Source organism: Medicago sativa, chromosome 7, assembly GCF_051527215.1.
Source record: "Medicago sativa cultivar Bolivia chromosome 7, Bolivia_mono, whole genome shotgun sequence".
Lineage (NCBI taxonomy): Eukaryota > Viridiplantae > Streptophyta > Magnoliopsida > Fabales > Fabaceae > Medicago > Medicago sativa.
Window position 1 is genome coordinate 89,553,809 of NC_140755.1, and position 59,104 is coordinate 89,612,912.

Sequence of the window (59,104 nt, forward strand, 5' to 3'; positions counted from 1 at the left end):
TATGGAAAAGCTCTAATATTATGCAAATATGTCATTTATGCTTTTTGTGCCTTACTATACCCTTTTTGTGCAGGAAAATACAAGCAAGGAGCAAGAATTGTCAAAGTTCACAAGAAGGTCGCTATTAGCGTATATTTCGCTGATAGCAAAGTTCTCACAGGGAGTTACGCCATCAGCGAAACTGGAGCGAAGCCAGAAGCAGATTTGCAGAATTTCGCTATTAGCGAATATTTCGCTGATAGCGAAATAACTCCAGGCAGTCACGGTATTAGCGACATCTACGCTATCAGCGAAAAAGCTCTAGAGGATTTCGCTGATAGCGACAGGTTGTCGAAAACTCAGAAAGATCAGGTGCACAAGGACCAACGTGGCGCAACCCCATTGGCCACCGACACTTTTCGCTAATAGCGAAATTTGGCGAACTCAGCCCATATAAATAGATTTTTCACCTCTCTCTTCTGATTCACTTACTGTTTTATTCATTTTTCTGCATTTTAGAGAGGTTAGGGCTTTTTCTAGAGAGAGAAACACAAAGCAAGGTAGTTAGGAGTAGATTCAAGCCAAGATTTGTTGAGACATCATGGATCTTGTCATTGAATCTTCATCTCTTCTTCATCCTTTGCAAGGTTATCGTAGACATATGTAACCACATCTACTCTTGAGGTTTTGAGGTATTCAAACAATTTTTGATCATTCAATATATGGTTCTAGCTATTTATTCAATATTGTTGTTATTCTTGCATTTAATGTTTTATTGAGATTTAAAATGTTATGGACACATACTTTTGGATCTAGAAATAGAATAACAATCTATCTTAAGTTAGCAGTCTAGACATATATGTTAATATTTGATAATCACTTTTAATCTAGAACTTAATGCTTTTGGGTAATTTAATCGGTTGGGAAATCGTCGATTAAACTATCCAATCGACTTTGTGATCGTTTAAATGTTTGGGAAATCGATGTTTAAATGATCCCTTAGAAATAACGATATCATTTGGACACGAATGATATTGTCGAGTGATTGTGATAATATCGTTTAAAAAGCTAGAATCTGTTAATCGATCGAGAGATTGCAGCTGTTACGCTTGGTTGATATCTCTAACCCCAAGCGAAATTGCCCTATCTCTTCTCGTTTTACTTTTATGTTGAATAGGAAAATAGTTTTACACAAACAAACATTTAATACCCAAACACTTAATATGATAAATATTGTGAAAATGCTTGTGATATACGCAACTCTCTGTGGATACGATCCTATTTTATACTCACGTGTAAATAGTTTTATGAGATGTAAAAATCCTACATCAATGGCCAACAATGAAACCATGACATAATAACCACCCTAAAAGAAAAATAAGAATGAAAAGGAGATAGTGTGCGTTCAATTTTTTTTATTGAAGAATCAATGGCTAGTTATAGACAAAAGACAAACATCGACTATGATTGAAGTGATTAATGTGGAAAAAATAGCCCGGGGGGTTGTGGTGGTGGTGGTGGGGGGGTGGGTTGTGTGTGTGTTGAATTGTGACCCTTTTCAAATTTAGTCTTGCAACTTATGGCACTTGTATGCTTAAGAAATTATTGATAGAATTAATTTAGTAAGGATTATATCGTTTGGGATAGTATAATGATAAATATTAGGCAACCATATCGTTTTGGATAGCCTAATCATTAATATTAAGCAATTAAATTAATAAGGACTAGATCATTCTCAATAGTATAATGATAAATATTAGACAATTTAACTTAACAAAGACGAAACTGTTTTGGATAGTATAATGATAAATATTTGCCAAATAATTTACCATGGACCATTGTTTTGGATAGATGTTATGCCATTAATTTAATAATAACCAAATCATTATGGATAGTGTAATGAAAATATTACGAACGTGAATGTGTGTGATTTGTGTTTAAGACAAACAATAAAAGATAAGGGTAAGAAAATCACACAAGATATTATTCTGGTTCATCCAATACAGGCAAGTCCACTCTCCACACTTCGTGTGAGATTTTTTACTATAGTTTTAAGCCACTAGAACGTTTTGAGTAACCCTATTCTTCTTGATCAAACTAGAACAATTTCTTACACTCTGTGTCATCAACTTCAACAGGCTTTACAATTCTCTTACTTTCGCACTGGTAAGGTTGATACAATGTTTCTCAAATAGTCAAACCACTATTACAAATAGAGTTGAGAAAGCGATACAATGATTAATATATAATTGTGTGGGATCGATATAAACATACTCGAAATATGTGATCCAAAAATATGTTCTCATAAACTCATAGGAAATAAATGAATATGTGATACAGTGATACTATGATAGTATAACCATACTCCGAATATGTGATCCAAAAATATGTTCTCATAAACTCATAGGAAATAAATGAGTAAAAAATATTAGTTATTAAAGTAGAAAACATTATAAACTAGTAAAAAATAATGGGAACATATTCATTACCAAGTATCTAAACTTTTATTGCAGGAGCTTATCCATTTTAAACTATATAGTATTGTAAGATAATCATACAAGCTAGGCTGGACCTTTTTCTTCTTCTAAAAAGTCTAGCGGCAAAACATAGTCGCACATTAAATTGCATATCAACCCAAAATTCCAATATATCATATATCTTAATGGTCTTTTACTATCTGAATTTTATGTGTTTGGAGTTTGATATTGTGTATCAAAGGAAAATTATTCGCAAGAGCATTCCAGCGTAAAACATAACTTTTGCTTCTTTCCTTTTGTTGTTGATAGAATTACAACTTTTGCTTTCTCATTTTATTTGCTAGCTAAAATGAATATACTACACCAGTAAAAGTAATACAGAGAACATTATGGATCTGACTGCTAATTGCAAGTCTTCACATTTATCTTATTAATATCATTCAAAAACTAAAATAATACTAATAATAATAAATTAGTAAAACAAGTCAAAAAGAATAATTAAATACAAAAGCAAGAAAACAAAAGCTATATATATAATATAGTCCATGGTTTTAGTTTTAATGTTTCAATATTAGCTGATCTGACTTGAATATAATATAGGATATATGGTATGAGATTTTCAATGGTATTTGTTACACTCCTTAGCAGGTCTGATTTTCTGGTAACCTGCTTTGGAAGGACACGTCATCTGAACAGGAGGAACCATGCAATTATACTGCAAACAAAGAGAACTACTCAACGGAATCTCCGCCGTTGGATTAATCACGATTCCGGTGAGATAATTATGCTGCAAATATAATATTTGAATATGCGCCGCTAATAACCGTTCCACAAAGCTACCGGGAACTTCACCGGTGAAAGCGTTGTTGTTTAGATACAAATTTTGCACCGATGCTAATAAAGGTGATATATTACCTGAAAATTTGTTGAAGCTTAGATCAACGGTTTGGATTGTAACTTCGTTGAACGGTTCAACCGGACCGCATAATTGGTTTCTTTCTAATTGTAGATTTGTTAAAGGGAATGAGAATAGTTGAGCCGGGATTGAACCGGTGAACCGGTTTAAGCTTAGATCGAGATAGTTTAACCGGTTTAAACGGTATAAAACCCGATCCACTGGTCCACTGAGTTGATTCCATGAGAGAGTGAGGTATTGTAGTGAAGATGGGAGAGAATCAGGAGCAAGTGAACCGGTGAGTGTGTTATGCTTTAGATCAAGCCGGTTTAGGTTTCGAGCTGATGCGAATGATGGAACTGAACCGGTGAGACGGTTATGACGGAGAATCAGGTTTTTTAGCTCTGGCAATTTTCCGATTGACGGAGGAATAGTTCCGGCGAGCTGATTGTAACTTAGATCAATAGTTCTGAGATTACGAAGCTGACCGAGCCCTGCCGGAATCTCGCCGGAGATGAAATTCCGACTTATACCGAGAAACTTGAGATTCTTCAACTGTGAAATGGACTGCGGAAGATGACCGTAAATTCTCCCTGGAGAAACGGTTAAATCTACGAGAGACGAGAGTTTTCCGATGGCGGTGTCGATTTTTCCGGTGAGGCCAGGTGAACCGGCTCTAGATTCTCCGAGACTGAGTGCAATGACTTTATCGGCGGCGCAGTAAACACCGGCGAAGTTGCAGGGATCATCGGTGAAGTCCCAAGAGGAGAAGAATTTGGAACCAGGAACATCGTGAAGCGATCTTCGAATAGATTGTAGTGCTAAGAAATCGATAGGATCTAATATTGCTCGTGTGGATTGAAAGAAGTATAAAAGAATGAGAGAAAATGTAGTAATCTTCATTGGAAAATGGAGAAGAATGGAAGAAGAACGTTTTGATGCGTTTTATAGTAATAGTGATGAAACTTTAGTTTGTTTCTCGTGAGTAACGGTGTGAGGTTTTAATGGTGGAAGTGGAAAATTATGAGTGTTAGTGTAAAATGAACTAACTGTATATCTGGCTTGGAAGAGAAGCAATTCTTTTTGTGATGAATCAATGTTGTTATTTGCTTTTCTGTGAATAACTTTGCTTTTTCATGATTTTGCCTTCTCTCACAAGGCGTAGCAGAGTAATCCACCGTCACACTATGTTGTTAATTTAATTTAATTTAATTGTATACTAATTTTCTCACTCTTAATAGGTTCGGAATCAAACGGTTGTCCGAACCAAAAACCATAGCTCCATACCACTAGGATTGTGCTGTGTAATGTAAAATGTTGTTATTTAAAAAACAAAAAACGCAGCTTCCCAGCCCAAGTGCACGTTTTATCTTATGTGACAAATTAGACAATAGGGATTATTGACATTGACTATTGAGAGTGTTATCATGAGAACGAAGTTATTGTTTTTTCTTTGTAATTGTGTGAGTTCATGTGCATGTGGCACATTATTTTTTATATCATTTTATTTCTTGGTTAACATTAGTGGTCGTTGGTTTGCTCTATCAAAAAACATAATATAGGAATTTTAACAAAGAGTCGTTGTTTTTGCTCAAAAAAAAAAAAAAAACAAAGAGTCGTTGTTTTGCTATGAATTTTTTTAATTATTTTTTAGTCAATGTGTAGCTAAATTAATTAATTTGACGAAGGTGTTTTTAGAGAAAAAAATGTTGGGTCACATTCTGAGAGTGACAGCTAAGCACTTGAGTGGACTGGAATGATGGATTCAGTTTCATAATTCAGCAACTTCCCGTTCAGTTCGAAGGTTGGTCAAGCTTATACTCACATGCTTCTTATGTTATGCGATCGATAGTTGCGGTTCTTTTTTGCTGTATATGACAAAAATCTCATCAAGATAATAAATGTGGATTTAGATTGTGATTTTTTTTAAAGATTATGTGAGTGATTTTAACATTTAACATATGTTTTGTTTTCATTTTGGAGGATCAAAAGTAATTTATAAAGTTGTAGAATTGAATGTTAAAATTGATTTTACTTAAAAGTTAGAATTTGTAATTTTTGACATTTATCATTGATTTTAGTCTTAAATTTACCATTAAATTCACTTTTATATAAATACATCCAAATATAAATTACTTTAGATTCAACTCACTTTTATTTTGAATCAACTTTATAAAACCAATTCATTCAAAATAAATTATCGTCACCTCATAACAAACATGCATTAAAATGTATTAGACCACTTATAATTTTTATAAGTCATGGAGCTCAACCAATTCAATAGTCAAATCACCCCAAACTCTTTTAAATTTCGAATCCGATAAATATGCAATGAAAAATGAATATTGTTGGTCACATTTCTATTAAAACTTGACAAATGACAATCCATGAGATCGAGCAACAAAAAAAATGAGCAAATAACGTATTCAAAAAGTTGATGTACTCGGTTTAAAATTTAATTACATACATCAACTTTTAACTATATTTTGCTTATATTTATTCGGAAAAGTACAATATCATTTAAAGTGTCTATATTTTGGTGTTTAAATAAAATATTGTTCAATCTATCAATACGTGTAATCTCATATTCAATCGAGATCCATCAGTCGATTTCATCCGCTATTTGGATGATGCCATAGTCTAAGAGAGATAAGATCTTTGACCTCAAAGAATGCGCAAACCCAATTTTTAGATTTAAAATTTGTCGTTTTTCCACTAAATCAAACATTTCAAGTTAAGGCCTAGTGTTCTTTCAGAAAAAAAAAAAAGTTAAGGCCTAGTGTATAAAGCACAATGTGAAAAAATGAACAAAAAAAAGGACATGCGTGAGTGTCGAAGACAAGTGTGTTTCAGGTGGTTTTCTTCTGCTTTGTAAGTACTTCATGTATGTTTATTTTCCTGGTTTAAACATTGTGATGAAATTTCTTCCTCTTGTATTTTAATCGGGCAATCCTGTCAGCGACAAACCATTACTTGGATCGCTTCTTGTAAGGTCGAATATAAAAATTTTGCTTCTCACTTGGAGTTAAACTGGAGGAGGTTAAAACCAAGCAATTGTGCAGGTTGATGAGCTTCACCAAACAACAAATCGTTTGGGAGAACGCGAGTTCAATTCTTGGTGAAACAATTATTAATTAGCCTTACCTCATAGTAAAACTTCGGATCACTAGGGTTTTTCTCCCTAATAACCAGAGAGTTAACGACAAAAAATAAAAATAAATTGAGGAGGTTAAGGTGCCTAAATTTGTAGTATATCCGTAGGTATAGAAGAATCATACAATCTTCTTATTCTTTATTACAAGCTTCCCCTGCCAAAACCTTAATTATTTGTATGTTAGTAGCGAACAAGGTGCTAGTATACTTTCATCTACTAGTGTAGTTGATATATAAAGTTCTTAGAAATATTATAGAATAAGGGAGAACTAATTGAGATATTAATTATTCAATAATATGTGGACTTCAATTGGTCTTTTGTCAAATATATTATAGAAAGAACTAATTGTTGTACCATATAATAGACTAATAGTGTAACAACCAAATCATGAACCAATATTTTGTTTGAATTAACATAGTTTTAGTATTACAAAGTGTAATAACACGTTATTACAAGTACTAATGAAAATGGGTGGTAATTGTTGGATCATTAATCCAACATTGGCCTTATATGTGAATAATTATGTATTGTGGACTGTCATTTAAGTTAGGCCCAATTAAAGTGATCTAATAAGGTTTGGCTAAAGTGGGCTTATAAGTATCTAATAGGGTGTGGGCCTTTAATGTGTAGAGACTAATGGGTAATTCTATTCTTATGATGGGCTAAAATAGAAATACCAATAGTTAACCCTAATTTGGGGGCTATAAATAAAGAGGTCATGGTCCCCAGGTCACACACACCAAGCCGCCGTTCTTTGCTGACATCCCATCATCGCAAGGAGATCAAGAGAATAACAAAGGGTTCTCTCAGTGAGAGTGTGTGTTGATCTGGAAGGCCATTACCACATCAACAATCTCCGAATATGAATTCAGGTACGCTTCCGCATATAGATTTGTTATTTCTGATGATTGACATGATTGACTCTAGGTTTATAATTAAGTTTGGTTCTAACAAGTGGTATCAGAGCCAATCATGTGTTTAATCATTGAGAAATAAGTTTTTTCTATTCTATTCGGTTTTCTTTGCTCAAATTTATTTGTCTTGAGCAATTCCTTCCAGTTTCGGTTTCGGTTTCCGATTTTAAGTTTAATATCAATTCGGTTATTATGTTTGCATCATGAATAAGCGATTGCTTTATGGTAATCAAGAATTTGATTTCAATTTCTTATGATCGGTGAATTATGAATTCAGTGATATTTTGTTGAAGGTTTTGGTATAGCTATTTCCGTAAAGGATTTTTTGGGTTTGTGACTATAAGCTATCGGTTATGTGCCATGTTGCTCACAACATTCATGCCTTGGGATATCTTCATTTGTTTTATTTTGGCAGAATATAATAATAAGATTCTATTCTATTTTAATGTTATGATTTTCGATTTTGAAATTAAATAACACAAAGGTTTTGCAGAATAAAGTGAATCAGTTTTTGGCTATTATTTTATGAATTTTTATTTTTCGGTTATGACGGGTTACTGCACTTTATGATATTTGAGGTTTGCCGGATAAAACAATTGATTATTGGTATATATGGTGTTCGGGTCTATTATTATGAATTCAATGTCCAACAGAAATTTTGTTCCATTTTGTTCCAAAATTGTATATACATATTCATATTTGAAGGAATTGGAACAAAACTCAAGTACTGTTTGAAAAAATTCAACTTCGGTTATAGTTTTTTGGTTAGTAACATAAAATTTAAATATTGAACAATTTAGGTATATATTTTTGGATGAATTAATTGAAGCAATATGTCAGTAACCTCTTTTGTGAAGATTAATTTATTTTAAAATATAAAAAGGTTAATTTTAAGTTTTGGTTAAGTAATTATAAATTCAAATAAGGAACAGTTTATGTATATATTTTGAGATAAGTTGATTGAAGCACTATGTCGTCAAAGTGACCTCTTTTGTGGAAATTAATTTATTTTGAAATATAAAAGGTTGTGCGTTTGTAACTTATGTGAATAACTAATCGGCCCAAAGGAAGGTTGTTATTTTACAGAATTGCAAGTGCACCTGTGGTAATAAACATGTGATAATTATTAGGTTTTACGTGTGAATAATGAATTGGCCCAAAGGAAAATTAATTGTTTGACATGTTCTTATTATCAGTGTTTGATTACTGCGCCAAGGTATCACTGAAAAGTTAATATTTTATCCAAAGATATAATGTTAATGGATTCCCGATATCTTGTAATGGGATTTACCTTTATTTGAATTTAGTATTACTTTTATTCTATAGTTTATCTGAGCATGTTTCGCTTGCTTGTTGTTTTCTGTTCAGATGATCCTATGAATATTACACCCAACATCAGTTATTTTGTTAAATGGCTCAAACTTCAAGTTCTAGAAAGTAAATATTTTGATAGTTCTTTGAAGTTATGGCTATCAACATTGCATTAAGGTCTGACTCTCTCTTACCTCTTACGGATGAGAGTATCTCTAAAATAAAGAAGTGAGAAAAGTCAAAATTGCATGTGTTTGATGATAATGATGAAGGCCATCCGGAAACATTTAAGGGCAAACTATCTGAAAAGGATAATTACAGTTAAGGATTTCATTTAATTTAAGATATTGAAAAGAGGTTTGTCAAGCACGAAAAGTCCAAGATAGATACGTTTTTGACGAACTTTAATTCGATAAAATGTAAGGATAAGGAAACTGCGAATACAGTTCCTCAAAAGAGATAACAAAAGTTATTTATTTTGTGGAGCTGAAAAGATATTACATGTTTCTTAATTTGGTTTGTTTTGAGATCAATTTAACTTTCATACCTAGTGTGTCTATGCCGTGTTGTCTAAACTGTTGAAAACTAAGTGATGCTGAAAGATGCATCTATATTGGTGACAACAATACAGTTCAGGTTGAGGCAATTGGAAAGCTTAGATTATTGTTAAAGATTGGATTTTATTTGGATCTTGTTGAAACTTTTTCTTTGTAGCGTCTTTTAGACGAAATTTTCTATTTCTGCTTTGGGCAAGTTTAATTTCTCTTGTTCATTTGGAAATGAAAAAAATTTAGTTTATTTCAAGATTCAAAATTGGTTGGTTCCGGTTCTTTATCAGTTATCTTTATCTGATTGACACAATTGCTTCATTTGATGAAACACTGCAGTTAAGCACATTAAGTGTAAAAGTAAAATTAGCCAATGAGAATTATGTTACATTATGACACAAGAGATTGGGTCACATCTCCAAATGGAGAATATAGAGACTTGTGTCAAATGAAATTCTAGAACAATTGGATTTTCCAGATATTGATATTTATATCAATTTTATAAAGGGGAAACAAACCAATACAAGGAGATTTAAGGCCAATAGGACCTCAGGCGTCTTAAATGTTAAACATACAAATATTTGTGGGCCATTCCCTACAGTTTCTTGGAATGGTCAACAATATTTTATAACGTTCATAAATGATTTTTTTGGTAAATATGGCTGCATTTATCTCATTTATGAAAAGGAAAAGTCTTTCGACATGTTCAAAATATTTTAAGTTTGAAGTTGAGAATCCACTCAACTAAAGAATAAAAGGCGTCCGATCAAACCTTGGTAGTGAATATCATGGTATATATGACGGTTCAGGTGAACATTGTCCAAGACCAATTGCTAAATTCCTAGAGGAATGTGATATCGTCTCATAACACACTATGTCAAGTTTTCTTACTATGAATAGTGTTTCTGAAAGGCGAAACAGAACGCTTAAAGTTATGGTAAGAAGTATGATTGCTCATTCTAATTTACCAGAATCACTCTGAGGATAAGCAATTAAAATTGCAGCATATATCCTTAATAGGGTTCCAACAAAATAAACTACACAAACTCCTTACGAACTTTGGATAGGCAAAAGGTCTATTTTAAAGCATTTGCATGTTTGGGGTTGTCCAGCTGAAGCAAGGCCTATATAGGACAAGTGAAAAGAAACTGGACTCAAGGACCGTGAGTTGCTATTTTGTTGGATATTCTAAAAGTATCTAGGGGTACAAATTTTATGATCCCATAAATAAGTTGATTTTCAAATTAGGTGATGCCGGATTTTTTGAGGATGTCGAGTTTGCAAGGGGAGATATGGTTAAGGACTTTGTTATTAAAGAGGAATATCCTGATATTTCCACAGGTGTCATTGACATTGCTCAAGATCTTTTTCTTGACTTTGTCCAAGGCATAATAAATCATGACAATGTTTAAATCCCCATGCAATAAATTGTTCCAAAAGAACAAACTCTTACATCTCAAAAACATATGCCATTAAGGAGATCCACAAGAGAAAAGAGAAATAAAATACAATATGAATATATTGTGTTTATCCAGGAACATGAGGTTGCCATTAGAATGATGGATGATGATTCGATCAACTTCCGTCAAGCCATGGAAAGTTAGAATTCTTGAAGGTGAATTGATGCCATGAATTACTAGATTAAATCCATAAAGGACAACGACATTTATGATATTGTCCCATTGCCACAAGGTCCGGAAATTATTGGTTTCAAATAGATATTTAAGACCAATAATGATTCCAATCGCGATGTGGAGAGATACAAAGCTTGTCTTGTCATATAAATGGTTTATACAAAAGAAAGGCATTGATTTTAAAGAGACTTTCTCTCTAGTTTATTTGAAAGACTCTTTTAGGACTAAAATGAAATTGGCGGCATATTTTAATCTTGAGTTATATCAAATGGATGTAAAGACTTTGTTTCTAAATGACAACATTGACGAGACACTTTATGGTACAACTAGAAAACTTTGTTTTAAAAGATTCAAAGGATATGGCTAGCAAACTTAAGAAATCCATGTATGGGCTCAAGCAAGAATCTCGACAATGGTATTTCAAATTTCATCAAGTGATCATCTCGTTTGGTTTTGAGGTGAATTTGGTTGATGATTGGATATATCATAAGTTCTGTGGGAGTAAGTATATATTTTTTATATGTTAATGATATTTTGCTTGCTAATAACAATATAGACTTGTTGCATGAAACCATGAGATTTCTAGCAAGAATTTTGAGATGAAAGATCTTGGTCATGTATCTTTCGTATTGGGGATTCAGATATACCGAGATCGTTCTCGGGGTATTCTTGGATTATCCCAAAAGAGCTATATTGAAAAAGTTATAAAAAGATATGGCATGCAAGATAGTAAACCAATAGATACCCCTGTGGTTAAGGGAGACAATTTTAATCTCAATAGTCCCTTAAAAAAGGAAAATGCAGAGGATTTTCTATGCATCAGTTGGAAAATGTATGTTTATGTTTGTACGCGTCTAGATATTGCGTACATTACAAGGATGTTGGACAGGTATTTAAGTAATTCAGGTTAGAGCATTAGAAAGCAGGCAAACGGGTCATGCGGTACTTAAAGAGAACAAAAGACTACATGCTCACATGTTGGAGGTCAGATCAGTTTTGAGATCATTATGTATACTGACTCCAACTGTGTTGGATGCAAAGATTTTATTTTATGAGGCATCTAACCATAGTACATAACTGAGATAATTTGTCACGGGGCTGCACATAGTGATTATGGAATTGAAAGACCACTAAAGTTATTTTGTGACAATTTATCAATAGTTCTATTTTGTAATAATAACAGGAGCTTGACGAAGTACAGACACAAAAAGATCAAGTTCTTGGTTGTTCAAGAAAGATTTCAGAGTGAATAGTTGTCTATTGAGCATATCAGGACAAACCCCATGGTTGCGGATCCGCTTACGATAGAGTTGTCACCCAAAAGGTTTCATGAGCATATTGCTCGTATGGGTGTTTTGGCATTAAGTGATATTCGGTTTTAGTGGGAGTTTGTTATTTTAAATGCTTTATGATATAGACATATTTCAGGTTAGGTAAGGCTTAACGATATTTTCTGCAGAAATAAAGTTTTGGTAGTTTACACTCTGATTTTGGTTAAGGTTTGATCTCACTAAGGATTAAGGAGGACCAATTGGAATTAGGCATATTTAGATCACATGACATGAAAATTCCATGCTACACATCCACATCATGATCCATGTCATTCTTTTGTGTTAGCATATGTGACCATTGATGGGTTTAGTTACGATAGTTGTAACGGAAACTGCTTTGATCCTATGTTGGCATTATTGATGGACCGGATTGGTTATAGATACATTCAGTAACGACAGTCATTTGAGCTCATAAGGATAATTTTTGCAATGCATAATTATAAGGTTGCACATATAGTCCAAGTGGGAGATTGTTGGATCATTAATCCAACATTGGCCTTATATGTGAATAATTATGTATTGTGGACTGTCATTTAAGTTAGGCCCAATTAAAGTGATCTAATAAGGTTTGGCTAAAGTGGGCTTATGAGTATCTAATAGGGTGTGGGCTTTTAATGTGTAGAGACTAATGGGTAATTCTATTTTTATGATGGGCTAAAATAGAAATACCAATAGTTAACCCTAATTTGGGGGCTATAAATAAAGAGGTCATGGTCCCCAGGTCACACACACCAAGCCGCCGTTCTTTGCTGACATCCCATCATCACAAGGAGATCAAGAGAATAACAAAGGGTTCTCTCAGTGAGAGTGTGTGTTGATCTGGAAGGCCATTACCACATCAACAATCTCCGAATATGAATTCAGGTACGCTTCCGCATATAGATTTGTTATTTCTGATGATTGACATGATTGACTCTAGAGTTTATAATTAAGTTTGGTTCTAACAATAATTCCGTTATATGTCTTCGAATTCTCATTGATTTGCTTTGAGACAGGTTAGGTACTTCAATTTGTTGCCCATGCTGATATGTTGCGCAAGAAAAGAATGAGAATGAATGAGGTATAGCTTCAAACAAATGCACTCAAAACATGTACTTGTTTCGAATCAGAGCAATCCATTAGAGTCTGCTACTTTCTACTTGCTTTCCTTCTTGGCTTCATTTTGCTGGATGGCACAAAGGACTTTGTTGGTGAGTCCAAACATTAGAATTGAGAACGCACGTTGGGGGTGATTAAGAACTACTTACAGATATTCACTCAATCTGTTTTGCTTTGTATTTCAATTTAGCTGCTATCATGCGGAAATGATGTATATTTTTGGAGATATATATGTACTTTGTAAGAAATGTATTTTCTCTTCAAATGAAAAGATGACATTATCTTTACCAAACACCTCCAACAGGAGGAATGAGTTCTTTAGCAGCCTCTTTTTGTATCTTCTTCTACACGCCTCTAACTTGTAGAAGGAGAATGCAGGCACATTAAGTTGAAATTTGGCCAATGCAGAATAGATGTTGAATTGAAACAAAACCTATTAAACCTATTTAGTAAAGCTTACGCTTATTACTTGGTTCAGTCAGTTTAAATGGAGCAGCAACCAACTGTTAGCTGTATAAATATAGTAGCAAGTGGTTTACCTTTGCGTCGAAATAGCTAATGAAGCAAGGAATTGATCCAGCTACACGCAAGCCCTTCCTCAGTATCGAATCTTTTAAAAGGAAGGGAATGAAAGAACAGAAAAACCATCAATGTCAATGTCATTGTCTCAAAGGATTTTAGCTACACAAAAGAATTAGAATCACTTATAATGAGTGATTTGAATGATCACTATAATAATGGTGGTTTAGTTTTAACAGAAACGTCAAGAATATTTCTCATGAATAAGCCAGCATCAAATCCACGGTGCTACAATTTAAGACAATTTGAACAGAACTAGAGCCAGAACTCAAACATTATTTATTATCAACCAAGCCGAAGACAATTTGAACTGAATCAGTTTGGAATCAATTCAAACTACTCTGAGTGTGCAGGAGAAGAAACGACGTCTCCTCTATTCTTTGAGTCTCCGAAATTCAGACTAGTTTGTTAGAAATCTACAATTGGATCGGCATTACTACGCCACTTTATAAGGATTGCTCGGCTCATCTAGACTAATATGTTGGATTGAATATCAGTTGGAGGTCAGCTTAAAAAAAATTGAGGTGGTCCGGTTTACGTGCATTTGGGACTATAACTGAACCCACGCCACCAAATAAAGTGTCTATTTCAACTAGTAAAAAGGATGTTGAAGACATAGGAATGAGGAGGGATATGGTGAAAATACAAGTTGAAGATTTGACGAGGAGGTTGGCTATTGGGTTACTGCAGGTTGTTGAACCTCAAATTTCGATGAATCTTGCTCATCAATCTACTCAGATTGTTAGTCAATGATCAAACACTGCTTCGTTTAAATATGTTTTGCTATAAATTTTAAGTATATGGCTGTGATGTGCATATTTTTAACCACACTAATAATAGGAGTTAAAGCTCATTTACTTATGAACAGAAGAAAGCACTACATACCCTGCTCAATAAAATGTAAGGAGTTGAGACCTACAAAACATAAATGCAATTTGAGGTTCAATTGCACTTATTTGGTGAACCTTAAATGTGTCAAATTCCAAACCTGGTTGATAGCAGTATTCTAACATTTATATGAAGATACTTCTATTAACTAAGACCAAGTTATACACAGTAAGTTCCACACCATAATCTCATTTCCCAAATCCAAGTTCTTAACCTGCAGAACATTGAGTTTAATAAGTAATCAGATATCACAGTGTTGCATGTAAACTCATGAAACAACAATTATGACCTGAGTTAAGGTTTTACGTTATACAATACGGTTTTAAAATTGTTCATAACAATTGGTGCTTTCATTGAGAGAATAAGCTATACTAAGACTACTCTAACATTACTAAATTCTTCACTCATTTGATTTGATTATGATTACAATGATCAATCACTTATTTATAACCTTGATATTCTAAGAACTTCACCTATGGCTCATCATGAATGATTTATCAAGATCATTCTAAAACATTACTACCTCCGTCCCGGTATAATTGACCTACTTTGGTTTTTCACACAGATTAAGAAAAGTGTATAAATAAAGGGGAAAGTGGAATATATTGTATTGGGAATGATAAAAGTAGTATTATTTAGTGTTATATTGTATTGGGAATGATGAAAGTTGTATTGAAAATTGAAATGGGTCAGTTATTTTGGGATATTTTTTTTTAGAAAATGGGTCAGTTATTCCGGGACGGAGGGAGTATGACTCATCCACTAAGATATTTAATACAATCAACTCAATATAGTCCTTATCTTGATTCATTACAAGCAGCTTCACACATTTCTTGTTCTTTGGAATGTTTTGATTCCTATTCTAAATTGTCAAATAAACTTGTCACATTGCTAAATAGTTGCCAAATATCAGTTTCTGCAACCAAATTTAACTTTTAAAAATAGTACTTTTCATTCCCGAGTTTCTCATTAATCTCATTTCAGTCAGTTCTCTTTTACGAAATTCTGGTTACTCTTTGTCCTTCACCGATGATGCTTTCTTGATTCAGGACAAGAAGCTTTTGCAAGTGATCGGCAAGGGTAGCTTGAACCACGGTTTATACGCCTTTCAAGCTGCTCATTCAAATGTCTCTCTGGCTCAGCATGATCTGTATGCAAATTCAGCTTTTGTTTTCCCATTACTTTGCAATTCTTTAGATTGTAATAAAGTCATTTAGCAAGAAAGTTCCTTGTACTCAATTGCTCCCCTTGTATCATTTTGTATCTACCTTTCATTTTTCGATCAGAAATGAGAAGTCTTTGTACTCAATTGCTCTCTCCCATATACAATTCTTGCTTACTTTGATATCTTTGTGGTAGTTTTTCGCTGATATGTGACTTTAGTTGTTGATCATGCTTGTATATGGCTATTAACAAATTTGTTGGAAATCACATAGACATCAACAATTAGTGAAGAACTTCATTATACTCTATCAACTATCTAATTGTCATCAGTTCTAAATATTATCTACAAGTTCAAAGTTATGTTTGTCCCTATACCAATGTAACTGTGCTTAATGTCAGATTTTGTTCCTAAATTTTAATTCTGATTAGGGAAGGACCACACTATTATCGTCGACTTTGGTGGTATAAAAATTCATATTTTTAAGTCTAGCAAGTTGATTTTTGATTTTGCCAATAAGTACCACGTCAAATTTGTTGAGAGACCAGCCGGAAAGCATGCCTTATTTTTGTTTTAGATATAGAAATAAAGGTGTTACATGTATGTGAGATGTGTTCAATTTTTTTGAGATGGAATGTAATTAATTAAATTCAATCTTTGTCATCTCAGAATAACCATGATTAGTGTACCTAGAATAATGTTGTCATGCTAGAGTTCCAAAGTACATATAATATGGAGATGTGTTTCACAAATTGTACTTCATTTTCCTATTTTTTTTTCTTCATAAATTGTAATGACAAAAAATATAGCTTAATTACATTTTTGGATTCCAAATATCATAATTGTGTGAATTTGACCTCCAACTTTTTCGAGCAATTTTAGCCTCTAAAGATTTGCCCCTTTATAATTTAGTTCAATGACTCTATTACAACTTTTTTAGATCAAAGTAATTCAACCTTTTGAAGACAACACATAATCATACTGAAATCTAATGTGCAATAATAAAATTAGCAATAATGTTTTGAAATACATTTATCCAAGAACAATGTTCAATTAAAAATATGAAAAGTGTATTCCCCACACTATTAAATATCTTCAGTAACCAGATTACTTGAAAATTCTACTAGTAAAACTTCTCTTAACTAAAAATATCTCCTCTCTAACTTTTTCAAATTCCGCCCCGCGCAGCTTATGACAACATAAGAAACTAATACGCTCCAAAACCTGATCTTTTTCCATAACAAATTTAGCAAAACTTAATTCATGCTTACTACCTGCGAAATCTTCAAATTGTACCTCTTTTAAGGGTAGATAAAAAGCAGTCGGGTACAATTGCAAAATTCAGCGGTTCTTCGTCAGAATCTATAGCCTGATGATCAGAAAAAAAGAAAGAAAGAAACGGAACTTCTTAATATTACACGAATTGGTTCAATCAAGATAATGGAAAAGCTTAAACAAATATTATGTTTTTATCTTAAATTAAATTACAAAAACAGATAGATATCTTGTTTTCACTTATATTTTTACTATTAAACCAAAAGACCTTATCTTAAATGAGTTTTGTAAAATTAAAAGAGCATCAATCACAAACCTTTAAACCCCTTAAAACTAGAGTCTCCAGACACGGTGATTTTAAAAGTAAGCCTAACAAAATTTCAATGTTAACAAAGAGTAGCTGCAGATGACCCAACATTCCAAATGCCGAAATATTAGCTAAACAATGTTTCGTTTGTGCAAGATCCGGGACGGCAAAGGGCAAAATCTGTTCATGTTAGGACGACATAGTAAGAAATAATCCAAGAGATGGAGTAAATGAAATGAACAATCAAACAATTTTTCACTATTGAAAGTTCCAAACTTCATAATCATATAATATGTGAAAGTGTTTTAACCACCAGAGATAAATTATTGAAAAGTTTCCTGAGCCTTGTATTTTACTCACTAATTTCAAATTTAGTTGTTCAATTTTGATATGACAGTGTAAATTTCTTCTTATCAACATTAACTTAAAGGTTGAAGCAAGAAAACATACCGGATTAAGACGCAGATAAAGCACTAAACGTTCCACATTAATACTGAAAAGCTTGCGAACAAAAATCCCCATTTGTTGCATCTCGACCTTTGAAGTTGTTGTGCATCTAGCAAAACGGTCTCGGATGATACATAACCTTCATAACAAAATTTCATAATATTTGAAGCATGAATCTTAATTTCTGCGTGTGACACATCAGATCGCGAAAAACGATCATCATTAATTATAGTAACCACTTCAAGTAGAGGAACTTCTAAAGTGACACACTTTACACCTAACCAAGTGCAAGCATATGTCTTATACTCTCGAAGAACTGGGAAATTAAGTGTTAACTCGTTTGACTCATTAGAATGTTGGAATTTTATTTGTTAATTTATTTTAAAGTTAATTATTATTATTATTATTATTATTAATTATTATTAATTGATTCTTTCTCTTGACTAAGTCATATACACGTTTTTTCCAATTCCTTTTTTGATGGGACTAACCGTTTCATGCTTGACTAAATAGCCTTTACACTGCATTATTTCCATTACTTTCGGTTTCAATTTGCAATTAAGAAGGAGCTCTCTTTTATGTGTATGTAAGATATGGGTTTGAGAACAAAGGAACAGAGTGTATAGAACATGCATATTAGCTTCTACTTTTCATTTTTTGTTCTCTAATAATAAATATAAATTAAGTTTCCTCGAGCATCCAAAAGTGGTTCATGAGACCTTGCTAATTCACGTGCGGTGCTAGCAAGATGTGACTGTTGTATCCTGGAGAGTACTAGCTATGAGACCTACTGCATCGGGTAACCTATCCGGGGTGGCGAAATACTCTTAAGCCCAGTGCTTCGTGCACGCCTCAGTCAATAATCGATAAGTTTATTTATTCTCTATTCTATTGTATTTAGTGTACTATTATTTTGATGCTAATATTTCTTGTTGTTTATTACCTTATAATAATTCTATGTCTAATTTTTCCAACAATCTTAAGAGTATTTTGCTGGCATAGATTTTTATTTTTATTTTTATTATTATTATTATAATGAGTACTTGTTATTAATTCTTATTTCAAAATTCTTTATACTGTTGAATAAGAATTTATCAGCACTAACCCGTTCGGATTATTTTGATGAAAAACTATGAAGGATGCACCATGAGTTTAACTAGTGAAATTGATTTTATATATAATGGAGAATAACTTTATGAAAGCCATATATTTACTCTTATATCTAATCATGTTTAGTTTTGGTGAATTGGAGGATGCTTGTTAAATATAAATTTTCAATGGTGTTTGGTGAATTGGTCGCTGTACAAGAACATGGAGAACAATGTCGTCCCTGCAAATTATATTAGATGCATGTACTCCAGGTTCTATCCACTCCACTTTTATTTGTTAAATTAAAATTACTTTTTGCTTTTACAACCATGAAATGTTTGGTGCATGTTTCTGCCGAATTATTTGAGCATGTATGATATCTTTAATCACGTTCAAAATTGATGATTTCCTTGATTAAAAATATAGTATTGTTTGATTAAAGAGACATTTTGAAAATCTGTTGCAAATTAAGAACTAGTTTGTTTGTGACTTATGACCAGTAATTTTGAACTTAAGTTTCTATAAGGCTTTATATTGTTTTATTGCATTACTCTTTGTTCTGATTAAACAATATGAATACATTGATTTATCATGTTAAAAACTGAATTTCATGAAGTATTATATGGCTAATAGATTTGATGCAAACAAGAGTAGTTGAAAACTTATTTAAATGTATTCAAAATGTGTAAAGCTTTGAGATGATTGTTAATCTGAATATTTTTGTGTGAAGTTGTTTTGTATTTAGTTTGAGTTGACATTAAATGATTTCTTCATTTTTTGTGTCTTCAACTTTGTGATTAAGGACTCCTATAAAGCATGTTATATTTTGATGTTCTAGTTGATGAATTATTGTTTTAGAAAATTGCATGCTTATTGTTGAATGTGAGATGTTTTTTAGAAATAACTTTGTGTTGATATATCATTTTAAGCAAGCTTTCTCGATTGGTCCTGCATTTGTTATAAGAGTATTACATGACCTTGTGCTGCCAAATCAATATTACCTTGTGTATTGCCTTTATAATATTGTGGTTCTTATTTTGTATGAGATAATTTTATATCATTGCGAATAATTATTGGCAGCAATTATGAAGATGCATATAGATATGCATGAATGAAACGAGTAAAATAAAGATGTTATGTTGTCGCTTAAAATGAATTTAAGCAGATCTGAATATATTTTGTGGCACTCGTTAAACTCATGAGATATATACATTGAGATTCACCTTAAATTTTTTGGTGACATACTGGATTATCCATTGTATTAAATAATACAATGATGTGAAAAATCTATATTTGCGTGGATTTATTTTCCCCAATGTGGGGGTGTCGTCACTTGAAAAATAATTCAAGTAGACCTGAATAAAATTCACACATGAATTTATATTTACCCAATGTGGGGGCGTTGTCGCCTGAAAAACTTTTCAAGTAGACCTGTATAATAAATCTAAACGTGGATTTATTTTCTCCAATGTGGGGGTGTCGTCACTTGGAAATAATTCAAGTAGGCTAATATAAATCCACAAATGAGTTTATATCTACCCAATGTGGGGGCGTTGTCGCTTGAAAGTATTTTCAAGTAGACATGTGCAATAAATCTAAAAATAGATTTAATTTTCTCCTATGTGGGGGTGTTATTGCTTAGAATTTATTTAAGCAAACCTATGATAATATATCATAGATGATGATTTGATAATATATATGAGATACTGACTGAGAGACGTCTTGGTCAATGTATTATTTGTGATACAGCTGTATAGTGAGAAATATATATACATCGAAGGGGGATGGATTATGTCCAATACATCGAAGGGGGATGGATTATGTCCAATACAAAAATTGAGAGTGATGGTAACCCAACATAGATTGTGAAAATTTGCAAGGCTATGTTCATATGGGTAAGAACAAGTCACTTGTCAATTTGATGAGACACTATCCATTTTATTTTTGAAAATTCATCCCTATGGTGTAGGATAGTGTAAACTACAGCGTTGAAGGTTGAGTTTATAAACTCTTAATAAATCTATAGCTCATTTATTTGAGTGGTGTACTTGACTGTGGTGTACACTTGATAGATTTACCTATATGAGTGTTGGAGGTGGGGCCGCCTCTATGAAAGCTTGGGCAGACTTTCTAGAGCCACTCATGTAAACCAGGCATAGGTGCAAGGCCAAAATGCACCACACCGCGTTGAACAAACTTTGGACGAGAGATCAATGTGAGTGATGAGGTCACTGATTCACATACGGAATGAGGTTCATAGAGGTTATAATCTCACCGACATTCTAGTGGGTCAAATTTCATTTGCTCTATGTGCTAGTTCATAGTCCAAAAGACACTAGTGCTTATGCATTGATTTTTCACGCTCTTGGGAACACCTAAAACTTTAAAATAAATTGTGGGGGATTGTTGGAATTTTATTTGTTAATTTATTTTAAAGTTAATTATTATTATTATTAATTATTATCAATTGATTCTTTCTCTTGACTAAGTCATATACACGTTTTTTCCAATTCCTTTTTTGATGGGACTAACCGTTTCCATGCTTGACTAAATAGCCTTTACACTGCATTATTTCCATTACTTTCGGTTTCAATTTGCAATTAAGAAGGAGCTCTCTTTTATTATGTGTATATAAGATATGGGTTTGAGAACAAAGGAACAGAGTGTATAGAACATGCATATTAGCTTCTACTTTTTATTTTTTGTTCTCTAATAATAAATATAAATTAAGTTCCCTCGAGCATCTAAAAGTGGTTCATGAGACCTTGCTAATTCACGTGCGGTGCTAGCAAGATGTGATTGTTGTATCCTGGAGAGTACTAGCTATGAGACCTACTGCATCGGGTAACCTATCTGGGGTGGCGAAATACTCTTAAGCCCAGTGCTTCGTGCACGCCTCAGTCAATAATCGATAAGTTTACTTATTCTCTATTCTATTGTATTTAGTGTACTATTATTTTGATGCTAATATTTCTTGTTGTTTATTACCTTATAATAATTTTATGTCTAATTTTTCCAACATAGAAGAGTAACAAGTAATTGTCATTCCAGTCCTGATTGTAATCAAATGCAAGACACTGAGGGATGAGAGACAAACAAAGGAGGGAAATTGGATAACAGAATGACCCATCCCCAACACCAATTCCTCCAAGGACTGGCATTTGAAAATGGGATAACATGAAATGTTGCATTCTTTAAGCGAACGAACACTAATTTTTTTTACTCTTTTATTTGAAATAACAGATATCCACTGATTGATAATGTAGGGGTCATACTCCTCTGAAAGATAAAGAGAAAATGTATTGATGCTTGCACTATTCAGATGAAACAGCACCCTGCATACAAAGTTCAAAAATCTAGTTTTGTTTATCTTAGAGAGAGAATAAATGCTCATATTATCTCGAAAACTTAGCTCAGTGACCAATGTCCACATGTATATCCACCTCTGTGATAAAACACTAGTGCGAACTGCATCTTTAATAGAAAGAAAAGAAAAAATGTGGCCAATGATAGAGACAGGTAGGTTGCTTATGATATCTTGACCGGCACTGGATATTTGCCTCTTGGAAGGCTCATTCTCATGTCTATCAGATGCAGTAATAAAACAAGAGTTCATGCTTGTAGTGAATTCCTACAAATATAATGAAATGACAAATGGTATAAAAAATAATGTTATCATCCATTAATTAGGTGAACTAGACAAGCTACAAAAATAATTTCCATTTGCCTGAAAGCCATCATGATTCAAAATATCCTTGAATATAAGTTTTCTTATCTTAAGTTTTCTCACTACCACTTTTTCTTTGTTGCTTTTACTAGTGTTTCAAGGAAGTAAAGGAACACGGACAAACTCAGTGATTTCATACGGTGAAAGACCTCTAATAACAAGTTTGTTTATATCTAAACCTACTTTCGTCTGGTGATATTGACTTGACACCTTAGAGTATGTTCAAGGTCTCAATGTGATTTTCTTCTGTGTCAATTTTGGTGTGTTAAATTAGCTTCTTCAAAAAAGAAAAAAAAAAGAAACTTTTCTCAAAAACACAAAAAATCCTGAATTATCAATCACAATTTACAACTCTTATAGCTCAAATGAGCCAAACGAGAGTCAAAGTTGGAAAACAACCTCAAATGAACACCTTTGGTGCAAACAAGCGTGGCGTGATAAATCAAGTGCAAATCGCATGTCTCATGGCAACAGACAACAAGTGAAACATTTTTCATTGTACCTTACGACGATGAAGGTTATGCAGAGGGCTTCGAGATGGGTGTGGCGTCAACGAAGTTTTACCACAGTGCTTCTACGCCGGTTGGCGGAGAGTAGGATTCCCTAGCTCCGGTTCTAAACGCGAATACCGATAGAGATGTATTATTTGTATTGGACATTGTATAAGATACGGATACGGATATTCCGTAGTTACATCTTCCATGAAGTTAAAAAAGTTACTAATCCTCTTTCTCCATTTCAAAATAATTGTAAGTAATAATCGATGTTTAAAGTTTATGTAGGTTTTTTAAGAAATGATTAATTGTATTGATTTAATGATAAAATTAATATTATTTATTAATTATTGTTAGTAAAATAATTAAGTTGGATAAAATTCGATAAATAAGGTATACTAGTAAAAAAATAAATAAGTGTTACATGTGTATTCTAAAGAAACTGACAATTATTTTACGATAAAAAAAAATACTAGATACAATTATTTCGAGATGGGTGGAGTAAAAAACAAAAAAATTATTAAATTCATTGAAAAACAAGCTATTGATTAGATACACCATTATTCAAATAAAAAAATGATTTTTTTTCTTGCTTATACTAATGATCGAAGTGAATACTTTTTTTTAACTTAATTGTGGTTTTCAAGGCGCGATTTTGGATGTTACCTGATCATATATTGAGAGACAATGAGATATATGATATGAATTCTGATTTTAATAGTGTTTTGGATCGTCGTCGTGGTACGATTCCAGATTTTGACTTTAGCAGTCTAAATAGTAAAGACATCGTCTCTCTTAAAGTCCAACATGTTTTGGTCAGTGTCATTTTTAGTAAACATGTTCAAGATATGGAAATAAAATTTGACATGATCACAAGAAAGAAAGTAGATTTGGATGTTCACGAGCAATATATGGTTGTGATTTTCTTCTAGTTATCCCTATTCATGACCTAGACCATCATATGTCACTCATAGTGTCCAATTAGTTTTAGGGGAATTAGTCACTTTACTCCTTGAATATGAAAGGAGTAGTCACTTTAGTCCCTGAATGCAGAGAAATTGCAAAGCAGTCCCTGAATGTAGACTTTGTTGGTCAATTTCAGGGACTAAAGTGACTAACGTAGTCTACATTCAGGGACTAAATTGACTAACGGAGTCTGCATTCAGGGACTAAATTGACTAACAGAGTCTACATTCAGGGACTGTTTTGCAATTTATCTGCATTCAGGGACTAAAATGACGACTCCTTTCCTATTCAGGAACTAAAGTGACTAATTCCCCAATAGTTTTATTTATGATTGTGTCTATGTAAGACTAGCTCTACCACCAACATGTTGAAATAACCCGGTCATACCAAAATCACCTCAATTTTCATTTAGTTCAAAATTCGTCCACACATTGCTAGCAACCCATTTGGGTTGGTCTGGTGGCGTTGGTTTGAAACCTTGAAGTGTGTTCCTCTTTACGATATTAAGTTTGATTCTTCTCAATTTTAATTTTGGTGGGTTAGTTTGACTTCTTAATTTTTTTTTTTTTTTTCATATTGCTAGCCTAAACATCTTTGTGTATTACCACTTGCTTATACTCATAGCCTTCATGTTGATACAAAAGACCTGAAGCAACATTCTTTATTATCTCGAACATTTGTTCCCAACTTAGCACGATTTCTGTCTTTTCAAACAAGTACTTGTCTAAGTTTCCAATGGTTTAAATCATGTTCGAGATATCAGTAATACTTAATATAATTTTCTGATAGAAATTGTTATAAATTCTGCAATAGAAGTATTTCCAATTTCTTTTAGCGCCTTTTTTCTGGGATAGGATTCGTAACATGGTGAACCTGTATTATTCTCTTACTGCCGCCGTTACATATTCAAAGTTACAAACTGAATTTCATATCAGTCCACTCCTAAATGAATGAATATTAATACTAATCAAGTGTTCTTAATATATTTAACTAAATTTATATGAGCAGGATTTGTTGTGGTCATCAAGTTTATACACAAGTCTATGTCTTTTTGATATCATACCGTGATTTGGTTGGTGTTGCTTACATAAAAGAGGAGGTAAAGCTTATGATTGCTGAGATTGAGGTAGTTGATGACGTTCCTCAACCATATGCGAATGAATCAGCTGCTAGGTTTTCTAATGGAGGAGCCAGCCTATCCTCCTGATCTAAGTCTTATTACCAAAGTAATGTCAGTTGTTTTGCCAGTGTAACTAAGATTTTCTGTTTAATATATACCAGAAATATCTTTAACCTTTGTATTTTCAGGCTATAATGGTCAGAACTATATGTTTGCTCTTCTTACTGGTTATCGCGACCCCCCTGCCGGTTGTGATAACTTCTCTTTACATTGATTTTACCGCTAACCTCTACTTATTAACAATGGTCAAATTTAGTTTTTTCTTTTTCTTGCACATCAATGGAAAAACAAAATCATCCATGGTGGGATGGTGATCAAGAATGACATTAACATCATTCACAGTGTTTCTTTGTATATCATTTTCTCATTAATTTATGTTCCATTTCTTGGAGAAACATAATTAAGAATGACATTAACATCACTCACAATTTAATGTCTCTTTGCACTTTTGAGACTCAACAAAAGATTTATGTTTACAGATGAAAGCATTAGAGACAAAGTTGGAGTAGCATCTACCGTAGAAAAGATTGTAGATTCTTATTTGAGGTGGTTTTGACATGTATTGTTAAGACCGATAATAGTATAAAAAAATGAAAGATCAAAGGGAACATAACATAGTCTAAAAGTTAAATTTTGAAGGAAATTATGCGTAAGTATAAGATAAACTATTAAGAAGGACGAAGAATCCAATGATCTGTTACTCGATATGATTCATAAAATGACATTATGGTGTAATTTAATTTATCGTTGGCAACACCTAGTGATATCGACCTGCTCATACATGCAACTGTGGTGATGTGCAGATTCTTCTCAGTCACTTGCAAAATGAATATGTGCTCAATTTCTTAATTGGATTGAACGATTGGCTCAGGGACAAAAGGAAAAGTAGAGAAAATAGAGAAATTCTCTAATATTCTCAAAGAAAGTTGTTATTATTGGAATTCTTCAATGCTTGATGATGCCAAAACACTAGGTGGTGAGCCTTATTTATACTACTCTAGGAAGGCTCTCCATTACCAACTAGAAATATCTAGAAACAAAGAAAAGTCTAGAGATATGGATACTCTAGTACATAAGCCTAGAAGGATCTAGAAAAGTTAAGACTTCTCTAGTGCTTATTTAGTAGTGTCTAGTAGTTTCCGTATTACTCCCTAGTATTCTAGAGAATTCTATATTATTCTTTAGTGTTCTAGAGATTTCCACATTATTCTCTAGAATTCTAGAGTCTTCCATATTATTCTTCATCATTCTCCCCGGGTTGGAGAAGACTCGTCCTCGAGGCAAGCTCTTCTTCTTCGTCCTCAAGACAACATTCGTAAACTTCCGACATAGGATGAAATGAGTCATTCTTGAAAACTTTTCTTCGACTGCTATTTTAGAATCTTTCAGTTGTCGAGACCAAAGTAATCCAAGGGAAAAATCAATAGTTACATCTTCCCAAGGTGGCTTAGGAACTGGACGAGGCATGTATAACTTTGTTTTCTCCTTGAATGGTTCCTTTGGGACTAAAATTTCAAGTGGCTTAAATTCCTCTTTTCCTTCATTGACTTCATTGAGTGGTAGATGTGTCAGCTTGATTTTAATCACATCCTCATTGTTCTTGTTTAGCCACTGTAGCTTGCATGGATCTTGGTGCTCAATCGGTTGGGACTTTAACTTTTCTGCTATGTAGTGTGACGGAACGTTTTCACTTCTTCTGATATTGATGATGTCATTACAAGCCACGTCTTGCGGGGTGAAATGAGTGTTGAAGATATCATGTCCTAGCCATAGTTCTTCTTTGGTTGTTGTTGTTTGCAAGCTTCTTTTAACCTCCAAAGATTCACCATATTCAGCAGGAAGATATTCTTCATCAAATATTGGTCTGTCCTTCTCCTCTTTTTCAAAAACTTCATGAATATTATCGGGAACATATTCATCATCATATATTGGATCTCCTTTTCGCTCTTCTTCAAACACTTCACAAATATCAGCACCAACATATTCTTCATTATTGATGGGTTCTCCCATTATATCTTCTTCAAATAATTCATGGATGTCTTCTCTTTCTTCTTCAAAAATATTGTTTATCTCCCCATTGACAATGGTGATTACTTTACGATTGACACAATCTAAGGCTATGTGTCCATACCCTTGACAAATGAAACATTTAGGTATCTTGGTATTTCTCTTTGTGATTGTGTTATGTTGGGGTCTAAATGAGGAAATAGGTTGATGGGTTAGGGGTTTGTGATAAATGATATGATTTTTGGTGGAGGAAAGTGGTTTGTATGAATATTTTTTGGTTAATTGTTTTTGAGTAAAATTGTTTTGATAATAATTAGGAGGTAAATACTTACGGGTTAGTTTCCGACGCATTTTGTCCCACGTCTTGATCTTGCTTTTCCCTTCACACTTACGTCTCCTTTTAAGATTTTCCCACCAAATTAAAGCATGTTTCTTTCGCTTTACTGCAACAATCTTTACCTTGTGCTCCTCTGGTATCTCCTTGTACTCAAATACATGTTCAATAGCCTGGAGCCAATCAACAAACTCGTCTGGTTGCAGTTCTCCTTCGAAATCTGGAATGTCGATCTTGATATCATTCATCCGAGGTTGACATCGATGTGAGCGACTACTTTTGGAAGATGAAGAGTCACTACCAGAGCCATCATCATCATTTCTTCTTCGTTGTGCTTCCAATAATGCTTGCTGGGCGTTGACAGTTTCCTGGAGTAGTTGAATTTGTCGCCTCATTTCTTCCATCTCCATCTCTTGCAAACCTCTTGCATTCTGTCTTCGAGGTGGCATTTTGACGATATTAGTTCAACAAATTATTTGGTGATGATTGTGGTGGTGAGTGGTGGTTTTGTTGGTGGTGAAGACTTGTAAACCAAGGGTTTTCTTCACTTCCCAAACAAAATGGCGGTGTTAGTTTTGCGAACAAAATGGCCGCAAAGTGAAGTTTTAGAAAGGCAACTCCTTGCTCACTTGAAAACTCACTTTCCGTTGATTTTTTCGCACAAACTCAACTCCGAGGTATCGTAACCAGCTCTGATGCCAAATCTGGCTCAGAGTCAAAGGGAAAGGTAGAGAAAATAGAGAAATTCTCTAATATTCTCAAAGAAAGTTGTTATTATTGGAATTCTTCAATGCTTGATGATGCCAAAACACTAGGTGGTGAGCCTTATTTATACTACTCTAGGAAGGCTCTCCATTACCAACTAGAAATATCTAGAAACAAAGAAAAGTCTAGAGATATGGATACTCTAGTACATAAGCCTAGAAGGATCTAGAAAAGTTAAGACTTCTCTAGTGCTTATTTAGTAGTGTCTAGTAGTTTCCGTATTACTCCCTAGTATTCTAGAGAATTCTATATTATTCTTTAGTGTTCTAGAGATTTCCACATTATTCTCTAGAATTCTAGAGTCTTCCATATTATTCTTCATCAACGATTCTTTCAGCTCGGAACGAGGTCAGATCCTTCTCATGGATCCCCATCCATCAATTTTCGCTGTTTTTTCTCTTGTTCAAGAAGAGAAGCAAAAAGAAGTAGGCACTGCACTGCTCACACATCAGCTGATGCACAACTCGCCTTTGCTGTCCAATCTGCAAGTGGTTTGAAGGGTGCTCATTGTGGTGTTCTTGGTCATACCAAGGATAAATGCTTCAAGTTACATGGATATCCTCCAGGATACAAGAAATGGAAACCTGATCAAGCCTTGCTAAATCAGGTTACCGCAGTCCCTTCATCCAGTGGTGAACAGGCTTTAACACAGCAACAATATCAGCAGATGCTTGCTTTCATCCAGACTCAAATGGCTCGTTCTAGCACTATGGATGGAGATCAAATGAATTCAGGAGCAACTTCACACATTTCTTGTTCTTTGGGATGTTTTGATTCTTATTCTAAATTGTCAAATAAGTTTGTTACATTGCCAAATAGTTGTCAAATATCAGTTTCTGCAGTAGGTTCAGTCACTACCAAATTTAACTTTTAAAAATGTACTTTTCATTCCCGAGTTTCTCATTAATCTCATTTCAGTCAGTTCTCTTTTACAAAATTCTGGTTACTCTTTGTCCTTCACTGGTGATGCTTTCTTGATTCAGGACAAGAAGCTTTTGCAAGTGATTGGCAAGGGTAGCTTCAACCATGGTTTATATGTCTTTCAAGCTGCTCATTCAAATGTCTCTCTGGCTCAGCATGATTTGTATGCAAATTCAGCTTCTGTTTTTCCTTTACTTTGCAATTTTTTAGATTGTAATAAAACCACTATATGGCATTCTCGGTTAGGTAATTTGTCTGATAAGGTTTTAAAAACTATTAGCAAGAAAGTTCCTTGTACTCAATTGCTCCCCTTGTATCATTTTGTATCCACCTTTCATTTTTCGATCAGAAATGAGAAGTCTTTGTACTCAATTGCTCTCTCCCATATACAATTCTTGCTTACTTTGATATCTTTGTGGTAGTTTTTCACTTATATGTGACTTTAGTTGTTGATCATAATTGTATATGGCTATTACCAAATTTGTTGGAAATCACATATGTACATATTAACAATCAGTGAAGAACTTCATTGTACTCTATTCACTATCTAATTGTCATCAGTTCTAAATATTATTTACAAGTTCAAAGTTATGTTGTCCCTATGTAACTGTGCTTAACATCAGATTTTGTTCCTAAATTTAAATGCTGATTAGAGAAGGACTACACTATTATCGTCGACTTTGGTGGTATATTCTTATGTCTTGCAAGTTGGTTCTTGATGTTGCCAATAACTACGTTAAATCTCACCACATCAAAATCATTGAGAAACTAGCCAGAAAGCATGCTTATTTTTGTTTGAGATGGAGAAATAAAGGTGTTACATATATGTGAGATGTGTTCAATTTTTCTGAGATGGAATGTAATTAATTAAATTCAATCTGTCATCTCAGAATAACCATGATTAGTGTACCTAGAATAATGTTGTCATGCTAGAGTTCCAAAGTACATATAATATGGAGATGTGTTTCACAAACTGCACTTCATTTTCCTCGAAAACAAATTGTACTTCATTTCTGCATATATTTGTATTTAAAAATATTAATCTAACTATTAACATTTGTTATTTAAAAATAAAAAATAAAAATTGCACAACAGACATTCATTAAACACAGTAAGCTTTTTTTTTTTTTTTTGAAACGGCAAAATATTATTAACCGACAGTAAGCTACTAAATGTAAATCACATTATTTGTTTCAACGATATCCTTCTCCAAACCATTCTCAATATTAGTTAAATAAACAGACAAATGCGAAAAGACAAAAACTAATTCATTTTATTAAAATAAAACAAAGTAACATACTTCAAATTGAAACTATCAGTCCCACTGAAATGGTGGAATAACCCATAGTGAAGGGGGCATCCGTGTGAACCAATGTTCGTAAGGGCAATGTTGGCTAAAGCTTCCATCTTTCACATATTAAAGATTTTCATATCAAATGGTCCATTCGGGTAAGGATGTGGACAGTCTTCATAGAAATCATCGGTGTAATAAATTGAATCTTTCTGTAGATAATTAGCAAAGTACGAAGCTGACATAGATACATAATCACTATCACCCATAAATAAAACATTGTCTCCCAAACTATCAAGCCTTAACATTTGTATAAGCTTACCAGTTTGAAGATCCAATTCCAACTTATACACTTCGAATCCTATAGCACCACTACTAGATATATGACTATCTTCATCGTCGTCGTCATCAGGAAAACCAATAGCTTTTCTTACAAGCCACAAGTCTCCCTCCAATGATTTAACTAGATATGCTCGATGAGCATAACGAGTATCACTCCCTCGCGATGAAACAACATTGGGAATGACCTTTTCACAATCCTTCGAGTTGCAAATGTCTAAAGAGATGATGTTATTCCAACGTCCCACGGCATAGACCAGGCCTTTATAAAATATAACATCGGTGAAGCAGAAATAGTCATGATCAACATAAGTCCAAAACTTTTGTCCGGCTTTCATGAAAGCAAGAACGCACATATACCATAAATTGCTACAACAACATAATCGTGTGGACTAGTTGTAGGATTAGACGATAAAATAACCTTACGAACATTACATTCATAATATCTAATTCGTCTATATATATCCGGCATGTAGATGGGTGGTAGAGGGATGAAAGCTAGATTGTTGAAGGGATTAAGTAGGGTTATAAATGTAGCTTTGGAAATAAGATCCATCTTTGCTAGCCAACCATGACTTGAACCACAAAACCTCTTGTTATGAGGGAGTGATAATTGGAACCGGTAAATTTTGTTGGACGAAATCCCATATAAACATCTCATTGTTCTACACCTTCTTTTTGTGGGAATCATCAGCATAGCCAATACATTGTTTTTGACTTGACAATTTTGATAATTAAACTTTGCGATGGAATACCAATTCTTTGCATACCACGCTGAAATAGATGTGATCAATACGCTCTAAATCAAACTTAGAGGAAGGGCTTCTAAATTTCCCCAATCTACCTCCATTGAGGTCTTGAAAATCAAATAGCAAGAAAGGTTAAAGGAATTGAGGTTTAGATTGTGAACCAACGAGGAAGTAGGTTTTTCTTGTTGACAAGAATGATTAGAGGAAGGGCTTCTAAATTTCCCCAATCTACCTCCATTGAGGTATTGAAAATCAAATAGCAAGAAAGGTTAAAGGAATTGAGGTTTAGATTGTGAACCAACGAGGAAGTAGGTTTTTCTTGTTGACAAGAATGATGAAGTCTGTTGTTGCAGGTTGATATATTTATAGGCAAAAGCCAAATTTTTGGCCAAAATCTTTTTTTTTTTGAAGGAGGCCAAAATCTTTAAAGCCTGTTTTATAAAAATAAAATAAATCAGAAGGCACGATTTATTCTTGAACTAAATAATCAAAATCCAAATTTTTAGGACTAAATCAGAAGCTAAATTTTAGGACTGAATCTGTTGTCTCCTTAAAAATAGATATTTTTTGATACCAAACCTGTTTTCAACAAAAATCAAAATCTCAGATATAAGCACAAAATCCAGCCAAATAAAAAGGAGAAAAACGTTACTTACATGTTACAGCTAATGATAATGATGAGGAAATTAAAATCTCGTGCAAGGTTCACAATTTTAGAGCCGCATCAACATGATTTTTTTTTTTGGCTTTTGAAGTTGAATGATGTTTTGTGTGCGGGACTGCAAATTCACTCTGTTATGTTATTATTGGGCAACAAGATTTGTATGGCTTCAAGAAGTCGTGATTATTTTAGAAATGATTATAATTATGATTGTCATGTATGTAATGATACATTTTGGAGTAGGAAACAATTTCAAGATCATATGAAAACTCATCCAGGGAAGTATGAATGTAAGAAATGCAAAAGAATTCACGTGGAAAAAGCCGCTAGAGATGAGCACGTCAAAAATGGAGATTGTAGTAAGAAATAATTAATATTGGTGTTTACATTCATATTAATGTATCATTACACATAAATGTAAACACCAATATTAATTATTTCTTACTACAATCTCCATTTTTGACGTGCTCATCTCTAGTGGCTTTTTCCACGTAAATTCTTTTGCATTTCTTACATTCATACTTTCCTCGATGAGTTTTCATATGATCTTGAAATTGTTTCCTACTCCAAAATGTATCATTACATACATGACAATCATAATTATAATCATTTCTAAAATAATCACGACTTCCAGAAGCATACAAACAAAACAATTACCCATATTTTAAGTGGAAATGAGAATGAGAAGAAATTATGAAATTGTTTAGTGTTGAAGGTATAATTAGAACGGGAGAGACAGGGAAACAATTTGACTTTGAAAGAGAGTGACAAAGTTGAAACTGAAGGAGGAGTGAACAACATCTTATAACACATGGAGTTTTTGAAAGAGAAAAAAACTAGTTACAATAAAGTACAACAAGATTCCCTAAAAAAAAATAAAGTACAACATGATGTAACTTGTCCATGATGGAAATATTATGCTAGACCATGATAAATGCGTCATACTGTACTTATTGATTGGTAATTCATTCAAGGAAGTAGTCTAACCATAACCTTGCTTCAAGCAAATAATATTTTTCCATTTAAAGAGCTTTGGTCACCATCTTACTTTATTACTCATGGGCAGGGGGCGAATCTACTGAGGGGGTGTGTGTGTGTTCAACTTCCCATAAGAAATCAAAATGCCTGCAAAAATATTTATTTTAATTTGTCTGATAGTGGAAGGAAACTCCACATAATTTCACAAAGTAAATATAAATATACATCCTTCACTTATTTTTTGAATAAGTAAATATACATCCTTCACTTATTTTTTGAATACATTGTGATACGTTGGAATTAGTTTGTACTTGAGTTTCATAATTCATTCCCTAAATATTCCTCAAAGATCAAAGATATGTGTATCAATTGTGATTCCTTAATTTTGTGTCTATGAAGTGTAGCTAAGACTGACTTAGATTAATACAGTACAGACATCAACAAGGTTCTCTGCATCAGTGGGGTGTACCCATCAGTATCTTTGATCTTCGAGGAATAACCAACGTGGTTGTATTAACGTTAGTACCCCGCATGTGTTGTTTCAGTGTGGTTCAAAAACTTCAGTTTTAAAGAGAAGAGATGGATGGAGATGTGATCTGATTTGGAGGGACCAAGATAATTAAGAAAATAATTAAGCAGGGATAGAAAAAGTTGTATAGTAAAAACATGAGTTTAATGGTAGTGGGTAGCTGGTGCAAAATAACTTTTACACACACGGTCAATCAAAACATTTAAAATCGCTACATCAATTAATGTTTTTAATTCATGTGTCAATTCAAAATGTTTTGATTATAATTGTGTTTAAATTGCAAAGTTGTTTTACACTGTCAACCTACTACCGTTAAACTTTACAAACATTTATAAAAAAATCTACATTACAATTTTTAAGAAAAATTAATAGTACGATAAAAAATGATAGAACCAACAAATAACTTTAATAGAAGAAAATGTGTCTTCAACACATGATATGTGTATTCATCTTAAAAAAGATGAAGATAGAGATAAAAAAAATTGATCTAATAGATGTGATAAATTTATAATGAAATTATATTTTTACAATTATTCTCTTATATTCTCATTATTTTTTTCAATGTTTTTATCTCAAAATAAAATGGAAGAAAAATAGTTGCCTAAATACCATTTCTTAACGATAAATAAGACTAATATGATATTGTTCCACTCGAAGATTTGTCTGTTTGTGAAAATGAATAGTTTGCCGTCCTCGTGAGCTTAGCTCAGTTGGTAAGGACAATGCATAATATATGCAAGGTCCGTGGTTCGAATCCCAAAAAAAATGAATAGTTTGCCGATGGCATGGCTGTATGCCTGTATCCCATGATGATGTGATGTCTTTTCTAGTTTCCATTATATATTGAGCTTCTGCATCACAAATTAGTGGACTTATATATGGAGCCCTTTCCCTTCTTATATAATAAATAGTAGCAGTGAAGTAGCAGTGAAGCAGTGAAGGGTCCTTGTTTTTTCCCTCCAATTTTGATATGTGCCATCGTTTTAAAAACCAAGATACACATTAATTCTCTTTTGTTTAATTTCTTTGTACACTTTTTTTTTTTTTTAATCGGATATCCTATGTGGTCGGCTACAAAGATTAAATAAGTAGGATCATAATAAATTATAAAATTTTCAATTATGTTATAAAATAAAATATAGATGAAGGAGAGAAAGAAAGAAAAGTAAGAGTTTCAATTGTGTCTTGTGTGTATCATTCTATTACAAATGAGTCATATTTATAGGAAAATACAAGAAAATATGGGTAAATGAGTCAAACGGTTATGGACATACGGCTTGTGGACATTCACAATAATATTCATAACACTTCCCCTTTGATGTCCAATGAGAATATGCCTCATTAAATTATTACTACAGAAAAATTCAATAGAAAAAAATTTTAGTGAAGGAAAAAGAGTATAACATTTTATGTCATAATCTGTTTCGTTAAAAACTTTATCAGAAAAACTCAATGAGATAGAACAATGATTAAGGGAAAAAGAGTGCATAACACATTTATTTCCCCCCCTCGTAAAAATAATTGTATATGAGATGAATAAGATAAAACAATCTTTTGTAGTAGTTGCTCAAAAACTTTACTTTGCAGTGACTTTGTAGGAAGAGTCTCCTTATAGAATAAGAAAACCATAAGTTTTTTGTATGTGCAAAATCATAATCCATTTTAATAAAGAGTATTCTATACTCCCTTGATGGAGTGCTAAAACTTTCAAATGATTTGATGATATTCTTGTTTCTTTAAGATATAAATTGTAAACTTCACTTTGCTCCGATATCTGTAATTAATAATATTGACAAAAATAAAATACCATGATATATAATTAGCAAAATATATTAGTGTCCTCACTTAACCAACTCAAATTGTTTTTTTTTTCTTTTTCATAAATTTGTGCGACTAGTGTTAATAACTTTTATCCTCTAAAAAATATATTAAGACTTTTTATTAATTGTATCAAACTGGAGGCTATTTGGGAGTGACCTATAGGCATGAGGCAGCACTCGGTTGTTGCAAAAAACTCTGGTGTTAACCGACAGAGACAACTTGAGTAACAACGTTGGAGTTTATCAAGTGGTTTCGGTGGCACTACGGTATCCAGTGAAATGTGCACGATCTTGTAACATGAGGAAAGAACTGCATCTAGCTCAAGACCATAGAAGGAGTCCAAGTTCAATCGACGAGGTGAGAGTTTGAGAAAACATTCTAAGAGCATCTTCAATGGGATGTCCTTACTTAGTAAGGATCACTCCTTGTTAAGGACGCTCCATTGGAGGAAGAAAAAATGAGTCACCGTTAAGGAACGGACAATTATATAAGGACTCTCTCTCTTGGGTAACTAACGAGTCCACGTTTAAAAAAGTAATAAAATATGTACTACTTGGTCCCACTTGCATAAAAGAGTAATAAAATGTGTACTACTTGGTCCTACTTGTAAAAAGGAGTAATAAATAAATTATTTTTGTTTAATGATATAAAGATAGTAGGACATATTTAAGTACTTTTCATTGAAGTCCTTATTAGTGTATTACCGTTGGAGTCATTAAGTCCTTAATATGTACTTTTATTACAAAATTATAAATAAGTGATGTGTCACGTGAGGTCCATTTGAGAAGTCCTTGTTAGGGAACTACCATTGTGGATGCTCTAATTGATCCCGTTCCGACACCAAACACGAGCACCGGCGCGAACAACCACAACCACCACGATCCTTACGACGACAAACGATCTGGGAGTTCGTCGAAGGAGGATTAATCATGAATGAAATAGATGCCACCACACATGTAGCCGTCGGAAATGACTCACACATATTGGTACCACACATCACCTCCTCCGCACCACACGTCCATCACCACCACCGACCACCCCGTCACCGCCTACACACCTACCGAAGCACCCACCAACCGCCAACACACCTTCTGTCGCCGAAAACGGACCACTCAAATCTCCATGATTAAATCTTTGACAAAACAAAGCCAAATAAAATGCCGGCACCCGCAAAGAAGACTATATAACATAATAGTCTTTCTCACAACCACCAGCCACCAGCAACTGAAGATTTAGATCCAAATATGGATCCAAATCTACCACCACAAAGCCACCGTGAGCCACCACCAACACAAACCTCCACGAGATCCACCACGAAGCCATCTAAACTTACCACCACAAATCACCATCATCCCCACCACAACCACCACTGCAAGCTGCTACTACCACACCTCCTAAAACCATTGACGCAAAGATCGCCGTATAGCCAGAGGTGAGGTGATGCGGAGGTCTCGCCTCATCGCACCACCGTCATTGAGATCTACATTTTGAAGAAGTGTATTTGGATTTGAGGGAAAGGGAGGTTGTGGTGTGTTTTTAGAGAGAAGACAGAGGATTTGTTTTAGAGAGAGAAAGAGTTACTGAATTTTGGACAACCCACAAAGTAATTCAAGCTTTTGAGGACAACACAAAATCATACTGAAATCTAATATGCAATAATAATATTAATAATCATGTTTTGAAATACATTCATCCAAGAACAAAGTTCAATTATAAATATGAAAAGTGTATTCCTTACACTATTAAATATCTTCAGTAGCCAGATTACCTGAAAATTCTATAGTAAAACTTCTCTTAACTAAAAATATCTCTTCTTTAAGTTTTTCGAATTCCTCCCCGCGCAGCCCATGATAACACGAGAAACTAATACTCTCCAAAACCTGGCCCTTTTCCATAACAAATTTAGCAAAACTTAACTCATGCCTACCACCTGCAAAATCTTCAAATTTTACCTCTTTAAGGGTAGATAAAAAACAGTCAGGCACACTTGCAAAATTCACCGGTTCTTCATCAGAATCTATAACCTGATAATCAGAAGAAGAAAAAAAAAAAAGAACTTGTTAATATTACACAACTTGGTTCATCAAGATAATGGAATGGAAAAGCTTACACAAATATTATGTTTGTATCTTGAATTAAATTACAAAATCAGATAGATATATTGTTTTCACTTATATTTTTACTATTAAACCACAAGACCTTAATGCATATCTTGTTTTCAATCAATATTTTTACTATTAAACCAAAAGACCATATCTTAAATGCATTTAGTAAAATTTAAAGAGCATCAATTACGAACCTTTAAATCCTTTAAAACCAGAGTCTCCAGACACGGTGATTTTAAAAGTAAACCTAACAAAACTTCACAGTTAACAAAGAGTAGCAGTAAATGACGCAACATTCCAAATGCCGGAATATCAGCTAAACAATGTTTCATTTGTGCAGGATCTAGGAAAGCATAGGGAGCCTGTCATGTTAGAACAACGATTAAGAATTTATCCAAGAGATAGAGTAAATGAAATGAACCATTAGACAATTTTTCACTATTGAAAGTTCAAAACTTCATAATCATATAATATGCTAAAGTATTTTAATCACCAGAGAACAATTATTAAAAAGTCTCCTGAGCCTTGTATATTACTTACTAATTACAAATTTAGTTATTTACTTTGATACAACAATGTAAATTTCTTCTTATCAACATTAACTTAAAGGTTGAAGCAAGAAAACATACCGGATTAAGATACAGATAAAGCCGTAAACATTCCACATTATTAATACTGAAAAGCTTGCGAACAAAAATTCCCATTTGTTGCACACTCTTGACCTTTGAAGTTATTAGAGAAATATCAGCCTTCACAACGTGTGCATCTAGTAAAATGGTCTCTGCTGACACATAACCATCATAACGGAATTTCTTAATATTTGAAGCATGGATCTTAATTTCAGCATGTGACAAATCAGATCGCGAATAACGATTACCACGGATCATAGTAATCACTTCAAGTAGAGGCGCTTCTAAAGTGACACACTTTACACCTGACCAAGTGCAAGCATTAGTCACATACTCTCTAAGAACTGGGAAATTAAGTCGTAACTCTTTTGATTCATTAGAAGAGTAACAAGTAATTGTCATTCCAGTCCTGATTGCAATCAAATGCAAGACAGTGAGGGATGAAAGACAAACAAAGGAGGGAAATTGGACAATAGAATGACCCAATGCCAGCACCAATTCCTCCAAGGTCTGGCATTTGAAAATGGGATAAACTGAAATGTTGCATTCTTCAAGCGAACGTAAATCAATATTTTTTACTTTTCTATTTGAAACAACAGATATCCACTGACTGATAATGTAGGGGTCATACTTCTCTGAAAGATAAAAAGAAAATGAATCGATGCTTGCACTATTCAGATGAAACAGCACCCTGCATACAAAGTTCATAAATCTAGTTTTCTTTATCTTATAGATTGGTTTATCTCCAAAATATAGTTTTGTGACAAATGTCCACATGTATATCCACCTCCGTGATAAAACACTAGTGCGAACTGCATCTTCAATAGGAAGAAAAGAAAGAATGTGGGCAATGATAAAGACAGGTAGGTTGCTTATGATATCTTGACCAACACTGGATATTTGCCGCTTGGAAGGCTCATTCTCATGTCTATCAGATGCAGTAAGAAAACAAGAGTTCATGCTTGTAGTAAATTCCTACAAATACAATGAAATGACAAATGCTATAAAAAATAATGTTATCATGATTCCCGAGCTTTAAGAAAATGAATATGGATATTAAAAAACATGAATTAATTTTAAGATATGAAGTTAAGGAACGATACAAGCTGTTGATCAGTCTAAAACCCGAGCTACAAATTACATGTGGTTACATTCAATTACTTTCATTTTCTTATATTGTTATCTGTGTTCTAAGTTTGTGCCTCGAAAAACAGATTTCATTAATCAAGAAATATATACATTCAATCATTTTTTCAAAATGATAAAAAAACATCCTCAATCATCAATCACAACTCTTATAGCTCAAATTAAATAATAGTATCAAACAACATCCAAAGGAGACAAATGAATCAAAGTTGGAAATGCATGCAATCGAAAAGGAACAGCTTTGAAGCAAACAACTAATAAACAAGAGAAACATTTTTCATTGTACCTTGTTCGTTCCTTTATTGTGATGGGGTTTGAGATGGGGGTTCGAGATGGGTGTGGCGTGAATGAAGCTTTACGACGGAGGTTCTACGCCGGTGGAAGAGAAGGAAGCTATGGTGCTTGTTTTCGGCGAGAGTTTGAAACCCTAGCTCCGGTTCTAAGCGCACGAACACTAATGCGGATGTATCGGATATGTACAAGATATTCTGTCGATATTTTGGATACTTGTAAGATTTACTTTTTTATCTTTTTTTTTTTTTTTACAAAAAAAGTTTAGGTGGATTCGGCTCCGGTCACCACCAGGGTCAGGGCAGGCCTCCGGGCCCAAAGGGCACTTACAGAGGTACTTACAGATTACCCACCAACACCGTCCTCACATCGGCAGCGGAATTCGAACACACAACCTTCTGAGAGGAAGTGACCCGTTCCTTACCAACTGAGCCAACATGTGTTGGTAAGAAGTGAAATTAATTCATCCTAAAAAAAATGAAATTAATATCATAATTGACTTTCAATGTTTAAATTTTTTTTTCCGGTCTTAGATGATGTGTTAAACCACTGAATGTGATGTCTCAAACCAACACATTCAAATGAGCCGTCATAGACATTCAGTGTTTGAAATTTTATTATACCTTGCACTTTATTAGTCCAAATCGTTTTTGACATTAAAGTATTTTTTTAGTGTTGACAATAACTCTTTTATTACAAGGAATAATATGAAAATAAGTATTCCATTTTTTTGCACACACTTTATCTTTTCAATAAATTTAATATGTTATCTTTCTCTTGTAACAAACAACTGTCAGTTACTCCCTCCGTTCCTTTTTAAGTGTCTTTTTAGGGTGAATTTTTCGTTCCTATTTAACTGTCGTTTTGATATTTTAAGGGTATGATTTGTCAATTATACCCTTTGTCAAATATTCTTATATTTTTTCAATTAAACTAATCAATGCTATATATTTGGAAAACTAAAGTTTGTTTTTTAAACAAATTTTGTTTCACTACAAGAAAAACTGCATTTTGCGACCTTTAAAATGGCAGATTGCGACTGTTAGAAGGGTCGCAAATGTACAATTGCGACCCTTCCCCAACTGTCACGGATGTTGGGGTCGCAAGTGTCTTTTGCGACCCTTCATAGAAGGGCCGTACCAACTGCCGCAAAAGGCACTGCGACAGTTGCTAAGGGTCGCAAATGAGGAGATTCAAATGGATTTCAAGGGACTTGCGACATTTGGGGAAGGGTCGCAAATGAGGAGATTCAAATGGATTTCAAGGGACTTGCGACAGTTGGGAAAGGGTCGCAAATGTCTAATTTAAAATGCCTGCGACTGTTTGAACAGTCACAAATGTATTTGTTTTTTTTTTAAATGTACAAATTTATTTACTTTTTGAAATTGATATGCCCTGATTTCGAATTTTTTTCTACAGAATTTGAAGTCAATCTCAAAATATATTACTAAAGACTTAAAATACAAAATATACATAATTCAAGAGTAAGAAGTTTGATCCATACATCCTTAACTAAACCAAAAGATATATAGTACCAAGTTTAAACATTCAAAAAATCGAAACACTAGTGATTGAACATTCAAAACAGCTGTAGAAAAATTAGAAGTCCATAACAAAACCGCTGTAGCAAAATTAGAAGTTCCCTAGTGATGTTGCTTCAATGATCCTGAAGGCGGTGGCTAGACTCAGATGAATGTCTACCATCTCTTGTTTCTAAATTTGTTGGCTGAAAAGAAGAAAAAAAAAATACGACAGTGATTAGTTTTCATCAATAATGCATGAACAAGGGTATAATGGATGAGGCAGAGGCAATAATGTTCATAGTTAAACTTCTAATAATATCAAATAAAGACCTCTGGACTAAGTAAGTGTGTCTATAAACCATGAAAGTGACTCAAGATTATACTTATTCAACCTAAACTTAGAAATTATCAAAAACTCAAGTGGGTAGAGAAGATTCAACAGAACAAAAGTTAGATAACCCTGTCAGCAGGGTGACAAACAATAACTATGGCAATCTTTAATGTAGGAAACCAAAATTATGGCACACATATTCAATGGAGGTAAAAATTACCTCTTTGTCTCTAGAATTTTGCGATTGCATTTGCATTAATAAAGCAACTTGCGCCTTCAAGACATCAACTTCTGAAGCCTTCTCCTTAAGAGAATCAATCTCGGCTTGCATTTTCAAAATTTTCTCATTAGCCTCGATGGAAGATGAGGCTAATCTAGTAGAGCGACTAGAGATTTGAGATGGTGTTATGCCACGCCCCATAGAACGGACATATCCAGCATATTCCTTTCCAAACACATTGACAAATGCTTCATTCTCACATTGAGTGTTTTGCATTTCAACTTGCAATAGTTCCTGCATATATTTCAACTTGCATTTCAACAACACAGGCGCAACAGAAACAGCAAAAACATCACATGCAAGACAACCACTATGACTTTGAAATCTAGTAACAATCCCAAAATTCAAACCCATAGCTAAGCCAATACCCCTCTGAACAGCCCCAACCAAAAGACCCAAATCGGCAGCACCTAACACAATCACAACCGACCCAAAAAACCAGCTGCCCAGCCGACAGAAACAGCACCAACAGCTGCTGTTCTGTCATGACAGATGACCTCATTTTCAATTGTGCAAAAAAGAAATTGTCACTTACAGCTTTTTCCTTTGCATATTCATTGACAAATTTTCCCTTGGCATCTTTATGCGAAACAACATACATATCTCCCCTGCTATATTCTCGACCATATCTCAATTCCTACAAGTAAGCACATATGATAATTACTTGTTCATTTCCAAACAATCTTATAATGTACGTCCAGATGAGATCACTAATTGCCTAGATGAGATGATAAGATCAACTAAAAAGAGATGTGCCTACATGTAAATTGCAGAGTATTGCATACACAGAAAAGCAACATATCAAATATAAACTCATCTTTGAGTGAACCATACCAACTCATCTTTTCTGATCGCAAGCGAGTCAGTTCCTAGTGTATGAGGAGTTTTTTGCTTTTTCCGATTTCTTGCATTTTTTTGTGCAATCGCCTGCATTAATTGAAACAATAATTTTTATACACGCATCAGTTAAAAGCTTAAAAAAAAAAACAAATGAAACTATAATTTACCACTTGTTCAGCCTTCCTCCTAAAATTGACAAAAACAGCCCAATGATCTGGGTTAATAAAACTTGGACGGTTTTTTTTGAAATTCTCCTCTAATGTGAGTTCCCATTTGTAATGTTTCTTAAACAATCGAGACTTTCCATCCTTCCATTTCTTTCCAAGGCTAGAGATAACATATTTTTTATGGTCTCCATCATCATCAACAACAAACTTTGTCTTGCAACATAAACATAAAAAAGCAAATTGTTAGTTAACACAAAAAACAAGAAAAATCATATATATTCAAATGTTTTCTAGTCCCTGTTAACTATTAGAGTGATGATTGGTTATTGCTGGAACTATTAGTCATTGTGTTAGTTAACACCAATCAGAAAAATCATAAATACCAAATGTTTTCTAGTCCCTGTAACTTAATAATCTATTGATTTGTTGGGCCCATAACCAAATGTTTCTTTTTCTATTATCGTAGTACAACACTTGAATATAAATAACAGGAGAAAAGGACATCTTAATATAAATGGAGATAACAGGAGAAAAGTACAACACTTTAAGGTACACAGCAATAAAATTCGGTGATGGATTGATACCAATTGAAGTAATAAGGTACACTTTAAGGTACACAACAGTAACACCATCATATAGATTCAAGCTACTAAAAGATAACCATGAAAAAATAAGAGACGGCTAATGGATTATTATATTTCAACATCATGTGATGAGTGCAAAACAAACAATATCCAGCATTACTAGAACAATATCACACACTAATAACTATCATCTCTTACACAATTGAAAGTATTTCCGGAATAGGAACAAACAGACCTGGGAACTAAAAGCTTCTTCACACTTCCCCAAGCATAAATTCAAATATAAAACCATACATGAATAGTTGATTGGCGTGAAAAAAAGAAGCTTAACATTTTGATGCATGCTATCAATGAACAATAACTTCATTCTAATTAAGACTTACAGCTTTCACCGACGAAACAATATAATCCCTGCCGGGAGGGCTCAAAACATTGGATGGCAGTCTAATCCTATAGAAATCATCTCTTTTCAACAACTCCTGTAATAATAAAACAGTTCCAAATCTTTATACAATTCAAAGTACAAACATCTCAAACACATACACAAATTTCAAAATAGATCCAGAGGAAACAAATAATTACTTGAAATTTATTCTTCTCGTCTTCAGTGAAAGCATCTCGCGAAAACCGCAGCTTCGTCAATGTCTGTCACATATCAAAATTGCCTCTCAGTACAACAGCATATTATTTCATCAGTCCACTCAAACTCGGCGCAATAAATGCCTATTTGGATTGACTTATTTAGAACTTATCTACTGACACAATTATCTGGGAGACTCTTTGGGAAAACTTAAGAAAACAACTTATGACATGTTCATAAGCTGTTTTCAACTTCTTTTCATAAGCTCCCAAAAATAGCTTACAAAAACAACTTATAATTTACACTTAAAAATTCAACTTTATTTTATTGCTTATTATAGAAATAACTTTAGCTTATACATAACTGCAAATTAAGTTGTTAATTCAAAATCGATTCAACAGAGAAGAAGCAATCAACGAATTATTATACTAGCTTTAAAAAAATATCAACAGTTAAAAAAGAAATTGACGAACCTGAGCGCCGTGACTCCAAGTTTTGAGACGAGCAGAGAAGTTACCTTTAAGAGGAACAAAATCAAGGTGATGGATTGTAGCACTGATTGGGTGTGAGAAGAATCTAAATCCCGATTGAGTGTGAGAAGAATCTAAATCACCGATTGTAGCACTGATTGAGTTGGAATCTGAGCAATATTGGGTGTGAGAAGAATCTAAATCACTGATTGAGTTGGACCGATTCAAAGCTAGGTTAGGGTTTGTGAGAAGCCACGAATCTGAATCTGAAGCTAGGTTGGGAGTGTGAGAGCCATAACGAGGAAGAGGAAGCGAGTGTGAGTTGGTGGTGAGGAGCGAGTGTGAAGGGATGAGGAGCGACTGAGTTGGTGGTGAGTGTGGTGAGTGAGTTTGATATTTGGGGGTTTTGGGGGAAGTGAGAGCGGGGAATGAAATTTTGGGTTGAGAGGGTAAATGAAATTATCAACGTGCCTTTTAATTTATTTAATAAAAAACACCTGCGACATTTGCTCCAAACAGTCGCAACAAGTGTTGCAAATGTACATTTGAGGCAGTTATAAGGTAAGGGTCGCAGATGAAGTGTCGCAATTTGCACATTTTCTTGTAGTGTTTGTTTTGTTTTAAAACAAAATTTATTTCTTGTTATCTTCAAATTTAAACAAAATTTTGTTACCTATGATAATAGTTCCATGAAGAGTTAAAATTCTATAAATAACATGAGTAGTACTTGTTTGTTGAAAATTTCAAGAGATATGCATATTATTTAGAAAATTGAAAATTGTTTGTTATGAGAGAAAGATAAAAGGCGCAAAAAAATAGGAATTTGTTGAGAAAGAGAGTACTAACTAACAATTGTTTGTTACATTCCCTAAAAAAAAAAACAATTGTTTGTTACATATTAAATTTATTTCAAAGATAAAGTGTGTGTAAATAAAATAGGAAATTATTAGTGGATTAACACGAGGGTATAATAGGAAAAAAGTGTGCAAAAATATACTTCGCTATTTTTATGTTAAATTTCTAAAACGACACATAAAAAGGAACGGAGGGAGTATTATGTTTTCTCCAAGAAATTCCTATTTTTTTCGCGCTCTCTCTTATAGCAAACAATTGTCAATTTTCTAAATATTGTGTACATATTTTTAATTATTTTAAGTCAATATAAAAATTATTCCAACTTTACATTAATCAAAAGCTAAGAAAAAATTAACTTTCTTCCAACTCCTTTAATCAAAGTTAAGACTTCAACTATGGCTTCAGTTTGTGTTCATGTTAATTTTTTTAAAGGATTTTATTCAAATCTCTTCTTTTACATTTAAGCCTTTATAGAATTTAACTCTTCTTGAAACCATTGTTTGTAACAAAATTTTGTTTAAATTTGAAGATAATAAGAAACAAACTTTGTTTTAAAAAACAAACTTTAGTTTTCAAAATAGATAACATTAATTAGTTTTATTGAAAAGATAAGAGTAATTGACAAAGGGTATAATTGACAAATCATATCCTTAAAAATACCAAAAGACAGTTAAATAGGAACGAAAAATTCACCCCAAGACGACACTTAAAAAGGAACAGATGGAGTAATAACTTATTCAAAATGATATGACAGTAACTAAATATATCGAAGAACAAATATAATAGTATTAACAAAGTATTTTAAATTGAGAGAATATTTTGACCAACAAAGTGTACAATTAGGGGTGGGAACATGCCAGGCCGTCCGACAGGGGCCTATGACCTAGCCTATTTAAAGCCTAGCTCGGTCCAGCTTGTTTAATAAAAAGGTCAGGCTCAAGCTTTTTATAAAGCCTATTTACTTAAATAGGCTAGGCTAAGGCTTACAAAAAAGCCTATTAAGCTCGTCGAGCCGGCCTATTATGCTTTTAATATATAATATGCATTTCATTATTGATAATGTTGATGCTTTATTTTTATAAACTCAAGCTTTCATATGATTTGGCTATTTAGTAGCAGATATATTGGTGTGATTAGCCCTTCGTAAGTATTTGTTATTTAGTAGAAGTCATATTTGTGTGTTTAGGCCTTCATAAGTTTTGGCCTATTTAGTGGTAGGCTTATATATGTTCCTAGGCCTTAGTGTAAAATAGACTTTTAAATAGGCTTTCAGGCTTCATCAGGCCTTTAAAAAGGTCATGACAGGCCTCGAAAATAAGCCTATGACGGATAATAGGCCAGACTCAGGCCTATAATTTTTAAGTAGGCCAGGCTTAGGCCTTACAAAGCCCGGCTCGGCCTAGCCCATTTCCACCCCTATGTACAATGAAAGACTATTTTAAAATTTTCGATATATTAAAAGTATATTGTAAATACTCCTTACACATTTAAGAACGAAAATCACTATTTATTCTATTGTTTTTTTTTTTTGACAAGAACTATTTACTCTATTGTTGAAGTATTAATATATTGTTTTTGGAACGCAGAAAAAATCAAAACAAAATTCAATCATTCATGTTCAGACTCACATTTTCTATACCAACATCATACATTTATTTATTCTTTAACTTAAAAAGATATCTATTTAAGCCTAGATAAATAATGTATGATGATTAAGACCGCTAATAAATATGTATCTATTCTTCCCTAAAAAAATATACGTATCTATTCTCATATTTTATTTAATAAATTAAGGAATATAGAATGAATTCGTCGTGAATACGTACTAAGCACGAATGCAGTGGTGCTTTTTAGATAAATGGATATATGCATATAGATATATACGAATATTATGTGAATCCCTAACTGGTTCTAAGCGCAAATACTAATGGAGATGTTTTATTTTTTTTGGAAAGATAATGGAGATGTATTATTGGTGTCAGATATGTATAAGATATATTCTTTAAAAAAAAAATATGTATAAGATATATGGATATATGCATATAGATACGAATATTATGTGAATATTTTGGATACTTATCATATTTAGATTTTTAACTTTGAATATTGTTTTTTGTCAAAAAAAAAACTTTGAATATTGTTTAAATATTATCATTCTTTTTAGACCACACACAAAATCGAAACATGATTGAATCATTTATTCTCAGACTAACTTTTTATACTTGGAATATCCATTTATTCATTCTTTATTTAGAAAGGAGGATATCTTTGTAGTACGCTTAGATAAATTATCTATGATGATCAAGACCACTAATAAATATATATCCATTTTTCCTTTAAAAAATATATATCCGTTTCCATATTTATTTTAATAAAATTAGGGAACATGTGCTCATACAAATGAATGTCGGAAACATATTTAAACTTGTGATACGGTAGAGGCTCCTCAAACGTTTTTGGGGCTGGCAAGGGCTAATTTTTGGATATATGGTATGAATTCTGATTTTGAGAGTGTTTTGAATGGTCATTGTGGTACAATATCAGATTATGTCAGCAATTTTACTTATAAGACACCGTCTCTCAAAAACACAACATATTTTGATGAGTACTACTTTTAGTAAAAGTGTTCAGAATATGGAAGAAAAATTTGGCATGGCCATAAGATAGAAAACAGTTTTTTTATTTTTATATGTTTGTAAGCAACACATGCTCATTATTTTCTTCTAGATATCCTTATTCATGAGCTTGGTCATCATATGTCACTCGTAGATTGCTCTACCATCCTTAAGTATCGCCTTATGATTCTATTACTTCCTATTGATGGGGAGCACGTTGTTCTAAGGAGCTTCACATCTTCAAGCACATGCATGCTTATGTTAGGATGTCCTCTTTGATAACCTTAAGTGGTTGGGAATGTTTATTAACTTCTTGATAGAGGTGGGAAAAGGCGAGACCGTCCGACAGGGGCCTATGACCTAGCCTATTTAAAGCCTAACTCGGCTCATCTCGTTTATTAACAAGGTCAGGCTCAAGCTTTTTATAAAGCACATTTAATTAAATAGGCCAGGCTAAGACTTACAAAAAAAGCCTATATTAAGCCTGTCGGGCCGCCCTATTAAGCTTTTTATGTATAATATATCTTCCATTATTGATATCGTTGAAGTTTTTTTTCTCATAAACTCATGCCTTCATATGATTGGTTATTTAGTAGCACATATATTGGTGTGATTAGACCTTCATAAGATTTCATTATTTAGTTGCAGACTTGCAGATATATTCATGTGCTTTAGGCCTTCGTAAATTTTGGCATATTTAGTAGTAGGCTTACATGTGTTGCTAGACTTTACTGTAAAATAGGCTTTTAAATAGGCTTTCAGGCTTCATCAGGCCTTTAAATAGGTCAGGCTCATGCCTATTATTTATGAAGTAGGCCAGGCTTAGGCCTTACAAAGCCCGGCCCGGCCTAGTCTATCTCCACCCCTACTTCTTGATCGACCCACAAAAAGGAAGATCGTCACTTATACCAACATATGTTTTGACGTACGCGTGGATAAGAGGAAAACATACATATGTGAACTTGATTGAGATTTCTCCACTTGTGGGTTTGGAGACCAAGGATAAAATTGACCAATAAAAATCAAGAATCACACAAAATTGAATGTTTATTGATGTATTTTGATCTCATTTTCCGAAAATCACACATATCATATCAAATTTTGGGTTTCTTTTTTCAAAACCAAACCACATTCGTAGATTTTTAATACCTATTGATTTTTTCATATATTCTGCATTAATATATTATTAATATATTATTTGTTAGTTTTTAATTTTTTTTGAGGAAAAAAAATTATTTGTTAGTTTTTAATTTTTTGATAATACCGTATTAGTTTTATTTAATCTCATTTTTTCTACTATTTCATATATAATTAAAGATAATCAATCATTGTCATTCATAATGTTAATTTCTCATATATTATATGTTATATTTTCATAAAACAAATTATTTTATCGTGTCTCTATAATATTTATATTAATACAACTTTTTTCTTACATTTGTAATTTAGATATTAAAAAACAATTCAAATTAAATTGCATTAAATTGGATCGATATTTTTTTGAATCATCTAAATCGAACATCATATAATTTTAATTTTGGATAATATAGTTTTTTGCCTCAAAATCGATCCAAACTGCGCGACAACCACCCTTACTTCACATACCATAGAAAAGATAAAATGTATAAAACGTGACAAATGTTGTGGATGTCCATGATTAAATTCAAGATGACACTAGACTTTTTGAATAAGTAAAGTTGTCTCTTGATTAACCAACTTAAAAGTCATGTTTTTTTTTTTTATGGATTATGATGATTATAAAGAAGAGATTTAATCGATCAGCAGTAAACAAAAATTTGTTTTGAATACTTTAATGTTGATATCCTAACCAAGGGATGAAAACAGAGTATGATTTATGTCAAAAATCTACGCTGTGTTTTGATCACAAACAATATTTTTTACAAATGACAATCTTTATTATTATTATATACTTCGTCCGATCTGAATTATAAACAATATTTTAATTTTTAGGTTCATCGAATACCTGATATATTTGATATATATTAGACCAAATATATTAGTTATTCAATAAGTTTAAAATACGATTTTTCACTTACTACTAAGACCGTAGGGGATTATTAATGATGAATGATCAATAAATATATCTGTCATCCATTTAATCTACTCTCTTCACCAAAGAATCTACAAGTATTCACTCTAAATGTCCAACCCACATAAACCTATTTTCCTTGCTAAACAAAAAAAAAAAAACTTAGCTATGAAATATACCAAACAAACATTTTATATATAGGAGTACTAAGCAGCAAGTTTATTGCATTTTTGGCTTCTCTCCTAAGTCTCTTTTCAAATTCCTCTCCTCTCCTATAAAATAAGAAAATCAAAAGTCTTATTTTTCTTAATTTCATAACCAAAACCAAAAGAATTCCTAGTTCGTTTATCTCTCAAGCAACAAGGCAGCACCGCAAGTTACATACAATTCTCTCGACTCTATCATCTCTCCAATAATATAGAAATGCTTGGCTTACAAGATTGTTTGTCAATAATGATGCATCCAAAAGGTATAATGGTAACAAATGAAAGTTTAACGTTGCATGTTCTAAGTGGGCATTTTATGTTTACGATGACATGTCATTGTTACGACCTTAAAATATTATTAACTTTTTTTATGTTTTTAATGAACTTTTTTAAGAACCAAGTGCAAACATGTGTCAAATACTCTCTAAACTAGGAAATTAAGTCGTAACTCTTTTGATTCATTAGAAGAGTAACAAGTAATTGTCATTCCAGTCCTGATTGCAATCAAATGTGATGACAGTCCGTCATTCCATATTTTCAGAGTCTTTTTAGTTAAGTTTTTAGTCTATTTTTATTAGTTTAATAGTTAATTTAGAGTCTTTTTAAATAAATTGTCATTATTAATTTATTGAGTCAAACAATGCATTATTAGTATTTTTAGTAGTCATATGCTGAGAGAAGAAGAAACTTGACTAATTGAATTATTTTGATGGCCACTTGAACAAGTGCTTACTTTTGGTGGTGTGAATAACAAAAAAAACATGAGATGCTCTTGGGCTTAATGTTAAGTGTGATGGGTCATGGAACTAGAAAAGAAAACGAAAACATTATGCTTCAGGAAGATCAATATAAAAGGAGAAGTAGGTCAAAGGAAAGAGGCACTTTTGGAGAAGCTGCGTACAGTAGCAATTCATTCACGTGGGAGGCAATCACGGTTTGGGTAAAGAAACGCAGCAGGGCTTTCACGCAAAAAGGAGACCGCGCACAGTAAAGGAAGTAGCATCACCGCACATGGGAATTCAACAGCAACTATTTGAATTAAATTGAGGAGCAACGCCGACAACGACGGAACTCTATCGGTTTATTTTCCTCTATTATGTTGTTTATTCCTTTGATCATGTCTAGCTAATTTCTTTTGATTAGGTCTGAGATGATTTTAATTTGAGCTGTTTGAACATGTGACTGTATAAACTCTTTTCAATACAATTATAATCCTAGTTTTATTCAGAATTGTTTGCTCTTAATACTTTTTGTATACTGATCACATATAAACTGAATTCAAATATCAATTGACTACTGACCCTAGCTATTGAATTGGATCTAATAATTTTGATTAATCTAACGGGTCAGTCTAGGGATAGATGATTGTTAGGTTATGACATAAAAATTAACGTGCATAAAGCCTTCAACGGTTACGAACTCACCTAAGGGATTAGGGTGTTGTAGCTTTAGAAGTGTGTTCTGAGTCAAGGGATTGATCAAAACTATTTTGTAAATTTGTCGTGAGTCTAGGAGAATAATTGTAGAGACTAGGTGCAATTTACCAAACAACGATAATTAATTGATTCGAAAGACCTAATCACTTTTTATCCCTATATTTTCCAAAACCATTTATTTTTATTTTACTTGTTGTTGAACTCAATCAAATATATGCTCTACATACCCGCTATTTGTTAAATCCTTTATTTTAACGCTTTTGCTGAGTAGAAATTTAAACAGTCCTTGTGGATACGAACTTATAAATTTTATTACTTCGATATATTTTTAGTACACTTGCTAAAAGTCTATCAAGTTTTTGGCGCCGTTGCCGGGGACTGTTAAATCATTTCAACTTGGCAATTTTGTTTTTATTTAGGATTTCAGTCATTTATATTTTTGTGTGTGTGTATATATATATTGAAAAAAAATAGATTTATGCTTTTAGTTTTCTTCTCATTGTACAGTGCTACTAAAAAGTTTATCCAAGTTTTGCAGCTATGATGAACAGGTTAGTAGATAGGTTACGCCTCTATGACACAGAAGAGATTGTTACATTGCAGGATGAAAAATACATGCTATCTTTGAAGATAAAATATTTGGACTCGATATTAAATTTGAGATGTGGTCGTTATGAGGCGAATCAACCAGTTAGTAATTGTGAAGGGAAGAAAGAGGTGATCAACATCGATTACAATACTCAACTTCAAAATATTTTAGATGATTTCTTGATGTCAAATCAAGTTTCATTTGATAAGTTAGATGTTCAGTGTGGTAATCTTGTTGAGAAAGCACATAAGTCTCAGAGAATGTTGGTTCAGATGGAGACTGAGTGTCACGAGGTTGTGTTGGAAGAAAATCAAAAAGTGAAGAGTGTTGATATTTTCCCGAAGTCTGAACTATTGGGGGTTAAAGAAATCACTCGTGTGCAAACCAATACATATTCTTCTTTATGGTGGGAGAACTCTAATTTCAAAAGTTTAACAATGGGAGCATGGGAACATCTGCTTCTTTTTATGAAGTTCATGGAATTCCTACCAAACAAAAGGAAGAGATGATATATTTTTTTCTATCATTTTTGCCACCCTAACCGTGGTTGAAGCGTCAAGCTCAATGACGTAAAAGAAAGCGCTTGGTGGGAGTCAACCCATCCTTTTATTTTTTTAATGTTTTTTATTTTGCAGGTATTTTTATTCAAAAAAAAAAGCAAAAAAAAAATGAAAAGACAAAAAGTGAAAAGATGGATAAAAAAAAAAAGAGTCCACATCAGTTCTTATTTTTTCAATAACTTGTCTTTGTTAGATGTCAGTTGTGTCAGTTCTCAGTTTGATTCTCTTTAAGTGTTTGCTTGTTTATTATTAATGAATTTTCCTGTTTCTTGAAATTTTCCAGTTTGATAACAGTTTGCTTCACCAATGATAACATCAAAGTTCATAAGGAGGTAGTGACTTGAAATTCAAAGGCGAAGTGTACAGTTTGCTTCACCAATGATAACATCAAAGATCATAAGGAGGTAGTGACTTGAAATTCAAAGGCGAAGTGTACGGCATGTGTGATAGGTAGTCACAACTTCCAGAAATCTAACACTGTAAGGTTCATAGCCAAATTTTATTTTTCAATTTACTTATAAAGAGTGTTCCATGCAACTACATTTCTAGAACTTGCATTGTTTCTTTATTGTTGATTGATCTTTGTCATATACACACTGAGGCAAAAGTGCTTGGTCCTGTGAGCCTTTTTGAAGCCTACCCTGATTTTAATTGTTATATTTTATCCTTTTCTTAGCCAAATTGAGCCGGTAGGTTTAGAACTTTTTGTTCGGTGACAAACTACATTGCAAGCTTAGAGACTTTTAGGACTTGTCCCATATTGTTTTTTTCTGAGTTAGGCATTGTAGAATGTTGCTAAATAATAAGTTTGGGGTTGCTATTGGAATTTGCAATCAATTAAGTTTGGGGTGGGGGTACTAGAGAACAAAGAAAGAACATTATCATGAAAAATACACACAAAAATGGTGTATAAAAAAAAAAGAGAAAATAGAATGAAAAAGGGACAAAACATTGAAAATCCGAGTAACTTTAAACTCGATTGTCCCAATAGTTACAATTATTCTCTAGTACCTTTACAAGAATTGTTGTTCCAAAAGGTGAATGAACGATGAATTGAATTTTGTGCTTAACTTCCGTAGGAATGCCTAACTCAAAATTTTGTGTAGCCTACTTATCCAAATATTATCCCACCTTCACCTAAGCCCCATTATAACCCTTAAAGACCTCAAAGTGTGTAATGACATTGATTTTGATTGACGTATAGAAACTTTTCAAGCGTATGGTAATATGTAGATATGCATGTTGATTAAGTGTGAACCCTTATCATATTGTTGCGCGGAGTTGTGAATGGTGGATGCAAGCAAGTCAAACTAGCTCATAATATGGCTAGTAGGGAGATGAACTTTGAGGATATCATTGGTTGGTGAGCTGTTATTTTACTGTCATTTTTCATTTAACAAGTTTGTTCCTTGAGGACAAGTAACGGTTCAAGTTTGGGGTTGTGATGACAGTCCGTCATTCCATATTTTCAGAGTCTTTTTAGTTAAGTTTTTAGTCTATTTTTATTAGTTTAATAGTTAATTTAGAGTCTTTTTAAATAAATTGTCATTATTAATTTATTGAGTCAAACAATGCATTATTAGTATTTTTAGTAGTCATATGCTGAGAGAAGAAGAAACTTGACTAATTGAATTATTTTGATGGCCACTTGAACAAGTGCTTACTTTTGCTGGTGTGAATAAAAAAAAAACATGAGATGCTCTTGGGCTTAATGTTAAGTGTGATGGGTCATGGAACTAGAAAAGAAAACGAAAACATTATGCTTCAGGAAGATCAATATAAAAGGAGAAGTAGGTCAAAGGAAAGAGGCACTTTTGGAGGAGAAAATCTTGTGTGGACCAAGACCAAGAATTTTGGTTTGGTCACACACAAAGAGAGAAGAGAGAAGAGAGAGAAGAGAGAAGAGAGAGAAAATGTAGAAGAGAGAAGAGAAGAGAGAGAAGGAGAAAATCTTGTGTGTGTGACCAAACCAAAATTCTTGGTCCTGATCCACACAAGTGTTTCTCCTTTTGGAGAAGCTGCGTACAGTAGCAATTCATTCACGTGGGAGGCAATCACGGTTTGGGTAAAGAAACGCAGCAGGGCTTTCACGCTAAAAGGAGACCGCGCACAGTAAAGGAAGTAGCATCACCGCACATGGGAATTCAACATGAACTATTTGAATTAAATTGAGGAGCAACACCGACAACGACGGAACTCTATCGGTTTATTTTCCTCTATTATGTTGTTTATTCCTTTGATCATGTCTAGCTAATTTCTTTTGATTAGGTCTGAGATGATTTTAATTTGAGCTGTTTGAACATATGATTGTATAAACTCTTTTCAATACAATTATAATCCTAGTTATCTCAGAATTGTTTGCTCTTAATGCTTTTTGTATACTGATCACATATAAACTGAATTCAAATATCAATTGACTACTGACCCTAGCTATTGAATTGGATCTAATAATTTTGGTTAATCTAACGGGTCAGTCTAGGGATAGATGATTGTTAGGTTATGACATAAAAATTAACGTGCATAAAGCCTTCAACGGCTACGAACTCACCTAAGGGATTAGGGTGTTGTAGCTTTAGAAGTGTGTTCTGAGTCAAGGGATTGATCAAAACTATTTTGTTAATTTGTCGTGAGTCTAGGAGAATAATTGTAGAGACTAGGTGCAATTTACCAAACAACGATAATTAATTGATTCGAAAGACCTAATCACTTTTTATCTCTATATTTTCCAAAACCATTTATTTTTATTTTACTTGTTGTTGAACTCAATCAAATATATGCTCTACATACCCGCTATTTGTTAAATCCTTTATTTTAACGCTTTTGCCGAGTAGAAATTTAAACAGTCCTTGTGGATACGAACTTATAAATTTTATTACTTCGATATATTTTTAGTACACTTGCTAAAAGTCTATCAAGTTTTTGGCGCCGTTGCCGGGGACTGTTAAATCATTTCAACTTGGCAATTTTGTTTTTATTTAGGATTTCAGTCATTTATATTTTTGTGTGTGTGTATATATATATTGAAAAAAAATAGATTTATGCTTTTAGTTTTCTTCTCATTGTACAGTGCTACTAAAAAGTTTATCCAAGTTTTGCAGCTATGATGAACAGGTTAGTAGACAGGTTACGCCTCTATGACACAGAAGAGATTGTTACATTGCAGGATGAAAAATACATGCTATCTTTGAAGATAAAATATTTGGACTCGATATTAAATTTGAGATGTGGTCGTTATGAGGCGAATCAACCAGTTAGTAATTGTGAAGGGAAGAAAGAGGTGATCAACATCGATTACAATACTCAACTTCAAAATATTTTAGATGATTTCTTGATGTCAAATCAAGTTTCATTTGATAAGTTAGATGTTCAGTGTGGTAATCTTGTTGAGAAAGCACATAAGTCTCAGAGAATGTTGGTTCAGATGGAGACTGAGTGTCACGAGGTTGTGTTGGAAGAAAATCAAAAAGTGAAGAGTGTTGATATTTTCCCGAAGTCTGAACTATTGGGAGTTAAAGAAATCACTCGTGTGCAAACCAATACATATTCTTCTTTATGGTGGGAGAACTCTAATTTCAAAAGTTTAACAATGGGAGCATGGGAACATCTGCTTCTTTTTATGAAGTTCATGGAATTCCTACCAAACAAAAGGAAGAGATGATATATTTTTTTCTATCATTTTTGCCACCCTAACCGTGGTTGAAGCGTCAAGCTCAATGACGTAAAAGAAAGCGCTTGGTGGGAGTCAACCCATCCTTTTATTTTTTTAATGTTTTTTATTTTGCAGGTATTTTTATTCAAAAAAAAAAGCAAAAAAAAAATGAAAAGAAAAAAAGTGAAAAGATGGACAAAAAAAAAAAGAGTCCACATCAGTTCTTATTTTTTCAATAACTTGTCTTTGTTAGATGTCAGTTGTGTCAGTTCTCAGTTTGATTCTCTTTAAGTGTTTGCTTGTTTATTATTAATGAATTTTCCTGTTTCTTGAAATTTTCCAGTTTGATAACAGTTTGCTTCACCAATGATAACATCAAAGTTCATAAGGAGGTAGTGACTTGAAATTCTAAGGCGAAGTGTACAGTTTGCTTCACCAATGATAACATCAAAGTTCATAAGGAGGTAGTGACTTGAAATTCAAAGGCGAAGTGTACGGCATGTGTGATAGGTAGTCACAACTTCCAGAAATCTAACACTGTAAGGTTCATAGCCAAATTTTATTTTTCAATTTACTTATAAAGAGTGTTCCATGCAACTACATTTCTAGAACTTGCATTGTTTCTTTATTGTTGATTGATCTTTGTCATATACACACTGAGGCAAAAGTGCTTGGTCCTGTGAGCCTTTTTGAAGCCTACCTTGATTTTAATTGTTATATTTTATCCTTTTCTTAGCCAAATTGAGCCGGTAGGTTTAGAACTTTTTGTTCGGTGACAAACTACATTGCAAGCTTAGAGACTTTTAGGACTTGTCCCATATTGTTTTTTTCTGAGTTAGGCATTGTAGAATGTTGCTAAATAATAAGTTTGGGGTTGCTATTGGAATTTGCAATCAATTAAGTTTGGGGTGGGGGTACTAGAGAACAAAGAAAGAACATTATCATGAAAAATACACACAAAAATGGTGTATAAAAAAAAAAGAGAAAATAGAATGAAAAAGGGACAAAACATTGAAAATCCGAGTAACTTTAAACTCGATTGTCCCAATAGTTACAATTATTCTCTAGTACCTTTACAAGAATTGTTGTTCCAAAAGGTGAATGAACGATGAATTGAATTTTGTGCTTAACTTCCGTAGGAATGCCTAACTCAAAATTTTGTGTAGCCTACTTATCCAAATATTATCCCACTTTCACCTAAGCCCCATTATAACCCTTAAAGACCTCAAAGTGTGTAATGACATTGATTTTGATTGACGTATAGAAACTTTTCAAGCGTATGGTAATATGTAGATCTGCATGTTGATTAAGTGTGAACCCTTATCATATTGTTGCGTGGAGTTGTGAATGGTGGATGCAAGCAAGTCAAACTAGCTCATAATATGGCTAGTAGGGAGATGAACTTTGAGGATATCATTGGTTGGTGAGCTGTTATTTTACTGTCATTTTTCATTTAACAAGTTTGTTCCTTGAGGACAAGTAACGGTTCAAGTTTGGGGTTGTGATGACAGTCCATCATTCCATATTTTCAGAGTCTTTTTAGTTAAGTTTTTAGTCTATTTTTATTAGTTTAATAGTTAATTTAGAGTCTTTTTAAATAAATTGTCATTATTAATTTATTGAGTCAAACAATGCATTATTAGTATTTTTAGTAGTCATATGCTGAGAGAAGAAGAAACTTGACTAATTGAATTATTTTGATGGCCACTTGAACAAGTGCTTACTTTTGCTGGTGTTAATAAAAAAAAAACATGAGATGCTCTTGGGCTTAATGTTAAGTGTGATGGGTCATGGAACTAGAAAAGAAAACGAAAACATTATGCTTCAGGAAGATCAATATAAAAGGAGAAGTAGGTCAAAGGAAAGAGGCACTTTTGGAGGAGAAAATCTTGTGTGGACCAAGACCAAGAATTTTGGTTTGGTCACACACAAAGAGAGAAGAGAGAAGAGAGAGAAGAGAGAAGAGAGAGAAAATGTAGAAGAGAGAAGAGAAGAGAGAGAAGGAGAAAATCTTGTGTGTGTGACCAAACCAAAATTCTTGGTCCTGATCCACACAAGTGTTTCTCCTTTTGGAGAAGCTGCGTACAGTAGCAATTCATTCACGTGGGAGGCAATCACGGTTTGGGTAAAGAAACGCAGCAGGGCTTTCACGCTAAAAGGAGACCGCGCACAGTAAAGGAAGTAGCATCACCGCACATGGGAATTCAACATGAACTATTTGAATTAAATTGAGGAGCAACACCGACAACGACGGAACTCTATCGGTTTATTTTCCTCTATTATGTTGTTTATTCCTTTGATCATGTCTAGCTAATTTCTTTTGATTAGGTCTGAGATGATTTTAATTT

The 59,104-nt window shown here is 33.2% G+C and overlaps 3 protein-coding genes, 1 long non-coding RNA gene and 2 pseudogenes across 6 annotated transcripts; 1 reads left to right on the forward strand and 5 right to left on the reverse strand.

The window, feature by feature from the left end:
- Positions 1 to 2,843: 2,843 nt before the first annotated feature.
- Positions 2,844 to 4,958, reverse strand: LOC146909990 (uncharacterized). Its single transcript, XM_085726607.1, has one exon. It carries the CDS (start codon positions 4,252 to 4,254, stop codon positions 3,076 to 3,078), a length of 1,179 nt encoding a protein of 392 aa, XP_085582733.1. The 5' UTR covers positions 4,255 to 4,958; the 3' UTR covers positions 2,844 to 3,075.
- Positions 4,959 to 12,467: 7,509 nt separating this feature from the next.
- On the forward strand, positions 12,468 to 13,654 carry LOC146909991 (uncharacterized). Its single transcript, XR_015019443.1, has 2 exons — positions 12,468 to 13,107; positions 13,239 to 13,654. It is a non-coding gene; the product is annotated as an uncharacterized LOC146909991 (long non-coding RNA).
- Positions 13,655 to 16,971: 3,317 nt separating this feature from the next.
- Positions 16,972 to 22,929, reverse strand: LOC146909992 (F-box/FBD/LRR-repeat protein At5g53840-like; annotated as a pseudogene). The gene is made up of 4 exons (XR_015019963.1): positions 22,115 to 22,929; positions 18,003 to 18,353; positions 17,562 to 17,732; positions 16,972 to 17,339 (listed from the first exon to the last, which is right to left on the reverse strand). The product of XR_015019963.1 is annotated as an F-box/FBD/LRR-repeat protein At5g53840-like (transcript).
- Positions 22,930 to 30,648: 7,719 nt separating this feature from the next.
- Positions 30,649 to 31,981, reverse strand: LOC146909993 (putative F-box protein At5g55150; annotated as a pseudogene).
- A 5,505-nt stretch (positions 31,982 to 37,486) lies between these two features.
- On the reverse strand, positions 37,487 to 40,394 carry LOC146909994 (F-box protein At4g09920-like). Its single transcript, XM_085724920.1, has 4 exons — positions 40,017 to 40,394; positions 38,585 to 39,559; positions 38,150 to 38,317; positions 37,487 to 37,874 (listed from the first exon to the last, which is right to left on the reverse strand). Exons 2-4 carry the CDS (start codon positions 39,542 to 39,544, stop codon positions 37,593 to 37,595), a joined length of 1,410 nt encoding a protein of 469 aa, XP_085581046.1. The 5' UTR covers positions 39,545 to 39,559; positions 40,017 to 40,394; the 3' UTR covers positions 37,487 to 37,592.
- Positions 40,395 to 41,442: 1,048 nt separating this feature from the next.
- LOC146909995 (uncharacterized) lies at positions 41,443 to 43,215 on the reverse strand. Of its 2 annotated transcripts, XM_085726341.1 has the most exons (5): positions 43,163 to 43,215; positions 42,989 to 43,082; positions 42,691 to 42,792; positions 42,096 to 42,389; positions 41,443 to 41,747 (listed from the first exon to the last, which is right to left on the reverse strand). In XM_085726341.1, exons 2-5 carry the CDS (start codon positions 42,995 to 42,997, stop codon positions 41,679 to 41,681), a joined length of 474 nt encoding a protein of 157 aa, XP_085582467.1. In that variant the 5' UTR covers positions 42,998 to 43,082; positions 43,163 to 43,215; the 3' UTR covers positions 41,443 to 41,678. The 2 variants fall into 2 exon arrangements, with proteins under 2 accessions (XP_085582467.1, XP_085582466.1); XM_085726340.1 differs by lacking the exon at positions 43,163 to 43,215 and having other exon boundaries at positions 42,990 to 43,088.
- Between the last annotated feature and the right edge of the window lie 15,889 nt (positions 43,216 to 59,104).

What these genes read in the sequence shown, in the direction of transcription:
- LOC146909990 (XM_085726607.1), bottom strand. Translation starts at nt 4,254, where the DNA reads ATGAAGATTACTACATTTTCTCTCATTCTTTTATACTTCTTTCAATCC.
- LOC146909994 (XM_085724920.1), bottom strand. Translation starts at nt 39,544, where the DNA reads ATGAACTCTTGTTTTCTTACTGCATCTGATAGACATGAGAATGAGCCT. An exon ending in TTTATCTGTATCTTAATCCG is followed by an intron (nt 38,318 to 38,584) that starts GTATGTTTTCTT and finishes CTAACATGACAG; the next exon opens with GCTCCCTATGCTTTCCTAGA. An exon ending in TGGTTTTAAAGGATTTAAAG is followed by an intron (nt 37,875 to 38,149) that starts GTTCGTAATTGA and finishes TCTGATTATCAG; the next exon opens with GTTATAGATTCTGATGAAGA.
- LOC146909995 (XM_085726340.1), bottom strand. Translation starts at nt 43,088, where the DNA reads ATGCAGGCGATTGCACAAAAAAATGCAAGAAATCGGAAAAAGCAAAAA. An exon ending in CGATCAGAAAAGATGAGTTG is followed by an intron (nt 42,793 to 42,989) that starts GTATGGTTCACT and finishes GCTTACTTGTAG; the next exon opens with GAATTGAGATATGGTCGAGA. An exon ending in AATATGCAAAGGAAAAAGCT is followed by an intron (nt 42,390 to 42,690) that starts GTAAGTGACAAT and finishes AAATATATGCAG; the next exon opens with GAACTATTGCAAGTTGAAAT.